Source organism: Muscardinus avellanarius, assembly GCF_963383645.1.
Source record: "Muscardinus avellanarius genome assembly, chromosome: 11".
NCBI classification, from domain to species: domain Eukaryota; kingdom Metazoa; phylum Chordata; class Mammalia; order Rodentia; family Gliridae; genus Muscardinus; species Muscardinus avellanarius.
The window spans coordinates 64,060,871-64,132,381 of record NC_137797.1 but is presented as its reverse complement, the minus strand read 5'-3'; the positions used below and the strand labels follow the sequence as shown (position 1 = coordinate 64,132,381).

At 45.6% G+C, this 71,511-nt stretch overlaps 2 protein-coding genes and 1 pseudogene across 3 annotated transcripts; 1 reads left to right on the top strand and 2 right to left on the bottom strand.

Annotated features, from left to right (window-relative positions):
• Positions 1 to 19,625: 19,625 nt before the first annotated feature.
• ATP5F1B (ATP synthase F1 subunit beta) lies at positions 19,626 to 31,922 on the bottom strand (the record flags this gene model as incomplete). The annotated part of the gene is made up of 10 exons (XM_080706272.1): positions 19,626 to 19,852; positions 22,619 to 22,820; positions 24,760 to 24,972; positions 27,370 to 27,492; positions 27,605 to 27,763; positions 29,252 to 29,436; positions 29,658 to 29,779; positions 30,750 to 30,924; positions 31,159 to 31,341; positions 31,796 to 31,922. 10 exons carry the CDS (start codon positions 31,920 to 31,922, stop codon positions 19,752 to 19,754), a joined length of 1,590 nt encoding a protein of 529 aa, XP_080562398.1. The 3' UTR covers positions 19,626 to 19,751.
• A 12,568-nt stretch (positions 31,923 to 44,490) lies between these two features.
• Positions 44,491 to 61,796, bottom strand: PTGES3 (prostaglandin E synthase 3; the record flags this gene model as incomplete). Its single annotated transcript, XM_080704850.1, has 7 exons — positions 44,491 to 44,553; positions 46,246 to 46,308; positions 48,307 to 48,396; positions 51,546 to 51,644; positions 53,172 to 53,241; positions 53,374 to 53,487; positions 61,792 to 61,796. The coding sequence occupies 7 exons, from the start codon at positions 61,794 to 61,796 to the stop codon at positions 44,491 to 44,493; spliced, it is 504 nt and encodes a 167-aa protein (XP_080560976.1).
• On the top strand, positions 44,750 to 45,172 carry LOC308270548 (large ribosomal subunit protein uL23-like; annotated as a pseudogene). Its single transcript has one exon. The product of its transcript is annotated as a large ribosomal subunit protein uL23-like (transcript).
• Positions 61,797 to 71,511: the final 9,715 nt, after the last annotated feature.

The following is a 71,511-nucleotide window of genomic DNA, read 5'->3' as shown; positions in this document are numbered from 1 at the left end:
CCCAGGACTTGGAAGGCCAAGACAAGAGGATTGCAGGCTCAGGGCCAGTCTCAGCAACTCAGTGAGGCCCTGTTTTAAAACAAAAAATTAAAGCTGGGCATGGTGGCGCAAGCCTGTAATCCCAGCATTTGGGAGGCTGAGACAGAAGGATCGCGGTTCGTGGACAGCCTCAGCTACTTAGTTAGGCCCTCTGCAACTGAGTGAGACCCTGTTTCAAAATAAAGAATAAAAAACAGGGCAGGGGGTGTGGCTCAGAGGTCAAATGGCCCTAGGTTCCACCCCCAAACCCGCAATAAATAAATAAATAAATAAATAAATATTACAAATTTCAACACTGTTGTAGGTGGCCTGCCAGACTTCTTTAGGCCTGAGAATACCCCCAAAACACAAGACATATCAACACCTTCCAGCTGGGACACTTTGGTATTTCCTGTAGCTCTATGCTTTATTTATTTAGTTTTTTGCAGTACTGTGGATGGAACCCAAGGGCATTTGACCTCCGAGCTACACCCCCTGACCTATTTTTTATTCTTTCTTTCTTTTTATTTTTGGTGGTATTGGGGTTCCTGGAAACCCTTTCTCCAGGTTACACTCCCAGGCCTATTTTATACTTTTATTAGGAAACAGGGTCTCTTAAGCCAGCAAAGCTGACTTCAAACCTGCAGGATCCTCCTGTGTCCGCCTCCCAAGCGTGGGGATTACAAGCATGCGCCACCACCGGCGCTTTTATTCTTTATTTTGAAACAGGGTCTCACTGCCGGGCGTGGTGGTGCACACTTGTAATCCCCGTGCTTGGGAGGCAGAGACAGGAGGATCGCGCAGGTTCGAAGCCAGCCGTGCTGGCTTAAGAGACCCTGTTTCCAAATAAAAATTGTATAAAATAGGTCTGGGAGTGTAGCCCAGAGGTAAAAGGGCTTCCAGGAACCCCAGTACCACCAAACAAAACAAAACAAAACAAAACAAAAAAACAGGGTCTCACTAAGTTGCGGCGGTTCTAAGTAGATGAGGCTGTATGCAAACCACCATCCTCCTGTCTCATCCTCCCGAATTACAAGCATGAGCCACCCCGTCTGGCTCCCAGCCCTATGTTTTCGTTCATTTTTTTTTTTTTGGCAGTACTGGCGATGGAGCCCAGGAGCATGCTACCTCTGAGCAACACCCCCAGCCTTATTCTTTATTCTTTATTTTGAAACAGGGTCTCACTGAGTTGTAAAGGGCCTCACTAAGTAGTAGCTGAGGCTGTCCTCCAACCGCGATCCTCCCGTCTCAGACTCCCAAATGCTGGTATTACAAGCGTGCGCCACCATGCCCGGCTACTATGCTTTATTCTTGTGTAGTAAAACAAAACCTCAAAAATGTTTTTGTATGTATTGAGGGGGTAGGGGGAGATACTGGAGATTTTTTTTTTAATACTAGAGGCTGAACAACCCAGAGGCATTCTACCTCCAAGCTATACCCCCCTAACCCAATTTTTTAAATTTCTCACTAGGTTGCTGGGAGCCTCCCTAAATTGCTGAGGCTGGCTTGGAAACTGTGATCCTCCTCCTATCTCGACTCCCAAGTACTGGAATAACAGGTGTGTCACCATGCCCAGCCTGGATACTAGGGATTAAACTCAGGGGTATTCTATCTCTGAGCAACACACCCTGCCCTTTTTATTTTGAAACAGGGTCTAAGTTACCCAAGTACTAGAATTACATATGTATGTGCCACTATGCCCGGCTACAAATGAGAGGTTTCATTTTTGTTTTTCTTTCTTCCGTTTTTCTTTCGCTTTTTTTTTTTTTTTTGCGGGTCTGGGGACGGAACCCAGGGGGCATTTGACCTCTGAAGTACATCCCCTACCCTATTTTGTCCCCTGCCCTATTTTGTATTTTTCTTTTGAAACAGGGTCTAAGTTGCAGAGGGCCTAAGTAGCTGAGGCTGTACACAAACTGCAATCCTCCTGTATCAGCCTCCTGAATGCTGAGATTACAAGTATGTACCACCACACCCAGCCAAAAGAGAAGTTTCTAATAAAGTGGTCAGAGTCCCAAGTGGTGCCGCATACCTGTAATCCTAGTACTTGGGACACTGGCAGGAGGACTAATAGGAGGACTGCAGTTTGAGGAAAGTCTGAGCAAGTAATGAGACTCATCAACCCAGCAAGAAGCTGTTTTGAACTAAAAAAAATTTTAAAGTAGGGCTGGGGATATAGCTCAGAAGTAAACTGCCCCTGGGCTCAATCCATGTACCTACCTAAAAAAAAATGAAAAAGGAAAGAGAAGAAAGAAAGAAGCTGGGCATAGTGGCACACACATACCTGTAATCTCAACACTTGGAAACTGAGCTAGGATGATCACAGGTTCGAGGATAGCCTAAACAATTTAGGAAGGCTCTCTTGAGATCCAGTTCCAAAATAAAAATAAAATAGCACTTGGGAGACCGAGACAGGGGGATCGCACAGGTTCAAAGACAGACTCATGAGTTTAGTGAGTCCCTGTTGCCAAATAAAGTATAATAGGTCTGGGAGTATAGCCCGGAGGTAGAAAGCCCCTGGGTTCCAACCCCAGTACCAAAAAAAAAAAAAAAAAAAAAAAGAGGCCGCGTGTGGTGGCACAGGCTTGTAATCCCAGCATTTGGGAGGCTGAGACAGGAGGATTGCGGTTCAAGGACAGCCTTAGCTACTTAGTGAGGCCCTTTCCAACTCAGTGAGATCCTGTTTCAAAATAAAGAATAAAAAATAAGGCTGGGGGTGTAGCTCAGAGGTAGAATGCCTCTGGGTTCCATCCCAGTACTGCAAAATAAAATAAGGGTGGGGATATCCTGGGGGCTATAACTCAGAGGTAGAATGCCTGTAATCACTCACACAAACCCACATACCCCATGCCTCAAAGGTAGAATGCTCTTGGGATCAATCCCCAGTACAAAAAAAATTAGAGCTAGGCAAGCCTGTAATCCAGTATTTGGGAGACTGAGGATTTGAGGCCAACCTCAAATTAATTAGTCCTTCAGCAACTCAGTGAGATCCTGTTTCAAAATAAAAAATAAGAGCTGGACATAGTGGTGCATGCTTGTATCCCAGCATTTGGGAGACTGAAACAGGATTGTGGTTTGTGGACAGCCTCAGCTATTTAGTAAGGCCCTTTGCAACTCAATGAGACCCTGTTTCAAAATAAGTTATAAGAAGAGCCGGGCGTGGTGGCGCACAGTAATCCCAGCATTCGGGAGGCTGAGACCTGGAGGATCGCGGTTCGCGGACAGCCTCAGCTACTTAGTGAGGCCCTCTGCAACTCAGTGAGACCCGGTTTCAAAATAAAGAATAAAAAATAGGGCAGGGGGTGTAGCTCAGAGGTCGAATGCCCCTGGGTTCCATCTCCAGACCCGCAAAAAAAAAAAAAAAAAAAAAAAAAGTTATAAGAAATAAGGCTGGGGGGTGTATCTCAGAGGAAGCATGCCCCTGGGTTCCTTCCTAAGTGCCACAAAAAATAAAATAAAAATAAATAAATTAAAAAGATGGGGATATAGCTCCCCTGGGTTAAATCCCTACTACTAAAAAAAAAAAAAAGTTCCAAGATAACATAAAGGTAACTTCACTTCCTTACTTCTATATACATTATGTAAACTCTACTATATTAATTGAATGCTACATCCCACCACTGCCCCGGGGGTCAATCCCCAGTACTACAACCCCAACAGTATCAGATATGGCAGCACTGCTGTAATCCCTGCTATCTCCAAGGCTGAAGCGGAGGATCACAGGTTCAAGGCCAGTCTGGGCAAATTAACAAAATACTGTCACAAAATAAATAATATAAAGGGCTAGGTGCATAGCTCAAGGTTAGGAGCACCTAGGACCCAATCTCCAGTACTAGAAAAAAATATGCAAACTGAAAAACTGGTGAAAACTCTTTCTCAATATCATGAGACAATGCTGAGAAAGTATTAACCTTAGGTTATGAGACATATTAAGGACACCAAAAATCCTAAGAAACAAATCAGGAATATTATTTACCCCAGAAAATACCTCATGAGTTGGATACTTCACTCTATGTGCTAGGATATAAAAACTTTGACATTATTGCTTCACTTAACATATCACACAAGGTCAAACATCCTATCAATTTCTGACTAACTCTTCTTCTTTTTTGGTAATAGGGATTGAATCCAGGAGCAGTCTACCCTTCAGGTATACTCCCAGCCCTATTTTATTTATTTGGAAATAGAGCCTGAACTAACTTGTTGAGGGTCCCCTAAAACCTGTGATCCTCCTGTTTCAGCCTCCCTTTTACTGGGCAAGCCCCATAATACCTGTCCCCTATTTAATTTTTTATAAACTGGTTAGAGCTAGGCATGGTGGCAAATGCTTATAATCCCAGTACTTGGGAGGCTGAGATAGGAAAATTGTAGGTTCGAGGAGAGCCTCAGCAGTCACTCTCATTAACATAGGGAAATCCTGTTTCAAAATAAAAATAAAACTAAGGCTGGGGGTATAGCTCGGAAGCAGAATGTCCCTGCACCCAAATACACACACACACACACACACACACACACACACACACACACACACACACACTCAAGCCAGGCATAGCTGCACATGCTTATAATCCCAGCATTCAGCGGCTGAGATGGCAGGATCACAGGTTCCTGGCCAATTTATAAGGACCTCCACTACTCAATGAATGAGACTGTTTCAAAATAAAGAAAAGTGGCACATGCTTGTAATTCCAGCATTTGAGAGACTGAGACAGGAGGATCACGGTTTGCTGATAGCCTCAGCTACTTAGTAAGGCCCTTTGCAACTCAGTGAGACCCTGTTTCAAAATAAAGAATTGAAAAACAGGGCCAGGGCCTGGCGTGGTGGCACATGTTTGTAATCCCAGCATCCAGAAGGTGGAGACGAGGATTGCAGTTCAAGGACAGCCTCATCTACTTAGCAAGGAACTTTACAGCTCAGTGAGACCCTGTTTCAAACATAAAAAGACCATAAAAGCCGGGTGTGGTGGTGCACCCTTGTAATCCCTGCCCTTGGGAGGCTGAGACAGAAGGATCGCACAGGTTCGAAGCCAGCCTCAACTACTTAATGAGGCTCTCAGCAACTTAGTGAGACCCTGTTTCCAAATAAAATATAAAATAGGTCTGGGAGTATAGCCTGGAGGTAGAAAGCCCCTGGGTTCCATCCCCAGTACCCCCCCACACACACACACACACAAAGGGCTGGGAGTATAATTCCGAGGGGGGGGGGGAGATGCCCCTGGGTTTCATTCCAGTAACACACACACACACACACACACACACACACACACACACACACACACACGGGCTGGGGTCATAGCTCGTAGGTAAAATGCCCCTGGGTTTCATCCCCAGTACTGGGATACGGGGACACACACACACACACAATCAAGAGGTAGAATACTTGGGTTCAATCTGTAGTGCCACAAAAAAATAAGCAAAATAACAACAACAACCCCAAAAACCTGGGTCCACCTAAAATACCACACTGGCCGGGCGTGGTGGCGCATGCTTGTAATCCCAGCATTAGGGAGGCTGAGTGGGAGGCTGAGAACGGAGGATCTCGGTTCAGGGACAGCCTCAGCTACTTAGTGAGGCCCTCTGCAACTCAGTGAGACCTGGTTTCAAAATAAAGAATAAAAAAAATAGGGCAGGGGGTGTGGCTCGGAGGTCAAATGCCCCTGGGTTCCATCCATAGACCCGCAAAAAAATAAAATACCACACTGGCCTCAAAACTGGAATCCTTAGCACATGCTTATAATCCTACTGCTTGGAAGGCTCAGACAGGATTTGCAGCCAGCCTCAGCAACTTCTTGAGGTCTTCTACAACATAGTGACACCCTGTTTCAAAATAAAATAGGAAGCCAGGCATGGTGGCACACCCTTGTAATCCCAGCATTTGGGAGGCTGAGAAAGGAGGATCTCAAATTAAAAAGAATAAGCCGAGCGTGGTGGCGCATGCTTGTAATCCCCTTGCTTGGGAGGTAGAGACAGGAGGATCTCCCAGGTTTGGCTGGCTTAAGAGACCCTGTTTCCATTAAGATATGAAACAGGTCTGGGAGTGTAGCCCAGAGGTAAAAGGGTTCCATTCCCAGTACCACGAATGAATGAATGAATAAAAAAAGCCAGGCATGGTGGCACATGCTTGTAATCCCAGCACTTGGAAGACTGAGACAAGAGGATTGCACAGGTTTGAAGCCAGCCTCAGCTACTGAGTGAGGCTCTCAGCAACTTAGTGAGACCCTGTTTCCAAATAAAGTATGGGAGTATAGCCCGGAGGTAAAAAAGCTCCTGGGTTCCATCCCCAGTACCGGAAAAAAAATAAAAAATAGGGCAGGGAGCGTACCTCGGAGGTTGCCTGCTCCTGGGTTCCATCCCCAGACACGCCCAAAAAAAAAAAAGGATTGGTGATGTAACTTGGAGGTAGAATGCCCCTGGGTTCAAACCTCAGTACCACATACACACAAAAATTTCGATCCTCCTGTGTCATCATTCCAAGTACTTTCTATACTGTACTTTGTGTAATTTGGTATTGGGGACTGACCCCAGCCCTCCTTCCCCCCTGGTACTAGGGATTTAACCCAGGGGCATTCTAACTCCAAGCTATCCCCAGCCCTACTCAGCTTTAAATAGGGTCTAAGTTGCTGAGGCTGGCAGTCAACTTACAATCCTCCTGTTTCAGAGTCCCAAGAACTAGGATTATAAGCATGGGACACCATGCCCAGCATCTTCTTTTCTTTACTTTTTTTTCATCTCCCCCCCCCCCCAGGTTTGGAGCCCTGGGTCTTAATCACTAGGCATCACTGATCTACATCACTATCATATTTATTTGTTACCTTTATTTTCATACTGGGGATGTGGGGATGGAACCCAGGGGGTATTCTACCTCTGAGCTATACTTCCAGACCCCCCCTTTTTTTTTGGCTGTACCTCTGGGCTATACTCCCAGACCTATTTTATACTTTATTTGGAAACAAGGTCTCACTAAATTGCTCAGAGCCTCACTAAGTAGCTGAGGCTGGCTTTGAACCTGCTATCCTCCTATCTCAGCCTCCCAAGAGCAGAGATTACAAGAATGAGCCAACACGCCCAGCTTCCAGCCCTATTTTTTAATTCTTTATTTTGTTTTTGGTTTTTTTTTGTTTTTTTTTTTTGGTGGTACTGGGGTTCCTGGAAGCCCTTCTACCTCTGGGCTACACTCCCAGACCTATTTATATATTTTTATTTAAAAACAGGGTCTCCTAAGCCAGCGTGCGCGGCTGGCTTCGAACCTGCGCGATCCTCCCAAGCGCGGGGATTACAAGCGTGCGCCACCACGCCCGGCTAATTCTTTATTTTGAAACAGGTCTCACTAAGTTGTAGAGGACCTAAATTGCTGAGGCTGGCCTTGAATCTGTAATCCTCCTGTCTCAGCCTAAGTACTAGGCCCGGCTCCTCTTCATTTTTTTTTTTTTTGCAGGTCTAGGGATGGAACCCAGGGGCATTTGACCTCTGAGCTACACACTCTGCCCTATTTTTATTCTTTATTTTGAAACTGGGCCTCCTCACAGAGTTGCAGAGGGCCTCACTAAGTAGCTGAGGCTGTCCGCTAACCGCGATCCTCCAATCTCAGCCTTCCCGAATGCTGGGATTACAACCTTGCGCCACTACGCCCCGGCATTCCTCTTCATATTTTAAGCCCCAACAGGGAAAATCAATTTACTGTTTTGTTAGGTTCAAATTCAGGTAAGTAAAAGTGGACGAAAAGGGAACTTAAAAGTCAGTGTGAAGCCATCTGTATCAGAAAGCAACTCAAAGGAACCAACTAATCTAACAGGGGCAAGATGATGTTGACATCAAATGGACTTTTTTTTTTGGCACACTGGGGTTTGAACCCAGGGACAATCTACTGCCAAGCTACACCACCCCCAGCCCTATTTTTTATTCTTTATTTCGAAATAGGGTCTCACTAAGTTACAGAGTGTCCTTACTAAGTAGCTGAGGCTGGATGAGAACCTGTAATCCACTTGTCTCAGATTATTATAAGCCTGTGGCACCACACACGGATAAATGGATTTATTTTTACTGTTTCTAGGATATCAAGCACAACAAAGAAAACAATATGATGTAGATCTGTGATCTTGCTTGTAATAATGCCTCTTTCCTTCCTTTCTTTCCCAATGCTAGGGATTGAACCCAGAGCATTCTATCACCAAGGTACACCCCCAAACATTGTATTTTTTACGTGAAAACAGGGTCTTGCTAGCTGGGCATGGTGGCACATGCTTGTAATCCCAGTACTTGGGAGGCTGAGACAGGTGGATTGCATAGGTTCAAAACCAGCCTTGGCTACTTACTGAGGCTCTGGCCACTCAGTGAGACTTTGTTTCCAAATAAAGAATAAAAAATAGGGTTGGGGGTGTAGCTCAGAGGTAGAATGCCCCTGGGTTCCATCTCCAATACCACAAAAAACAGGGTCATGCTAAATTGTTGATGGTCTAAAAGACTAGTTTTTTGTTTTTTGTTTGCAGTACTGGGGATGGAACCCAGCAGCATTCTACCTACGAGCCCCAGTCATATTTTTATTCAGAAACAGGGTCTCACTGAGTTGCAAAGGGCCTTACTAAGTAGTAGCTGAAGCTGTCCTCAAACTGCAATCCTCCCATCTCAGCCTCCCAAATGCTGGGATTATAAACATGCGTCACCACACTGGAATGAGGGTAGTTTTGAACCTGCAATCCTGTCTCAGTTTCCCAAGTACTGGGATTATAGGTGTGCCTCATCATGCGGGGCTGATGTTACTTCCATTTAAGTCACATAGATATTTATTTGTTCTTGTCCTGAATCTTCAATCTAGGAAGGTATAACTGAGTTTTGACTAAATAATAGTGAAAGGATAATTTAAACTACAGAATTAGCTGGGTGTGGTGGTACACTCTTGTAATCCCAGCATTTGGGAGGCTTAGACAGGAGGATTGAGGTTTGTGAACAGCCTCAGCTACTTAGCGAGGCCCTTTGCGACTCTGTGAGACCCTGTTTCAAAATAAAGAATAAAAAATAGGACTGGGAGTGTAGCTCGGAGGTATAATGCCCCTGGGTTCCATCCCTAGTACTACATTAAAAAAAAAAAATAGGGCTAGGGGTATAGCTCGGAGGTCCAATGTCCTTGGGTTCCATCCCCAGTACCAAAAAAAAAAAAAAAAAAAAAAAAAAAAAAAAAAAAATTCCAGGCTTACCTAGTTTTCAAGATAGTCCAAATGATCTTAATACTTCAATTCTCAAAAATCTGAATTTCTGTGGCCAACTCATCCTTAAATTCAGTGTGCAAGAAAATATCTGGGAACTCAGCACATAGTACCATCATTTACACTAGAGGAGAAACCTCCTGGAGCTTTAAGATGCAGAAAAAATCTGGGCACAGGACTGTACACAGACTGGAGGAAAAGCTTATTACTCTCCAAGAACAAGAAATATTCTCTTATAAACTGAAGAGTTAGTCATATGATAGCAACCCTGCTATCCTATGAACAAGGAAAAACCTTTAGCACCCTAAGCCAACTAGCAGGACACCCATAGGGACTGTCCTTAGGCTTGAATCACCACCAAGGAACAAACAAGCTCACCACTCTCACTTGGTGAATCAGTTCCTATAAGAACACAAGCTCTAATCAAAGTTAAATCTTCTCCATCTACTCTTCCACTTTTCAGAATCTACCCTTCAGTTGACAAGCTTACTTGCAAAGATACTCTGCAACAACAAAAAAATCGTTATTAAGAATAGACTAAGGGCCGGGCGTGGTGGTGCATGCTTGTAATCCCCTCACTTGGGAAGCAAAGACAGGAGGATCTTGCTGGCTTAAGAGACCCTGTTTCCAAATAAAAATATAAAATGGGTCTGGGAGTATAGCCCGGAGGTAGAAGGGTTTCCAGGAACCCCAGTACCACCAAAAAAAAAAAAAAAAAATAGACTAAGGCCAGGTGTGGTGGGGCAGTTTGTAATCCCAGCATTCCAGAGGCTGAGACAGGAGGATCTTGGTAGTGGACAGCCTCAGCTACTTAGTGAGGCCCTTTGCATCCAGTGAGATCCTGTTTCAAGAGCACGCTTGTAGGAGGCTGAGACAGGAGGATCTTGGTAGTGGACAGCCTCAGCTACTTAGTGAGGCCCTTTGCATCCAGTGAGATCCTGTTTCAAGAGCACGCTTGTAGGAGGCTGAGACAGGAGGATCTTGGTAGTGGACAGCCTCAGCTACTTAGTGAGGCCCTTTGCATCCAGTGAGATCCTGTTTCAAGAGCACGCTTGTAGGAGGCTGAGACAGGAGGATCTTGGTAGTGGATAGCCTCAGCTACTTAGTGAGTCCCTCTGCAACTTAGTGAGACCCTGTTTCAGAATAAAGAATAAAAAATAGGGCAGGGGGTGTAGCTCGGAGATCGAATGTCCCTGGGTTTCATGCCCAAACCCATAAATAAATTAATAAATTAATTAAAAAACAGAGCAGGAGCCTGGCATAGTGGCTGGGGAGGCTGAGACAGGAGGATCGCACAGGTTCAAAAGTCAGCCTCAGCTACTCAGTGAGGCTCTCAGCAACTTAGTGAGACCCTGTTTCCAAATAAAATATAAAATAGGTCTGGAAGTATAGCCTGGAGGAGGAAAAAGCCCCTGAGTTCCGCCCCCAATACCACACACACAGAGCTGACAGTGTAGCTCAGAGGTAGAATGCCCCTGGATTGTATCCCCAGTCCCGCAAAATAAATAAATAAAACAGCTGACGTGTAGGTTGGAGATAGTACATTCCTGGGTTCAATCCCCAGTACGACAAGGAAAAAATATCATGCAGAATCCCAAGAAACTACTCATGTGCCACAACAGATCCCAAATCTTCTTGGCAGCTCTCTGTGGTGATGGAATCTGCATCACTTGTATTGAATGAATGCCCTGCAATTGGATAACTGATGAGTTTGTTTTTGTATGACCTCTAGCTCATAGGGGAAAAAAATCCTGAGGGAGGCAGAGATACTCTGGAGGAGAGGAACAAGATCAGTGAGTCAACTGCAGTTGACGACCTCCAGTTAACATATTAAGTTTAAAAAAAAAGTCCAAGGAGAGATGCCTCAGTGCACATGGTAGGCTCGCCCAGAAGGCCTCAGAAAATGAACCCAAATCTGATTAAAATGGACATTTGAAAACAAGAGACGCACAGCACTCGCACAGCTGCCATTTCCCGGCCACTTCCTGCGGGCTGGGGGAGGGGCGCTCGCGGAGCGGGCGGCGGAGCCCGCACCCGGCCCACAAAGGCGGCCGCCCCGGGGCACGGCGGCGCGCGGCCCTCCGCCCGCCCGCCGGGAGCCGGCGTCCCGCGCCCAGGGGCTCCCGCGCGAGGACCCCCTCCTCCGCCCTCAGCCCGGCCCGCCGCCCGCCGCCCGCCCCGGGCCGCGCGCTCTCCTACCTGAGGCGGCGCCAGCCTCTCCCGGGGCCGCACGGCTCACATGGCCGCGCCGCGGGCGCCGGCACGGGAGGAGACGCCCGCGGAGGGGGTCGGGCCGGCCCGGGGGGGAGGGGGCCGCGGCTCAACCGCGGGGCCCGAGCGGAGCCAACATGGCCGGCGGGAGGAGGGAGCCGGCCGAGGGGCGGGGCCGGGCGCCGGCGTCCGCCGCCGGGTCCTAGCGCCCGGCCCGCCCGGCCCCGGATCTGGGTCCTAGTGCCACTCCGAGTCCTACAGCCTGACCCCGCAGGCAGCTCCCTCGCAGCTGCCTCTAGCTTCGGGCTTGTCTGGCTTCACCAGGGCAAACTGGAAGGCCAGCAGCAGCTCCAAGATTAGCCTAAAAGACTAGGCCACACTTCTAGGACCAAAGGCATGAACTACTTCCCAGACCCCGGGAGGGGCTGGAAGATCACTTCAGAGGCAGTTTATTTCCTGGGCGGGGTAGTGAAAACGTCTAAGTGGAAAGGTTAGTTAGGGCAGGATTCAGTCCTGGTTAAGGGGTGGAGAGAAGCAAGAATTGGCTGCCCACTCACCTGTCCTGTTGGGGCAGCTGGTCCTGCCTGGATCACTACTTTCCTGTAGACATCTGCAGGGCCCTGGGCTTCAGAAAGATTCCTGTGAGTGGGGAAAAGAAGGTTTGGTTCTGGGACCAAACAGCAAACACCTAAGTCTACCCTAAACGCAGCCAGAGGAGTAGAAATTAAGCAACAAATAAGGTGACTCCAAACGTCTACCTATTCTATTCATACTTAAGTGCTTTTTCTAACAGGGCTACATAGCTCTGTGAAATCTTCTGAGAACAGGGAGGTAACATCTAGCAGAGTATTCGAGTTTGGCTGTCACCTAAAATGTCCATTGCAGGTTCCCAGGATGGCAACAGTGTCATATGACGTCAGAGCTTATGGAGTTTCTGGTTCAACCTTTTCTCATTTGTCAGATGAGTGAATTAAGGTCTAGAGAGGTTCTTGCCTTGTTCAAGGTCAAACAATGGATAAACTATGCACAGAAAGGAAATCAAAGCCGGGCGTGGTGGCATTCCCTTGTAGGCATTCCCTTGTAATCCCAGCATTCGGGAGGCTGAGTCAGGAGGATCATGGTTTGCCAATAGCCTCAGCTAGAGCCGGGCGTGGTGGCGCACGCTTGTAAATCCCAGCATTAGGGAGGCTGAGACCTGGAGGATCGCGGTTCCCGGACAGCCTTAGCTACTTAGGCCCTCTGCAACTCAGTGAGACCCGGTTTCAAAATAAAGAATAAAAAATAGGGTAGGGGGTGTAGCCCGGAGGTCAAATGCCCCTGGGTTCCATCCCCAGACCCGCAAAAAAAAAAAAAGAAAAAAAAAAAAAGAAAAAAAAAAAGCCTCAGCTACTTAGTGAGGCCCTTTGCAACTCAGTGAGACCTTGTTTCAAAATAAAGAATAAAAACAGGGCTGGGGGTGTAGCTCGAAGGTAGAGTGCCCCTAGGTTTTATCCCCAATACGGGGGGGTGGGGGGGATCAAGTTTCCTAACTCAATCCTTTGCAGGCTTCAAGATTATTCCCATTCAAGTCAATACAATGAAGCCCTATAAACTTAGACAAAGTCTAAATATATGCAAAACTCAGTCTAAGTATTTGGAAGAGCAACAGAGTGAGGATGGAGAAACTCTTGCAGGCTAGAGGTGTCAAGTACTTTTTCCTCTGGGAGGCTGGGGAGCAAAGAGATCTGAAAACTGGGTGGGGACAGGGCAGGGTGGGGCCAAATCCAGCAGCCTAGACTGCTCTACTCCACCACTACAAAAAGCTCAGATAGGATAAGGAGGAAGCTTGTTTTAGCAAAGCTTCAAAGTGAGCGCACCAGCCACGTTAGGGGGAAGTTTTCTCTCCGGAGATAAGTAGATTATCAGAGTAGGGAGTAGACAGGTAGAAACCAAAATCCTTCTCTCTTCCCTAGAGAAACAGATCTATAGGTGACCTTGGGAAATAAAGACAACCTACCTAGGCAGAAGGTAGACGCCACACTCAAAGGGGGGGGGGTCTTTCCTCCTGGAGATAAGGAGGGATTTAGCAAGTTCGGCTAAGGAATACCCTCTATTCCCCAAATAAAAAAAAGGCAGCTTGAAGAAGCCAGCTTGGAGCGGAGAACTGGCACCTGAAGGGCGGGACGTGGGAGGAGACGAGTGGGGAGGAAAGCTGGTATCCCCCTTCCTTTTTCTTCTCTTGCCTTTTCCAGGGCAGATGAGGGAGAATCTTCCTACCTCCCGCCCCCAATCGCAGGGCCAGCCTGTCAGAGACTGGGCAGGCAGGGGAGGGGCCTGCGCCGGTCAGGCGGGTGTGGCCACGCCCCCTGCTCACGGCCGCACACCCACACACACCCACCCGCGGCTCCACTCCGCTCCGGAAGAGCCGGTTACTCCTGTGCCCCAGTGACTGCTCCAACCCCTTCCGAGCCCCAGGCCTAGTCTCCAGGGCAACCTCTAGGACTATCCCAGACAGGAGCGGTTGGGAAGAGGGGTGTTGGATAGGTGAAGACCACTTGGGATTAAAAAAGCAAGTGGGGCAGGATCCACGTTTCCCATCTGGTACAGAAAGATTACAATCACCTTCATCCCTGAAAGAGACCCCGTCTTATCCCATCTAATGGGGGATCTTTCTTGTCCTCTGAAGAATGGGAGTCAGCTGCCGGTTTGCCCAAAAGCTGGGTCACCCTATGCAGCAGCTGTGGCTTCTCCCCTCATCCAGACGACAGAGGGCAGGCTGACCCCATAGGTCCCCAAACATTCCTCGGTTCCATCAGATGTGGCCCACTGCCCACCCGCCTCCCTTAAAGAAGGTATCAGAAAGGGGAAGGAACAAATGGTTATTTTATCAGCAACCTGTGAGAACAGTGTCTAGGGAATAGATTGAACCTCCCCATCAAGTCAGGCCAGAGGACAAGAATGAGAAAAGGGAGGGAGAAATTAGCACCTGCTCTCCCTTCTCACCTTCCCCGGGCTTCTGCTGCATCTCCCCAACTCTGGGGTCAGCTGCCACCCTGCCTGGCTCCACTCTGGAGCCAGATGGCTGGGGCTGAGAGGCGGAAGGGAGAGGAGGAGAGTCGTGCGCATCCAGCCTCCTTCGCTCTCCCGCTCCAGACCCAAGCACCAGTGCTGACCACTCTCTCTTCCCTAGGCCTCTCCCAGCCGCCTGGGACGGTCTCAGGAGAGTCTAAAGCCAATCTCCACAGCCCATCCCCTAATTCTGGAGGTAGTGGGTAGGAATCAGCACAAAAGAAGGAACAGAGCTGGTGTGCGGGTGGACTGCGGAGGATTCCCCTCTGGAGGTGAGGTAATTATAAAAGACCTCCCTTCCTTCGCTGGCCAAATGGATCATTCTGTTAATAGGATCTAGTAGATGGCTCTCAGCCCTGTAACCATTCCAGTTGGACCCCTCCCCCTCAGGTTAGAGCAAAACAGTCTCCTCCCCTCTGTATTAATGCTAGGTTATCCCACACCACTTTAAAAGTACCACCCCTCCTGGTCTGCCCTCCAACCAGCCCGTTGCCCTTCATATTTACGGTCTTATTCCTAAACTTTCCAGTGGGTGTCTCTATGATGGGCCTAGGAGAAGGCTCGTGTTTCCTTGGGGCTGGGGGCTCCCTGTGCACTTGAGCAGAGGAGCTGGGTGGCTCCGGCATCACCCAGCGTCCGGGCTCCCTTACCCTTAGCCCCACCCCCAATCCCTTCTCCCCCAACAGCCTCCAGAGTCAGGATCGCCAGGTTTCGGCGGCGCCGGGACCCGCGGCTCCTGTATTCTGGGGGAGGGGCTGGGGCAGCCATCCCCAGGCCCTTCCCACCGGGGTTCTGCGGACGGTGCAGGTCGGACCCCAAACTACGGAGGTTAAGGGGAGAGGAGAGAGGGAGGAGCCCCAGAACTGCTTTAGGTGAGACTTAGCCGAACTTGAGGGGCTGCGATAGTGGCTGTCAGCTCCCCCACCCCGCCCTACTATGGGAAGGAGAGGAGTTGGGGTGGCGGTTATCCCCCCTCCCACTGGGGTTAGGATGGCGTGGGAAAGCGCTAATTCCAGAGGGGAGGAGGCGAAGCCTAGACCGCGGGAGATGTTTTCTGGCGAGGGAGGCGCGGGGGATGGGAGATCCTGGGCCCGGCGTAGGAGGGGGTACCCGAGAGGATGGCGGAGACGGGAGAAGCCTCTGGATTCCGGTCGAGGAGGGCAGAGGAGAAACGGGCGAGTAGATGGTGCGGGGGGAGAGGAAGGGCAGCTCCGCAGCGGAGGGCGGGCTCGCGGACCGGGGCGGGGGCCGGGGCGGCCGCCGGGCCTCACCTGGAGCAGGGCCGGCCGCGGGCGGCGGCGGCGGCGGCGCAGGTGGCCGAGCGGGGCGGCGGCGCCTCCTCCCCCAGCCCGGGCCGCGGCGGAGGGGGAGGTGGCGCTTAAAGGGGCAGAGCGCCGAGGGCGAGCCCGAGCGCCTGGGGAGCGCGTCGCCGAGGATCCGTTGGGGGAGGGGGAAGCGGGTGGCGTCTCCTAGAGGCCAGAACCAGGAAGGATCCCAGATGGAGGAAGAGAACAGATCCCAGGAAGAGGCAGAAACTTCAGTGGCGAAGTGGGGGATGGTGGTGGCTCCGAACGGCAGTACTTGGGAGAGCTCGGCCTGCGCTCCCGGGGCACCAGCAAAGACCTCTTCACAGAGAAAGCGGAGAGGGCAGTGGGCGCCTCAAGGACTCCATGGAGGCCGGAGGGAAAGGGACGGAAAATGAAGGCCGAGCGTGCTGAGGGTCACGCACAACGCCCTACTAGGTGAACAGGTTCCGTGCTTCTGCTCGTCGGGCCCCATCCCACAGCCGTGGAGCTTCTAGAATCGGGAAGCCACAAGGGCAAACCTCTCCTGTCTCCCAGCCTCAGCCCTACCTCTCTCTGTGTCCTCAGCGACTAGTGTGGAGGCCATCCATAACACCCTAGCGAGGCGCTGTGGGACCTTGAGAATCGCCTTTATTCCTAGTTCAGTTTTGCTCCAACCACCACCTCTCTTGCAGCAACCTCTGGGGCAACAGGAAGCAGCTGCTCAGTTTAGCCCCCACCTGGGGTGGTTAGAGTGGAGGAGGAGAGAAGACAGGACTTAAAAGGCCTGAGAGAAATTATGGGGAAGAGAAGGCACCTCAAAGGAGCTCCAACACTACCGAAAGTGGGCTTTACTTCTGTGGGGGCTAACAATGAGTACTGCAAAATGTTACTCAGATCTCTCCAGCTGGGAAGGAGCGAGGGGCATTACTCCATGTGGAAGAGGAGAAAGCCCAGGCCTACGCCACAGGCTGGGGGGGGAAGGCTTCCTTACAGTTGGAGCCTGCAGTGCTAGGATCCCGTGGTGGGCAGCCTCTCCAACAGAGCCCTGTGTTCCCCCCAAAGTCCCATTTCCTTTCCTTCACCCCCCCCCCAAATGAGCAAAGGTTAGGCCCCACCCCTGCTGAGTCAGCCAAGGAAGGAGCAAGGCATCCCTCGGGCCTTCCCCAGGGCTGGCCCTGTACTCACCCATGTCAGTCTGGCAGAGCTCCAAGCTGGGACCACCTGGCTCTTCACTGTCCTTGGGCCCCCCTTCACACCAAGGCTGGTATTAGATCCTCCCAAACTGTGAGCTGGGAACTAGCAAGAATCAAAAAGCCTATGTATGCTTCCTGCGAACCACACAGCCTGAACTGCTGTAGGGTGATGTCCCTGTGTGACAGACTGGGGTGGGGAGGGAGGAGGGAGGGGCGGGGCTTTCTCTGGGTGGAGAGAGGGAGGAGGCAAGGACAGGGCAGATCAGGAGAAATATGGAGGAAGGTTAGAACTGTGTTGACACTTCTGTAGCCTGGTAAAAGCCACGTAAAGGGGGAAGGAAATAAATGCTTGCAGCTAGTAAAAGGGAGAAGTTTCTCGATAAATGCTGAAGGACCCAAAGGTGTCAGGGGAAGGGGTGGAGGGATGCAAATGACCTTTAGGATTTCAGTTCCCAGATCTGCATCTGGGTGACTGGGAAAACAAAGCAGAAAGGGCTGACCAATACCTTGCAGCCTCCTCCACCAGCTTCTTATCCACTCCAGGGGCTGGATGTGTAGGAAATGTCCCCACCCCCATAACTCAGCATTTCCCCAAATCCAAGCTTTTCTGGGAGCAAACTACCAGGCACAAGCAGCTCAGGGGCTCCACCTTCCGTCCAGATCGTGCCACCGGAGAGACTGGAGCCAAGGACGTTTGAGGCAGATGGGAGGAAGCTGAGGCCCCTACTCCACCCCTGGCACCTCTCCCAGGGCCCCTCCCCAGCCTTCAGCCCCTGGGGGCCTCTGAATTGGGAGCTCAACTCGTCACCGCCCAGCTTTTACCCAACGTGAAGGCCTCAGGGGGTGGAGCTACAGATGCAGACTCCTCCTCAGGACAAAAGCCCCAGCTGGTTTGTAAACAGTCATTAGATGAGAACCACCTCCCAGCAAATGGCCTTTATGGATTTCAAAATGGTGATATCAGACTTTCTTGCACTCTCCAGTGCTACCACGAGGGGGCAGTAGGATGGGCCTGGACCCAGAGAACACAAGGGCACCTAATCTGACATTGGGCTTTGCACTTTAGTGGGCTAAAAGGAAGAGGAAATGACCTAATTCTTTTGATTCAAAACTCCATGCAGCTATGCTGAAAATTGCTATCTCCTTGTAACAGATTATTAAATCTCTTTCCCAAATTTTCATAAGGGATCTGAGCAAAGCTCAGGCTAGCCTAGTGGTTATTCCCCCACCCCCACCCCGCTGAACCATCAGGTAATCAAGCCTTCAAGTTGAAGCTTGCTGAGAATGCTTAAGTAGTTAAGAATACTTTCTGAAGAAATCAAGGCCTAGCTAAGACTTAAAAGGCCCTTTAAACTCAATTTTAACTAGTCTGGTATTCATCACTTCATAACAACATTATTCTTTGATTATACCCTACCTCATCTTAGAATAAATTACTTCTAGAACCAAACCATTCTTACCAATACTCTTCTAAAAAAATCTATTTTAACTAGGGATGGTGGCAAAGACTTGTAATTCCAGTACTTCAGAGGCTGAGATGGGAGGATCACAGATCTGAGGCCAGCTTCAGCAACTCAGTGATACCCTCTGCAAATTAGTAAAACCTTGTTTCAAAATAAAACAGGCGCCGGGCATGGTGGTGCACACTTGTAATCCCAGCATTTGGGAGGCTGAGACAGGAGGATCATGATCCGTGGACAGCCTCAGGTACTTTGTTATGCCCTTTGCAACTCAGACTCTGTTTCAAAGAAATAAAGAAAAAATAGGACTGGGGGTATAGCTTGGACGTAGAATGCCCCTGGGTTCCATCCTCAGTACTGCAAAAAAAATTAATTAGGCTGGGCTGGGTGTGGTGGCACAGGCTTGTAATCCCAGCACTTGGGAGGCTGAGATTAGAGGATTGCGGGTTCACAGGGAACCTTGGCTACTGAGACCCTCCACAATTTATTAAGACTTGGCTTCAAAATAAAATAAAAAATAGCCAGACATGATGGAACACATTTGTAATCCCAGCGCTTTGGAGGCTGAGACAGGAGGATCGCAGAGGTTCAAAGCCAGCCTCAGTGAGACCCCGTTTCCAAAAATATATAAAATAGGAGTATAGCCTGGAGATAGAAGAGCCCCTGAGTTCCACTCCCAGTACCACACACACACAAATAATAGGGCTGGGGGTGTAGCTTGGTGGCAGAATGCCCCTGGGCTCAATCTCCAGTACTGCAAAAATAAAATAGACTGGGAATATAGCTCAGAGGTAGATTGCCCAGGGTTCAATCCCCAACACCACACACATAAAATTTATATGAAAAAACACAAAACGACTGGGGATATAGTCAGGGGGGGGGGGGTAATCCCCAGTACATAAAAAAAATCCCAAATTAAATAAATCCCTTTATTTTGTAACCAAGAAGCAGAAATGTAGCCTGCTTTGAACTGGGGACAAGAGCCAAAGCCAAGACCCTACCAAGATCACACTCTATCTAAAGCTCATCAATCCAAATGAATGGCTATTCTTTTAAGGATGATCCCATTTCAAATACATAGAGTCTGCTCTGCTAAAATTGAACCTTGTTGCCACTGTCAAAATCTTCAATACTGGCTATGTTGTCAAAACAAAAACAGGCAAATTCTGAGGGGTATCCATTTTATTGGAAACTTTAAATAGTCTTCAGACAACACATAATGCCTTCAATCAAGGTTCTTTTGTGGCTTACACAGAAAACTGTGACTCTCAGGATTAGAGGGCAAGGAGAGGGACAAGTTTGAAGGATGAGTGCTTAGTTTGGACAGAAGACCCCTCATGATGCATGCTCTTCAGCCAGCTTATCAGCTTTTGCCACGGCTTCTTCAATGGGCCCCACCATATAGAAGGCCTGTTCTGGGAGATGGTCATATTCACCTACATGGAAAAAAAAAAAACCAAGTAAGTGGAGGGATACCAACTTTATGCAGCATGGCACATATCTCATCACTTGAGGCCATCAGTCAGACGGTAATGTCATCTTTCATTCTACCTTCAAGCTACACCCCCAGCCCTGTTTTTTGGTGGTACCTGTTTGTTTTGGTGGTACTGGGGTTCCTGGAAGCCCTTCTACCTCCGGGCTACACTCCCAGACGTATTTTTATATTTTTTATTTGGAAACAGGGTCTCCTAAGCCAGTGCACGTGGCTGGTTTCGAACCTGCACGATCCTCCTGTCTCTGCCTCCCAAGCGTGGGGATTGCAAGCGTGGACCACCACGCCCAGCCTCAGACTCCCACATTTTGAATTACAATTGTGTATCATCATGGCCAGTTTACTCATAACTTTAGGGTCTTACAAGTTTGTGGAAGACCTCACTACTAGGGCTGGCTTTGATCCTGTGATCTTCCTGTCAGCCTCCCAAGTACTGAGATTACAACATGTCATCATGCTCAGTTTACTCATCTTTTAAATCTGATTTGTGAAGGACCTTTAACAAATGGTTAAAAGCTAGGTGTGGTGTCCCAGATCGCAGTTTGAGGACAGCCTCAGCTACTACTTAGGCCCTTTGCAATTCAGTGAAACCTGGTTTCAAAATAAAGAATAAAAAATAGGGCTGAGCATGTACCTCAGAGGTAAAATGCGCCTGGGTTCCATCCCCAGTACTGCAAAAAAGATATGAGTAAACCAGGTATGGTGGCATGCACCTGTAATTCTAGCCCTTGGAAGGCTAACACATGAGTATCATAGATTTTGAGGACAGCCTCAGAATCATAGTCACACTTTAGTGAGAGTATTTGAAAATAAAAAATTAAAAGGAGTCAGGTATGGTGGCGCACACTTGTGATCCCAGTACTTCAGAGGCTGAGACAGGAGAATAGCAGGTTTGTGGCTAGCCTCAACTACTGAGACCCTGCTTCAAAAATAAAAGAATAAAAAATAAGATTAGAGGGTAAAATGCCCCTGAGTTAAATCCTCAATACGTCATAAAAAAAATAACAAAAGGGCTCTAACAGTTTAGCTCAGAGGGTATTGTACCCCCTTGCCTTCTGTTCAATCCCCATTGCCACCCACCTCCCCCAAAAAGGATAAGTACCCAGGTGCAGGCATACGTGTCTATAATCCCAGCTACCAAGAGGCTGAGGCAGGAGGACCACAAATTTGAGCCCATCCTAAACAACTTAGCAAGACCATGTCTCAAAATAAAAAGCCAGGCGAGGTGGTGCATACTGGTAATCCTAGCACTTGAGAGGCTGCGACAGGAGGATCAGATTACAGATTGGGAGGGCAGCCTCGGCAAGTAGAGAGACTCTCATTAACCTAGTAAGAACCTGTTTCAAAATAAAACAGAGCCAGGTGTGGTGGCGCCCACTTGGAATCCCAGCATTCGGGAGGATGAGTCAAGAGGATCCAGGTTCGCGGCCAGCCTCAGGTACTCAGTGAGGTCATTTCCAACTCAGTGAGACTGTGTTTCAAAATAAAAAATAAAAGCCAGGCGTGGTGACGCACGCTTTTAATCCCAGCATTCAGGAGGCTGAGACCGGAGATCGCGGTTCACGGACAGCCTCAGCTACTTAGTGAGGCCCTCTGCAACTCAGTGAGACCTAGTTTCAAAATAAATTAAAAAAAAAAAAAATAGGGCAGGAGGTGTAGCTGGGAGGTCAAATGCCCCTGGGTTCCAACCCCAGACCCACAATAAATAAATAAATAAATAAATAAATGAAATAAAATAGGGCTGGGGGTATATAGCTCAGAGATAGAATGGTCTGGGTTCAATCCTCAATACAGCAAGTAAATGAATAAAAAAATTTTTGAGGTATTGGGGATGGAACCCAGGGCATTCAACCTCCAAGCTACATCCTCAGCCCTATTTTTTATTCTTTATTTTTTTACTTTTTTGATGGTACTGGGGATGGAACCCTTCTACCTCCTGGCTACACTCCCAGACCTATTTTTTATCTTTTTATTTTGAAACAGGGTCTCTTAAGCCAACAAGGCTGGCTTTGAACCAGCGCGATCCTCCTATCTCTGCCTCCCAAGCACAGGCATTTTAAGGGTGCGCCACCACGCTCAGCTTATTCTTTATTTTGAAACAGGGTCTCACTGACTGGCAGTGGGCCTCACTAAGTAGCTGAGGCTATCCACGAACCATGATCCTCCTGTTTCAGCCTCCCAAAAACTGGGATTACAAGCATGGGAGAGAGGGAGATCACAAGTTCAGAGCCAGCCTCAGCGATTTGCAAAACCCAGTTTCAAAAGGGCTGGTGGAAACCGGGTATGGTGGCACATGCTTGTAGTCCCAGTACTTTGGAGGCTGAGAAAGAAGGGTCACAGGTTAGAAGCCAGCCTCAGCTACTTAGTAAGACTCTCAGCAACTTAAGTGAGACCCTGTTTTCAAACAAAAAATAAGAAAATAGATCTGGAAGTACAGCCAGAGGTAGAAAGACACTAGTTTCCATCCCTAGTACCACCAAACACACACACACACAAAGTAACTATACAATATATTATATATTGTTTGATAGAACAGGAACATAGCACAGAAGAATTCAAGATTTAAGTTTCTGGGGCTGAGGATGTACCTCAGTGGTAGACTGCTTGCCTAGAATGGAAGGTAGACTGGTTTTGATATCTCCAGTATTGCAAAGAAAAATTTAAACATTTTTGTTACTTTAAGTTCAAGCTTTGTACTCAAAAATCTCACCTGCCAAAATTTGCTGAAATCCTTTGATAGTCTCCTTCAGGGGTACCAATTTACCCATATGACCTGTGAAGACCTCAGCAACCTGGAATGGCTGAGACAAGAAACGCTGTATTTTCCGAGCACGGGACACAGTCAACTTGTCTTCCTCGGAAAGTTCATCCATACCCAAGATGGCAATGATGTCCTGGAGCGACTTGTAGTCCTATATATATATATTAAAAAAAGAAGCCAAAGCAAGTATTCACAGTATTTTTTGTGTGGTATTCGGGATTGAACCCAGGGGCATTCTACTTTTGAGCTATACACCCAGCCCTATTTTATTTATTTTAAAACAGGATGTGTCAGGCAGGGTGGCGCACACTTGTAATCCCAGCATTCGGGAGGCCGAGACGGGAGGCTCACGGTTCACGGACAGCCTCAGCTACTACTTAGTGAGGCCCTCTGCAACTACTTAGTGAGACCCTGTTTCAAAATAAAGAATTAAAAATAGGGCAGGGGGTGTAGCTCTGAGGTCGAATGCCTCTGGGTTCCATCCCCAGACCCGCAAAAAAAGTAAATAAAATAAAACAAGATGTGTCTGATTCGGTTGTTGAGGCTGACTTCAATCTGCAATCCTCCTGTCTCAGCCTCCAACATACCAGGATTACAGATATATACCACCATGCCTGGTGCATTCCTTTAATTTAGGCAAATATCTAAGAGTTGAAACAAGCCGGGCGTGGTGGTGCACGCTTGTAATCGCAGCATTTGGGAGCTGAGACTGGAGGATCGTGGTTCACAGACAGCCTCAGCTACTTAGTAAGGCCCTTTGCAACTCAGTGAGACCCTGTTTCAAAATAAAGAATAAAAAAACAGGGCAGGGAGTGTAGCTTGGAGGTAGAATGCCCCTGGGTTCCACCCCTAGACCTGAAAAAAGAAAAAAGAAAAAGAAAAAAAAAAAAAAAAAAAAAAAAAGAAAGTCACAGGCTTAGCAGAAAAGAGGACCCTCACCAGAGATAAGTGTCTTTTTTTTTTGGGTGGTACTAGGGGTGGAACCCAGAGGCTTTCTACCTTCGGGCTATACTCCCAGACCCATTTTATATTTTATTTGCAAACAGGGTCTCTCTAAGTTGCTGAGAGCCTCATTAAATAACTGAGGCTGGCTTCAAACCTGTGTGATCCTCCTGTCTCAGCCTCCCAAGCGCGGGGATTACAAGCGTGCGCCACCACACCACGCCTGGCTTGGTGTCTTTTTTTTTTTAACTCTATTCTATCAAGTACTATTAGAAAACAATGTAATCCTAAAGCCTAAGCACTTGGAAACCCAAGGGCCCTTATTAGCTTTCACTATCAATTTTCCTGGCTTCAAAGGAAATACCAAGTGACTAGGAAAGATCCAGTCCTAATATAATTTATTTTTTTTGTGGGTCTGGAGATGGAACCCAGAGGCATTTGACCTCCAAGCTATACTCCCTGCCTTATTTTTTATTCTTTATTTTGAAACAAGGTCTCACTGAGTTGCAGAGGGCCTCACTAAGTAGCTGAGGCGGTCTGCGAACCAACCGTGATCCTCCAGTCTCAGCCTCCCAAATGCTGGGATTACAAGCGTGCGCCACCATGCCTGGCTCTAATACAATCCTAAAATTACAACCCAAAGCCGTGCGTGGTGGGACACGCTTGTAATCCCCGCGCTTGGGAGGCTGAGACAGGAGGATCGCACAGGTTCAAAGCCAGCCTCAGCTACTTAGTGAGGCTCTCAGCAACCTACTGAGACCCTGTTTCCAAATAAAATATAAAAAAGGTCCGGGAGTATAGCCCGGAGGTAGAAAGCCTCTGGGTTCCACCCCCAGTACCACCAAAAAAAAAAAAAAAAAAAAAAAAAACTACAACCCAGCGTGGTGGCCCATGCCTGTAATCACAGTACTTAGGAAGTTGAGACAAGAGGATCTCAGGTTTGTGGCCAGCCCCAACAACTTAGTGAGGCTCTCTGCAACTTAGTAAGAACCTGTTTCAAGATAAACACAGAAAAGAAGGCTAGGGGTAGATTTCAGAGGTAGAATGCCTCTGGGTTCAATACCCAGCGTACCACAAATGCGCATGCGTGCACGCACACACCCTTCCATGTAACTTTATTGCCAGATCCCACATAGCAGCACACTTACCTGCAGAATCTTTTGTACTCCACGGGCAACATCATAATGCTCACTGCCAACAATGTTGGGATCCATGATACGAGAGGTGGAGTCCAGGGGATCCACAGCTGGATAGATGCCCAGCTCAGCAATAGCACGGGACAGCACGGTGGTGGCATCCAAATGGGCAAAGGTAGTGGCAGGGGCAGGATCAGTCAAATCATCAGCAGGTACATAGATAGCCTACAGTGAACCAAGAAACCATTTAGAGCAGCAAGAACACTCCCATCTTCTTAGATTTTTTTTTTTTTTTTTGGTGGTACTGGGGTTCCTGGAAACCCTTCTACCTCCAGGCTACACTCCCAGACCCATTTTTATATCTTTTATTTATAAACAGGGTCTCTTAAGCCAGAGAGGCTGGCTTTGAACCTGAGTGATCCTCCTGTCTCCACCTCCCAAGCACAGGAATTACAAGTGTGCGCCACCACGCCTGGCAAGTTTTTTTTTTAATTGAAAAAAAAAAGCTGCACATTATGGTACACGCTTGTAATCCTAACATTCAGGAGACAAGAGGATCATAGGTTCACAGACAGCCTCAGCTACTTAGTGAGGCACTCTGTAACTTAGTGAGACCCTGTTTCAAAATAAATAATAAAAAATAGGGCATGGGGTGTTGCTCAGAGGTCGAATGCCCCTGAGTTCCACCCCCAGACCCAATAAATGAATAAATAAATAAATAAGGAAAATAAAATGAAATAAAGCTGGGCGTGGTTGTACACGCTTGTTAATGCCAACATTATTTGGGAGCCTGAGACATGCCCCTGGGTTCTATCCCCAGTACCCCCCCAAAAAAAGTGGGGTATGATGGTTCACACTTGTAATCCCAGTACTTAGAAGGCTGAGACAGGATTACAGGTTCCAAATTTAAGGAGGCAACTACAACGTAGTGAGCCTGTTCCAAAATTTATTTATTTTGTGGTACTGGGGTGGAACCCAGGGGCTTTTCTATTTCCGGGCTATATTCCCAAGTCTATTTTATACATTATGGTCTCACTAAGTTGCGGAGAGCCTAAGTAGCTGAAGCTGTCTTCAAACCTTTGCAATCCTCCAAAGCACTGGGATTACAAGCATGCACCACCACGCATGGCTTGTTCCAAAATTTAATAAAACTAAGTAAAATACAGTTGGGAGTGTATCTCACAGATAGAGCACCCCATGTGGTGCACACCTATAATCCCAGTCCTTGGGAGGCTGAGACAGGAGGATTGCAGGTTTGAGTACAACCTCAGAAAGTAATGAGATACTATCAACCTAGAAAGGCCCTGTTTCTACAATAAACAACACCATCATGAAAATGACAACTTAGCCACATACCCACATTTTTAGTTAATTTCTTTCCTTTATTTGTGTGTGTTCATGGTACTGGTTATCAGGGATTAAGTTGCCAAAGAGTCACAAAGTTGTTTGGACTGGCCTCAAACACCGGCAATCCGGCCTCAGCCTCCCATGCACCATCACACTTAGCTTTTTTAGTTATTTTTCTGTGTGTGGTACTGGAGACTGAATCTGGGTCCATTCTACCTACAAGATATAACCCAGCCCTATTTTTTTTTTTTTTGCGGTACTTTTTTGGAATGAAAACAAGGGGCATTCTACCTCTGAATATATCCCTTTTCCTTTTTTGTTTTTTATTTGGAAACAGGATCTAACTGAGTTGCAAAGGGCCTCACTAAGTAGTTGAGGCTGTCCACAAATGAACCACGATCCTGTCTCAGCTTCCAAAATGCTGGGACTACAAGTGTGTGCTACCACACCCAGCTTTTACTCTTTATTTTGAAACAGGGTCTGAGTTGTGGAGCACCTAAGAAGTTGAGGCTGGCCTCAAACCTTCAATCCTACTTTCTCACTCCCAAATGCTGGGTGGGCTTACAGGCGTGTGCCTCCACACCAGCTTTTTAGTTTTATTTTGAAACAGCATTTTGTTAAATTAATGAGTCTCACTACTTCATAAGGCTGTCCTCCAACCTGTGATCACGTCCTGTCCCAGCCTCTCAATTACTGGGATTACAGGCCTGAGCCACCACACCAGGCTATTTAAGTTAATTTTTCTATGCGTACCACCTACATGTTTCTACATGTTTCTATTCTACATTAATTCAGTAAATATTTAATGGTTAATTTCCTCAGTTTCACATGTCTTCAGGCTGGAAACTAGCTCTTGGTGACCTACAGTTACATGTATACCCCCAATTACTTATCTAGATGAGTATTTCTTTCTTTCTTTTGGTTGGTTCTAGAGATGGAACCCAGGGGCATTGTACCTCCAAGCTATACCCCTTACCTTATTTTTTAATTCTTTATTTTTGAAACAGCGTCTCACTGAGTTGCAGACGGCCTCACTAAGTAGCTGAGGCTGTCCATGAACCATGATCCTCCAGTCTCAGCCTCCCCAATGCTGGAATTACAAGCATGCGCCACCACACGCAGCTGAGTATTTCTTTACACACACACACACACACACACACACACACACACACACACACACACACCAAATTTTACACATTATTCTAGTTCATGATCCTCCCCACTCCCAATTTAAAAGCCCTTTATACAAACTAACCCTTCACTCATTTTTCTTACCTGTACAGAGGTGATAGATCCCTTCTTGGTAGTGGTGATTCTTTCCTGCATAGTACCCATGTCAGTGGCCAGAGTAGGCTGATACCCTACAGCAGAAGGGATTCTACCCAATAAGGCAGATACCTAAAGTAAATGAGTAACAACAAAGGTCATAAGTGTCTACACCTCTAGCCTAGTCCATAGAATTCCACAGAAACCTCCAATTATCCAGGTGCTTTTAAGATGTCCCTCTTACCTCTGAGCCAGCCTGAGTGAAGCGAAAGATGTTATCAATAAACAGCAGTACATCTTGACCTTCTTGGTCTCTGAAGTACTCAGCCACTGTCAGTCCAGTGAGAGCGACCCGGGCACGAGCACCAGGTGGTTCATTCATTTGACCATACACCAACGCTACCTACAATAATACAAAGTCAGAAAAATTGGCAGAGGAATAATATGTAAGCCACATGCCCAAGATCCCCAATCAGAAAGAGAAAGCGTGGTGGCGCACACTTGTAATCCCAGTAATTGGAAGACTGAGACAGGAGGATTGCACAGGTTCAAAGCCAGCCTCAGCTAGTGAGGCTCTCAGCAACTTAGTGAGACCCTGTTTCCAAATAAAATGTAAAATAGGTCTGGGAGTATAACCTGGAGGTAGAAGTCCCTGGGTTCCATCCCCAAGTACCGCAAAAAAAAAAAAAAAAAAAAAAAAAAGAGAAACCATTACTTGGTATCCTACTCAAATGTCAACTTGTTTGCAAAAATCTCTTTCCCCAATTAGATGTGAAATACAAAATAGTAAAGAAGCCCTTCTACCCCTAGGCTATACTCCCAGATCGATTTTTTATTTTTATTTTTTTGGCGGGTCTGGGGATGGAACCCAGGGGCATTTCTCCTCCGAGCTACACGCCCTACCCTATTTTTAATTCTTTATTTTGAAAGAGAGTTGCAGGCCTTACTAAGTAGCTGAGGCTGTCCGCGAACTGTGATCCTCCGGTCTCAAACCTCCTGAATGCTGAGATTACGAGTGTGCACCACCAGGCCTGGCTCTTTTTTTTTTTTAAGTGGTACTGGGGTTCCTGGAAGGCCTACCTCCGGGCTATACTCCCAGACCTGTTGTAGTCCTGGACACTAAAATGAAAATATAAGCTGGGCATGGTGGCCCACAATTGTAATCCCAGTACTTGGGAGGCTCAGACAGATGGATCAGAGGTTCACAGCCAGCCTCAGCTACTTATTGAGCCCTGTTTCCAAATGAAGAGTAAAAAATAGGGCTGGGGGTGTAGGTTGGAGGTAGTATGCCCCTAGGTTCAATCCCTAGTACTGGGGAAAAAAAAAGAAAAGCCGGGTGTGATGATACATGCTTGAAATCCCAGCATTTGGGAGGCTGAGACAGGCAGATCACAGTTCAAAGACTATTTAGTGAGGTCCTTTGTAACTTAATGAGTTACAGGACCCTGTTTCAAAATAAAGAATAAAAAATAGGCTGAGAGCCAGGCGTGGTGGCACACACTTGTAATTCCAGAATTTGGGAGGCTGAGACTGGAGGATCATGGTGCACAGACAGCCTCAGCTATTTAGTGAAGCCCCCTGCAACTTAGTGAGACCCTGTTTCAAATTAAAGAATAAATAAAATAGGGCAGGGGGTGTAACTTGGTGATCGAATGCCCCTGGGTTCCAACTACTTAGTGAGGAGGCCCTTTGCAACTCAGTGAGACCCTGTTTCAAAATAAAGAATAAAAAATAGGGCTGGGAGTGTAGCTTGAAGATAGAATGCCCCTGGGTTCAATACCCAGTAAAACACACACACACACACACACACACACACACACACACACACACCTTTAGATGTAAGTTTTCTAGCACAACCACTATGTGAACCATTACTCAGTTCAGTGCTCACCTTGGAGGTAGCATCTTTTAGGTTGATAACACCAGATTCAATCATTTCATGGTATAAGTCATTGCCTTCACGAGTTCTCTCACCAACACCAGCAAAAACAGAGTAACCACCATGGGCTTTGGCGACATTGTTGATTAACTCCATGATCAGTACTGTCTTGCCAACTCCAGCACCACCAAAGAGCCCTAGAAGAGGTTAAGAAATAATATAAAAGCTCTATATTCTCAAATAAAGCAAAGTTCAAAGAAAAAAACTTGTTTCCATCTATCTTTTCCCTTCTCAGGAATGGCATCTGGCTTCAGCAAACTCAGAAGAACGAAAGTCAGAAGCTACTCATCAGTGAGGGATAGATATCAATATTCACTCTATATTAGATTAGTGAAGTGTGCACCCACCACTAACATACCAATTTTGCCACCCTTTGCATAGGGAGCCAGCAGATCCACAACCTTGATACCAGTCACCAGAATTTCCTGCTCAACACTCATCTCAATGAACTCAGGAGCCTCAGCATGAATAGGAGCAAACCTGTGGAGTTAAGGGGAGAAGAAAGGATCACTGTCCATTGCACCTTGAGAAATGAAACTTAATAGTCTTAAATCTCCGTATCAACTCTTGTCTAATCCTTTCCTAAAGGATCCAGTCTACATCTTAGCTAAGCTATCATGTAACATGTAGCTTAACATTCTATAGTTAAGGAAACTTCACTATCTCAGAAGTCAATATCCCCATTCCCTTTAAAGATGTCATAAATTTTTTGTTTACCATGCCCTAACCCAGTAACATTCCTTCACATACCAACAGGAAAACAGACCTCCAAGTTTTGAAAAATCCTCAACCTCAGCCATAAACCTAAGCCCTTTTAATCAGCTCAGATACTAAATATCGGGTTTCTAAAATCAGAACTATTGCATCCTTAATTTCTTCAGAAAAACTGCCTATGGATTTTTTTTTTGGTGGTGGTACTGGGGATTGATTGAACCCAGGGGCAATCTACCTCCAAGCTACACAGCCAGCCCTATTATTTTATTCTTTATTTTGAAACAGGGTCTCACTAAGTAGCTGAGGCTGGCTGGGAACCTGGGATCCTCCTGTTTCAGCCTCCCAGTTACTGGTTACAAACCTGCGCCACCAGGCCCAGCTTACGTATGGTTTTATTTATTTATTTATTTATTTATTTATTTATTTATTTATTTATTTGTGGTACTGTGGTTCCTGGAAGCCCTTCTACCTCCGGGCTACACTCCCAGACCTATTTTTACATTTTTATTTGGAAACAGGGTCTCCTAAGCCAGCGCGCGGCTGGCTTCGAACCTGCGCAATCCTCCTGTCTCTGCCTCCCAAGCGCGGGGATTACAAGCGTGTATGGTTTTAACAACTGAATATATTAGCATCTTAAGTATTCTTTGTAGGAAAATTCTGCTCTATTGTCACCTTAATGTGTAAAACTCCAAGAAAAGGCAATTCCCTTATGAGTATATTAGTAAGAGGGACTTACTGTTTGGTTTTGATAGGACCTCTTTCATCAATAGGCTCTCCAATGACATTCATGATTCTGCCCAAGGTCTCAGGACCAACAGGAATTTTGATTGGTGCACCAGAATCTAAAACTTTCTGGCCTCTAACCAAGCCTTCTGTCCCATCCATAGCAATTGTTCTTACTGTGCTCTCCCCTGTAAATAAAGGCATTGCAAGGTTACACATGAGGACAAGAGGATATCAAAATACTTAATGTAGCTGGTATGAAAGACTTAAGTCAACCAAGACTCCTTCTCAGTGTTTAAATGTGGCTTCAGCAAACTCAGAAGAACGAAAGTCATTTTGATAAAATCATCATAGAAGGGACACAGCCTGGTTTTTCATAATGGACTAGCAAGATATTTAATATTCCTAAATATTCTACTTACCCAAATGCTGGGCCACTTCCAAAACCAGTCTGGTCTCCCTGCCTTGTACTTCCAGGGCATTTAGAATGGGGGGTAATCCCTCATCAAACTGGACGTCGACGACGGCACCGATAACCGCCACGATGCGCCCAGTGGCGGGGCCTGCCTTGGGTGACGGAGATGTTTGCGCTGCATAGTCTCTGGCTAACAGACAAAAAGATGAAATATGGGCTCAGGTCAAGGGTCAACAAAAGCCTCGACTTCACCAACAAGGAGTATTTGGCCTCCTTCCGTTTCTGCGGAAGGCGTGTCCACGGGGAGGGCCACGCTGCAAAAAGAACGCGCCTGCAGAGCGAACCTACCCTCGCGCACAAAACCCCGTCACTCGGCCCGACTCGAACCCCATTCCCTGAGGTCCACGAACCTACCTGGGCTTCATCACAGAGCCGTTCCTCAAAATGGGACAGTTCGAGGTCGAAGAAAGTTCCGACGGGTGATCTGTTCTTGGTCTCCCACCATTAAAGGCGGGTCCGTTGTCCCTGGTATTTTTTTTTCTTTCTTTTTAGCACCCCTGAACCCTTAGGCCCCAGCTACAACCCGTCCCTGGCTCAAGGTCACGAGGTATAACTAAGCCCGGCTTCTAAAGGAAGACACTTACCAGGCTGGACCGCTGCCGGGGCGGCCCGAAGTAAAAGCGGAGCTTGGGGCAGCGACGCGGAAGGGCCGAGTCCCCGCAAGGCCCCGGAGGCCGACGCAGCGGCCACACGACCCACAAGACTCAACATGGCGGAGTCCGGGCGGAGACTGACTGCCGCAGAAGTCCTCGCCGCCTGCTACTCCGCAGTTAGGGCGAGGCCTATGGTTGAGGACACACTCATTGGGTAAACATGCTGCTCATCACTCTCAACGCTACTCCCATTGGATAATAAGATTTCACCTTCCCAACTATTGGTCAAAACGGGTGCTAATCTGAAACTCTTTTTACCATTGGAGGTGCAACCCTCTGAGCCTTGAGACCTAATTGAACCAAACGAATGTCAGTCTGAAAGAGTATTTGGCGGAACTACGTATAGAAAAAGGCGGAGTTCCTGTTGGAAGTCCGGGAAGCACGAGGGCTGCCTTTGCCTGTCCTTGGGCTTTCTCAAACGGGGACCTTGAGCTGGTTGACAGGCTAAGGGGGGAGGGGGGTTACGCTACTCGTGCTGTCCAGAAATATTCACTGGGGGTTCATGTGACAAAGTCTGGAGTTTTCTATAGAAACAAATACGTGTTTTCTTTCACAGTAGTGAGATTGGAAGCTTTCAAGAGGCTTTGCAGGTCAGAAACCTGAACGAGATACAACATTTGAAAACTAACCAGCGTCCTAACGATGTATGTTAGGTATTTAGAAAGATGATTAGCCGGGGCCATGGTGGCGCTTGCTTGTGATACCAGCATTCGGGAGGCCGAAACCGGAGGATCGCGGTTCACGGACAGCCTTAGCTAAATAGTGAGGACCTCTGTAACTTAGACCCCGTTTCAAAATAATTTAAAAAATAAATAGCGCAGTGGGTGTAGCTTGGAGGTCGAATGCCCCTGGGTTCCATCCCCAGACCCACAAAAAAGAAAGAATAAAAACAGATGATTAAGACTCAGAACCTTCTTTTTAAAGTCAAGATAATCTAACCTAAATAAAGTGCTATGGTTCTTTGTTAGTTTAGGGTAAATGGGATTCACAAAGGGAAATAATAAATTTGGTCAAGTATTTTTTTTTTTTTAAATTTTTTGCGGTACTGGGAATAGAACCCAGGGGCTATCTACCTGAGATACACCCCCATCCCTACTTAGTGAAGTCCTATTTTTATTCTTTTGTTTGTTTGTTTGTTTTGGTGGTACTGGGGTTCCTGGAAACCCTTCTATCCCCGGGCTACACTCCCAGACCTATTTTTATATTTTTATTTAGAAAAGGGTCTTTCTTTTCTTTTTTTGGAAACAGGGTCTCTTAAACCAGCGAGGTTGACTTCGAACCTGTGCAATGCTCCTGTCTCAGCCCCCCAAGTGCAGGAATTACAAGTGTGCGCCACCACGCCCGGCTTATTCTTTATTTTTAAACAGGGTCTCGCTGAGTTGCAAAGGGTCTCACGAAGTAGCTGAGGCTGTCTTTGAACCCCAATCCTCAGGTCTCAGCCTCCCAAATGCTAGGATTACAAGCATGCGCCACCACACCGGCTATTTTCTATTTTTGAAACAGGGTCTCATTAAGTTGCGAAGGGCCTTGCTAAATACCTGCGGCTGTAAGTGAACTGCAGTCCTCCAGTCCCAGCCTCCTAAATGCTGGGATTAGAAATTTGGGCCACCATTTCCTGCCAGAGCCCTGTTTTTATTCTTTATTTATATACTTATTTATTTTGCGGTACTAAGGATGGAACCAAAGGGCATTCTAACCCCGTACTATGCCCCTAGCCCTATTTTTTTATTCTTTATTTTGAAAAAGGGTCTCTCTGAGTTGTAAGGGGCTTCAAAAAGTAGCTAAGAGCTGGGCGTGGTGGCGCACGCTTGTAATCCCCGCACTTGGGAGGCAGAGACAGGAGGATCGCGTAGGTTCGAAGCCAGCTGCACTGTTTTAGGAGACCCTGTTTCCAAATAAAAATATAAAATAGGTCTGGGAGTGTAGCCCGGAGGTTCAAGGGCTTCCAGGAACCCCAGTACCACCCAAAAAAAAAAAAAAAAAAGTAGCTAAGGCTGGCCGTGAACCACCATCCTCCTGTCTCTGCCTCCCCAATGCTGGGATTACAAGAGTGCACCACCACGCCTGGCTCTTTTTATTCTTTATTTTGATCCAGGGTCTCACTGAGTTGCAAAGGGCCCAAGTAGCTGAGGCTGGCCAGGATCCGCAGGATCCTCCTGTGTCAGCCTCCCAAACAGAGGGATTACCAGAGTGTGCCAAGATGCCTGGCTTCTTCTTTATTGTACAACACAGTTTCCCTACAATGCTAAGAGCATAGTGGCCCAGGCTGTAATTCCCCACACTTGGGAGGCTGAGACAGGAGGATTGCGCAGGTTCAAAGCCAGCCTCAGCTACTTAGTGAGGCTCTCAGCAACTTAGTGAGACCCTGTTTCCAAATAAAGTATAAAATAGGTCTGGGAGTATAGGCCAGAGATAGAAAAGCCTCTGGGTTCCACCCCCAGTACCAAAAAAAAAAAAAAAAAAAAAAAAAAGAAGAAGCCAGCCTCAGCTACTTAGTGAGACCCTGTTTCCAAATAAAATAGAAAATAGGTCTGAGAGTGTAGCCGAAGGTAGAAAGACTCTGGGTTCCATCCCAGCAGCAAAATAAGTAAGTAAGTAAGTAAGTAAATAAATAAATAAATAAATAAATAAATAAATAAATAAATAAATAAATAGACTAGCAGAGCATGGTAGCGCACACTTGAAATCCCAGCATTTGGGATGCTGAGACAGAGGATCGTGGTTCGCGGACAGCCTCAGTACTTAGTGAGGCCCTTTGCAAATCAGTGAGACCCTGTTTCAAAAATAAAAAGACAAGCCAGCATGGTGGCCCAAGCTTGTAATCCCAGCATTCTGGAGGCTGAGACCTGAAGATCGCTTGTTCGCGGCTAGCCTTAGCTACTTATTGAGGCCCTCCGCAAATCAGTGAGACCCTATTTCAAAATAAAGAATAAGAAATAGGGCAGGGGATGTAGCTGGGAGGTAGAATGTCCCTGGGTTCCATCCTCAAACGCGCGCGCAAAAAAAAAAAAAAAAAGCCGGGCGCCATGGAGGCACACACTTGTATTTCCAGCCTTCCAGAAGCTGAGACTGGAGGTCTTCAATTCACAGACAGACTCAACTACTTAGTGAGGCCCTCCGCAATTTAGTAAGACCCTGTTTCAAAATAAAGAATAGACAGGCATGGTGGTGCACACTTGTAATCCCCGTGCTTGAGAGGCAGAGACAGGAGAATCGCACAGGTTTGAAGCCAGCCTCGTTGGTTTAAGAGACCCTGTTTCCAAATAAAAATATAAAATAGGTCTGGGATTGTAGCCCGGAGGTAGAAGGCCCCTGGGTTCCATCCCCAGTACCACCAAAAAAAAAAAAAAAAAAAGAATAAAAATAGGACAGGGGGTGTAGCTCAGAGCTCGAATACAGTTGGGTTCCATCCTCAGACCTGCAAAAAAAAATTTAAAAAATAAAAAAAGACAAAGCTGAGCGTAGTGGTACAGGTTTGTAATCCCAGCACTTGTAGGCAGAGACAGGAGAATCCATGTTAAAGGACAGCCTCAGCTACTACTTATTTTGTAAGGCCCTTTGCAACTCAGTGAGACCCTGTTTCAGAATAAAGAATAAAAAATAAGGTTGTGGGTATAGCTCAAAGATAGAATGCCTCTGGGTTCCATTCCCAGTAATGCCAATAAATAAATAATATTTATGTATTTATGTATTTATATATGTATTTATTTATTTATTTTTGGTGGTACTGGGGTTTCTGAAAACCCTTCTACTTCTGGGCTACACTCCCAGACCTATTTTATGCTTTTTTTAAATTTGGAAACCGGGTCTCTCAAGCCAGCGTGGCTGGCTTCCAACAGGCCGGATCCTCCTGTCTCTGCCTCCCAAGCACAGGGATTATAAGCGTGTGCCACCTACGCCCAGTGTAAAATAAATAAATTTTTAAAAATAAAAAGACTAGAGCTGGGCGTGGTGGTGCACGCTTGTAATCCCCACGCTTGGAAGGCAGGCACTTTTTATTCTTTTTATTAAACAGGGTATCACTAGGTTGCTGAGTCTCCTTACCTTGCTGAGGCTGTGCTCAAACCTGTTCCATTCCCAGAACTGCAAATAAATAAGTAAATGAATAAATAAATAAACTAAAAAAATAGGGCTGGGGGTATAGCTAAGAGGTAGAATACCCCTGAGTTCTATCCCCATTACTTGGGATGCTAAGACAGGAGGATCACAGGTTTGAGCACAGCCTCAGCAAGGTAAGGAGACTCAGCAACCTAGTGATACCCTGTTTAATAAAAAGAATAAAAAGTGCTGGGGGGTGTGGCTGCTGGTATGTAGCTCAGAGGTAGAATGACCCTGGTTTCATTCCCAATACAAAAAAAGTAAAGAAAAACAAAACAAAACAAACAAACAAAAAAACTGGGAAAAGGGAAACCAGAGCACCTCCTCAGAGCTTACCTAAATTACTAAGGCTGGTGTTAAACCTGTGATCCTACTAAATATCACAAAATATGAGCTGGGCATGGTGGTACACACTTGAAATCCCAGAATTTGGGAGGCTGAGATAGGAGGATCAAGGGTTCGAAGCCAGCTTCAGCTACTTAGTGAGGTCCTCTGCAAATTAGCAAGACCCTGTTTAGGTGGTACTGGGGGTGGAACCCAGAGGCTTTCTACCTCCGGGCTATACTCCCAGACCTTTTTTTTTAAATATATATTTTATTTGGAAACAGGGTCTCACTAAGTTGCTGGAAGCCTCACTAAGTAGCTAAGGCTGGCTTTGAACCGGTGCGATCCTCCTGTCTCAACCTCCCAAGTGCGGGGATTACAAGCGTGCGCCACCACACCCAGCTTAGCAAGACCCTGTTTAAAAATAAAAAATAGGGCCAGGGTATAGCTCAGAGATAGAATGCCTCTGGGTTATATCCCCAGTTTCAATCGATCAATCAATCAATCAATAAATAAAATAAAAAATAGCCCAGCAAGGTGGCAAATGCTTATAATCCCAGCATTTGGGAGGCTGAGACAGGAAGATTGTGGTTTGAGGACAGTCTCGGGTAATTAGTGAGGCCCTCTGTTTCAGAAAAAAAAATAGGGCGGGTGGTATAGCTCAGAGGTAGAATGCTCCTGGGTTCCATCTAAGTACTAAATAAATAAATAAATATTAAAAAAATATAAAATAGAGCAGGGCATGTAGCTCTGAGGTAGAATGCCCCTTGGTTCAATCCTCAAGACCACAAAAAATATATAAGTAAATAAATAAAATCTGTGGATTATAATAAGCATAAGTCACTAAACCTGGCTTTTTGTGTGTGTGTGTTTGTGGTTCTGAAGGTAGAACCTGGGGACTTTTATACCTCTGGGCTATACTCACAGACCTATTTATTTTATACTCTATTCAGAAACAGGATCTCACTAAGTTGCTGAGAGACTCACTGAGTATCTGAGACTGGCTTCGAACCTGTGAGATCCTCCTGTCTCAGCCCCCAAGCTCTGGGATTACAAGTGTGTGCCACCATGCCTGGTTGCTTTATTTGTTTATTTTTGGTACTGGGGTTTGAACCCAGGGGTGTTCTACCTCTAAGCTACATCCTAGCCCTCTTTCTTCCTCCCTCCCTCCCTTTCTTCCTTCCTTTTTTTTCTCTTTGTGGTACCAGGGTTTGGAAAACAGGGGCATTCTACCTCTGAGCTATACCCTTAGCCCCCTATATTTTATTCTTTATTTTGAAACAGGGTCTCATTGAGTTGCAGAGGGTCTAAGTAGCTGAGGCTGTCCATGAATCGCGATCCTCCTGTCTCAGCCTCCTGAATGCTGAAATTACGAGCATGCACCACCACGCTCTGCCCCCTAGCCCTATTTTCTATTCTTTTTTTTTTTTTTCTTTGTGGTAATAGGGATGAATCCCAGGGGCATTCTACTTCTGAGCTACAAATCCAGCCCTATTTTTTTATTCTTTATTTTGAAGCAGGGTTTCATTGAGTTGCAAAGGGCCTAAGTAGCTAAAGCTGCCCATGAACTGCCATCCTCCAGTCTTGGCCTCCCAAATGCTGGGATTACAAGCATTTGCCACCACACCCGGCTTCACAGTAACTTTTGTGTTTGTGTGTATGGTACTTATTGGGGGTGGAATCCAGGGGTTTGCTACCTCCAGGCTATACTCCCAGACCTATTTTATATTTTATTTGGAAACAGGGTCTAAATTGCTAAGAGCCTAAGTAGCTGAGGCTGGCTTTGAACCTGTGCAATCCTCCTGTCTCAGCCTCCCAAGCACGGGGATTACAAGTGTGTGCCACCACGCCCGGCTGAGACCCTGTTTTAAAATAAAGAATAAAATAATGCCGGGGTGTACTTAGGAGTTAGAATGTCAGAATGTCCCTGAGTTTCATCCCCAGTACTGCAAAAAAAAAAAAAAAAAAAAAGTAAAAAAGGCTGGGGGCGTAGCTCAGAGGTAGAATGTCCCTGGGTTCCATTCCCAGAACTGCAATAAATAAATAAATAAATAAATAAACAAATAAATAAATAAATAAATGTGGTGCTCACTTGTAATCCCAGTACTTGAGAGGCTGAAACAGGAGGATCGCAGTTTGTGGTCAGCCTCAGCTTTAGTGAGGCCCTTTGCAATCCAGTGAAACCCTGTTTTAAAATCCCAATGCAATCCAGTGAAACCCTGTTTTTATTTTGAAACAGGATCTGACTGAATTGCAGAGCACCTCACTGAGTAGCTGAGGCTGTCTGTGAACTGTAGTCCTCCTGTCTCCACCTCCCAGATGCTGGGATTACAGGCATACACCATCATCCCCAGCTCAAACACTGTTTCAAAATAAAAAATAGAACTGACACACACCTTAAGGGAGAATGTCCCTGGGCTCAGTCTCCAGTGTCACACCAAAAAAAAAAAGTCATATTTACACCTTTATGTAAAAAGACCAAAGCCAGGCATGGTGGCGCACGCTTATAATCCCAGCATTCAGGAGGCTGAGACCAGAGGATCGCGGTTCGCGGACAGCCTCAGCTACTTAGTGAGGCCCTCTGCAACTCACTGAGACCCAGTTTCAAAATAAAAGAATAAAAAATAGGGCAGGGGGTGTAGCTCAGAGGTTGAATGCCCCTGGGTTCCATCCCCAGACTTGCAAAAAAAAAAAAAAAAAAAGTCAGGTGTGGTGGCGCATGCTTGTAATCCAAGCCCTTGGGAGGCTGAGACAGAAGAATTGCACACGTTTGAAGCCAGCCTCAGTTACTTAGTGAGGGTCTCAGCAAATTAGTGAGACCCTCTTTCCAAAAAAGTATAAAAATAGGTCTGAGAGTATAGCCCAGAGGTAGAAAAGCCCCTGGGTTCCACCCCCAGTACCACACACACACACACACCTGCACAAATAAAAAAAATAAAATAATGCTGGGGTATAGCTCGGAGGTAGAATGCCCCTGGGTTCCATCCCCAGGGTTGCAATTAAAAAAAAAAAAAAAGCCGGGTGTGGTGGCACAGGCTTGTAATCCCCACGCTTGGGAGGCAGAGACAGGAGGATCGCACAGGTTCGAAGCCAGCCGCATGTGCTAGCTTAGGAGACCCTGTTTCAAAAAAAAAAAAAAAAAAAAAGTAAAAATAGGTCTGGGAGTGTAGCCCAGAGGTAGAAGGGCTCTCAGGAACCCCAGTACCACCAAAAGAAAAAAAAAATCATGATGGGGGTATACCTCAGAGGTAGAATGTCCATGGATTTAATCCCCAGTACCAAAAAATAAATAAATAAAACAAGGAATAAAACAGGGCTAGGGTTATTTTTTTTTGGTGGTACTGGGGGTGAAACCCAGAGGCTTTCTACCTCCGGGCTATACTCCTAGACCTATTTTATATTTTATTTGGAAACAGGGTCTCACTAAGTTGCTGAGAGCCTAAGTAGCTGAGGCTGGCTTCGAACCTGCGCAATCCTCCTGTCTCAGCCTCTGAAGCGTGGGGATTACAAGTGTGCGCCACCACGCCTGGCTAGGGTTATAATTTAAAGGTAGAAATCCAGCCGGGCCTGGTAGCGCATGCGTGTAATCCCAGCATTCTGGAGGCTGAGACCTGAGGATCGCGGTTCACGGACAGCCTCAGCTACTTAGTGAGATCCTGTTTCAAAATAAAGAATAAAAAATAGGGCAGGGGGTGTAGCTCAGAGGTAAAATGCCTCTGGGTTCCATCCCCAGACCGGCAAAAAAAAAAAAAAAAAAAAAAAAAAAAAAAAAAAAATAGGGCTGGGGCCCAGTGTGGTGGCCCATGCTTGTAATTCCAGGACTTGGGAGGCTGAGACAGGAGGATCCGAGTTTGTGACCAGCCTCAGCTACTTAGTATGGACCTCAGCAGCTTAGTGAGACCGTTTCAAAATAAAGGATAAAATCAGGCTGGGGATATAGATCAGAGGTAATAATATGCCCCTGGGTTCAATCTTCAGTACCAAAAAATAAAAAAAAAATAAAAAAAGGTCAGGGGGTATAGCTCGGACATAGAATGCCCCTGGGTTCTATCCCTAGTACTGCAGGGAAAAAAAAAAAAAAAAAAAAAGCCCCTGGGTTCTATCCCTAGACCCACATATATCATGCCAATTAGTTGGGCATGATAGCACATGCTTGTAATCCCAGTACTTGGGAAGCTCAAATAGGACTGCAGGTTAGAGGCCACCTTCAGCTATTTAGTCAGCTATTTAGTGGTATCTTCTGCAATTTAGTGAGACCCTGTTTCAAAATACAGAATAAAGCCAGGCATGGTGGCATATGCTAGTAATCCAGCATTTGGGAGGCTATGACAGGAGGATCTAAGACAGCCTCATATACTTAGTGCGATCTTTTACAACTCAGTGAGACTGTTTCAAATAAAAGAATAAAAATAGGGCTGAAAAACTGGGTGTGTTGCGCACGTTAGTAATCCCAGCATTTGGGAAGCTGTGACCAGAAGATCGTGGTTTGCAGACAGCCTCAGCTAATTAGTGAGGCCCTCTGCAACTCAGTGAGACCCTGTTTCAAAAATAAAGAATAAAAAAAGGGCAGAGGGTGTAGCTTGGAGGTCGAATTCCCCTGGGTTTCATCCCCAGACCCGCAAAAAAAAAAAAAAAAAAAAAAAAAAAAAAAAAAAAGGCTGGGAGCCGGGTGTGGTGGCGCAGGCTTGTAATCTCTGCCCTTGGAAGGAGACAGAAGGATTGCGCAGGTTCAAAGCCAGCCTTGCTGGCCTGAGACCCTATTTCTAAATAAAAATTTAAAATAAAAAAAATATGTCTGGGAGTGTAGCCCAGAGGTCAAAGGGTTTCCAGGAACCCCAGTACTACCAAAAAAAAAAAAAAAAAAAAAAAGGGCTGGGGGTGTACCTCAGAGGTAAATTCCCCTTTGTTCCATTCCCACTACATAAAATACATATACATACATAAGTAGGGCTGGGGTGGGCTCAGAGGAAGAATGGCTGGTGTTTCCAAAACAAAAGAACCCTCCCCCCCACTAATTGTGGTTTTTTTTTTTTTTTTTTTTTTTGCAGTACTAGGGATGGAACCCAGGGGCTTTCTACCTCCAAGCTACACTCCCAGCCCTATTTTTTAGTCCTTTTTATGATTGAAACAGGGTCTAAGTTGCTAAGGGGCCTAAGTAGTAGCTAAGGCTGGCTGCAAACCAAGATCCTGTCTCCACCTCCCAAATGCTTGGATTACAACTGTGTGCCACCATGCCCGGGCAGCATAAAATAGGTCTGGGAGTATAGCTCAGAGGTAGAATGCCCATGGGTTCCACCCCCAGTACCCCCCCCCCCATCCCTCCTCATCCAGGTGTGGTAAGGAGCAGCATACCATTTCAGACCTCCTAGGCTGGAGAGGTGGGAGGAGGGAGCTCTGGGAGGCCCTGCACTACAGCCTACCTGGCTTTCCTCACCAATGGTGACCCATCATGGCTAGTTATTTTGAAACAGGGTCTAAGTGGCTAAGACTGGCCCTTAACCTGTGATCCTCCTGTCTCAGCCCAAGCACTGGAATTACAAGCATGTGCCACCAAGCTCAGCTTGCAGTCCTTTTTATTCCCAGCACTGTGGATGAAGCTCAGGAGTATTCTACCTCCGAGCTATACCTCCAGTCCTATTTTATTACTTTTAAATTTTTACTATTTTGAAACAAGGTCTGAGTTGTGGAGGTCCTAAGTAGCTAAAGCTGGCCACAAACCTACGATTCTCCGGTCTCAGTCTCCAAGTACTGGGATTACTTATAAGTGTGCACCAACACTTCCAGTGAACCTGTGATTCTAGCTCAGCCTTCCAAGTACTGAAATTGTGGGTCAAGGCACCTAGCTAAACTGTACTTTTTGGTGTGATGCTGGAGATTGAACCCAAGGGCATGCTACCTCCAAGTTATATGCCCTGCCCTATTTAGTTAGAAGCAGAGATTGTCTTTGAACCTGTGATGGAGAATAGGCACACACGACCACACTCATGCTAACATGCTTGGATTAAGTTTACTTCCTTAACAGGTCATTTGAGCACCAAATTTGCCCAGGACCTCTGCTAAGGCTAAGTTACACCTACATATGCGTATGTCCAGTATCTTGGTAAATGCCTGTAATCCCAGTACTTGGCAGACTGAGACAGGAGAATTGCAGTTTTAAGGCTAGTTTCAGAACTTGAGACTGTTTCAAAATAAAAAATAAAATTGGACTGGAGTCTAGTTCAGAGGTCAAATGCTTCTGGTTTTATCCCCTAGCACCAGAACAAAATGTTTTGTGTATTATTTTCTAAACAGTCATTCACTGAAGAGGGAATGAAAAAAAGGTTTTTCATTCTAAATGTTCACAGTACCTTATGCATACCTATTATTACCCTTCTCATTTATCTTTTTTTCCCTTCAATATAATTTATTTGTACTCCTGGCCCACATTCAGTACAGAGGTACTAATCTATGTATCTCTAATACATTAAATGTTGCCTGCAACATAGGTCCTGAATATCTGATATAAAGAAATGCACAAAGCATGTTATAAATACAGAAGATGTCAGGGAATAAACTGCCAAAATGCAGGAGCTCAAAAATTTAGAGGACAAAACATTCAGTTTTATTTGAATCAAATCACAACACTTTTTCCAGCCGCTGTAAAGTGTATCTACAATTTTCTATTACAGATCCACTTTATAAAGGTTTTTCCTGTGACATTACAGTAAGCTCCTAATTTTTCAAACAGAATAGCCCCAAGTTCTTCCTCAAAATTAAAACTCAATTCCAATAAATGGTAAATACATGAAATTACAGTAAACGAGACACTTAAAAGGACAGCCAAGAAGTCTTCCAACAGTTTATTAGAAAGAATGTAGACATTTAAAAAAATCCCCACTGTCATGAACATAAATTGAGGTTTTTCAGCTGGGTATAAGCTGAATCAAAAAAAGAAATAAAAAAATCCAATAGTGTATTAACATTTTTTCACTCATTTGCCATACTGACAGTGCAAATACAAATCTGGCCTAAATGTACAGACTTTCAAGCAACAATGTACAGCTTTCTTCGTCCTCCATGCTAAGAGATGTAAAAGCTTAAGGGCCAAACAATACCAAATGTATAGGCTTCAAAAACCATCTAAGTTAAGGGCATTCACTAGTTTTAGCTAAGATACACCTGGAACACTGAGAAGTAAGTGATCACTTACATACAATAATATGAAGTAAATTTTTTGAAAAATAAAACTTTAGTGGAATAATCCTGAAGGGAACGCCATAGGAATGGCAGGTAATCAGTCTAAGGTGTCAGACAATTTGTTTCAGCCACTCTGAGTCCATTTTTAGTTATCTTTCCCTAAGCTGAGAGCTTCCTATCATGTCAGTTAACTATGTTATGAAGGAAAGGAGACTTAGGTGAAATGTTTTTATTTATCACAACTACTGTTGTGATATTGTCTAGGACCTCAACAGCTCCAATGAAATCTGGGAAATGTTCATGCATAAGGATATTGCCTTATCTGACTTTAAATTGCCCGTACAATGGTTATCAACCCTTAGTGAAGCCTTTAAAAAAAAAAAAAAAAAAAAAAAAAAAGGTTGAAAAATGGGTTAAAGGAGGCAAATACAGCATCTGCCTTTAGAGCTATCGACTCGGGAATTCTCTGAATTATTAAATCTTGCAGAGGTTATTTTCTCTCGTAAAATCCAGGTGACGACAATATTCTTTACTCCAGATCTGGCATTTCTGAAAGGATATTTAAAACATTAGTATGAATTACAAGTGAATAACCCACCCATTGTATCTTCTTGGAAAAGGAACTAAAAATAAAAAATTCTCCCAGTGAATTGCTTGTCTTACTATCTCAGATTATGCAAATTTATACTGGTTTAAGGACCCTGTTTCCAAATAAAATATAGGTCTGGGAGTATAGCCCGGAGGTAGAAGGGTTTCCAGGAACCCTAGTACCAAAAAAGGATTGACACCTTTAGCTGGGCACATGCTTATGTAATCCCAGCACTTGGAAGGCTGAAAGGCTGAGACAGAAGGATTTCATGTAGGCTTGAAGCCAGTCTCAGCTACTTAGGCTCTCCGCAACCTGGTGAGACCCTGTTTCCAAATAAAACCTAAAAGAGGTCTGGGAGTATAGCCCAGAGGTAGAAGGCCCCTGGATTCTATCCCCAGTACCAAAAAAAAGGACATTTTTTGGTCTTTGATATGAAGCATCACCGTATATATAAACTTTTTATATAAAGATACGTACTTTCATCATCACTGTCTTGTGAATCCTGCCAAAGGACAAAAAAGAAAGAAGTTATCAAGCTAATCAAATATTCTTCTGCTAACCAGTTTACCTTCGGAAGCCAAAGTATTGTATTTTGAATTTACTCAACTGGACTTAACACTGAGTTTACCTAAGAAAAACTGATACATAGCTGAGGATCTACATTCTTATAAAAACTAATATGTCTTCCTTTTACCAAGATGGCAGTGAAAGCAGAGAAGGAAGCTCCAGCCAAAGCTGAAGCCAGGGCAAAGTTTGAAGGCCAAGAAGGCAGTGTTGAGAGGTATACACAAGCTCTCTGCAGGGCACCAACCTTCAGGTGTCCAAGATACTGCAGTTCCAGAGGCAGCTCAAATACGCTAGGAAAAGCACCCTCAGGAGAAACAAGCTTGACCACTATGCCATCAAAGTCCCCTGACCACTGAGTCAACCATGAAGAACACACTTGTGTTTATTGTGGATGTCAAGGCCAACAAGCACCAGATCAAACCGGATGTGAAGAAACACTGACTCTGACTTTGCCAAGGTCAACACTGATCAGGTCTGATGGAGAGAAGACATATGTTCGACTGGATCCTGATTATGATGCTTTGGATGTTGCCAACAAAATTGGGATCATCTAAACAAAGCCCAACAGGCTAGTACTAAATATATGGTTTTTCACTATGTATATGTTTCTTGTCTTTTTCAGTCTCTGATTGGGCTGTGCGAGAATACACCAAGGTAACAAACAGGGTTTGTGCAACCACCCCTACAAAAAAAAAAAAAAAAAAACCAAAACAAATGAAAAAATATATATGCTTCAAGCTGGGTGTAGTTGCTAGTAGTCCCAGAATTTGGGAGGCTGAGACTGGAAGATTGTGGTTCGCAGACAGCTTCAGCTACTTAGTGAGGCCCTGTTTCAAAATAAAGAATAGCTGGGCATGGTGGCTCACGCTTGTAATTCCTGCGCTTGGGAGGTGGAGACAGGAGGATCACACAGTTCGAGGATTACAGTTTGTGGACAGCCCCAGATACTTAGTCAGACCCTGTTTCAAAATAAAGAATAAAAAAGCAGGGTGTGATGTCACACACTTGTAATCCTAGCATTTTGGAGGCTGAGACAGGAGGATCAAGGTTCAAGGACAGCCTCAGCTATTTAGTGAGGCCTTTTGCAACTCAGTGAAACCTTGTTTCAAAATAAATAAAAAATAAAGCTGAGGGTATAACTTGGAGGCAGAATGTCCCTGTGTTCTATCCCCAGAACCCCCCACCCACAAATTCTGGTGAGAGCTATTTTTCACTCCTTTTATTTTGCAGTACTGGGATTACAAACATGCACAACCACTCCCAGATTCTTAGTGAGAATTAAGCCCATCCTTTGACTCCCTTTCTAAATTATCCTCTTTCATACAATGGAAAAAAAAATGTCTCTCTACAAAGACCAATGATGTTATAGAAGACAGTAAACTCTTACCCTAGATACTGAAATAATCTAAGTATTTTCCAAAATGTAGTTGTTTTGTGCAAGATGTTAATAGGTCCAGATTTTAAGAGAATGGTCTAGTGAAATCCTCTTATAAATTTACAATATCCATCTATTTATACTACAATCAACTTGCTTTTATACTTATTTACAGGTGGGCGCCACCATGCCCGGCTTCAAAATGCATTATTTGTTACTGAAATAAACAACAAAAAGAAACGGTACACTTACATCATCTGCTCCATCTACTTCTGGTAAATCTACATCTTCATCACCACCCATGTTGTTCATCATCTATTTTAAGTATAAAAATTAAGTTTTAAAACTTATATTTAGGTAAGCCATAATTTTTTTTTGGGCGGGTCTGGGGATGCAACCCAGGGGCATTCGACTTCCGAGCTACACCCCTTGCCCCTATTTTTTATTCTTTATTTTGAAACAGGGTCTCACTGAATTGCAGAGGGCCTCATTAAGTAGCTGAGGCTGTCTGCGAACCTTGATCCTCTGGTCTCAGCCTTCAGAATGCTGGGATTACAAGCATGTGCAACCACGCTTGGCTTTAGGTAAGCCATAATCATTATGCAACAGAATGAATCTTCTGTCACAGATTTCCACAAATAAAAAAATGCAAATAAACTCATGTACCTTTCCTTTTTGGAAATAAAAACTTGTAGGGAAATTAAGACTAAGCTCTCCTCAAAGAATATACTAAAATTAGCCAGGTGTGGTGGCACACGCTCGTAATCCCAGCACTTGGGAGGCTGGGACAGGAGGAGTGCACAGGTTTAAAGCTAGTGTCAGCTACTTAGTGAGACCCTATTTCCAAATAAATTATAAAATAGGCCTGGGAGTATAGCCCGGAGGTAGAAAAGGCCCTGGGTCCCATTCCCAGTACTGCAAAACACAAAACAAAACAAACAAAAACCACTAAAATTTGTACAAGGGGGTGTGGTGGTGAAAATTATAATCTCAGCACTTGGGAGGATGAGACACAAAGATTCCAGGTTCAAAACCAGCTGCAGCAATTCAGTGAGGCTCTCTGCAACTTAGTGATATTGTTTCCAAATAAAAATAAAATAGGAAGCTAGACTGGTGGTGCACCCTCGTAATCCCAGCATTTGGGAGGCTGAGACAGGTTCGTGGTCAGCCTCAGCTACTTACTGAGTCCCTTTGCAACTCAGACCCTGTTCCAAAAATAAAGAATAAAAAATAGGGCTGGGGTGTACATTGTAGGTAGAATGCCCCCAGGTTCCATCCCCAGTACCGAAAAACAAAACAAAACAAAAAGAGGGTGCTGGTCATGGTTGTGTAAACTTGTAATCCCAGTATGTGGGAGGCTGAGACAGGAGGATCACAGGTTCAAAGCCAGCCTCAGCTACTTAGTGAGGCTCTCAGCAACTTAGTGAGACCCTGTATCCAAATAAAATATAAAAAATAGGTCTGGGAGTATAGCCCAGAGGTAGAAAACCTCTGGGTTCCACCCCTAGTACCACTAAAATATAAATAAATAAATAAAATTAAAATAGGACAGGTGTGGTGAAGCACACTTTTAATTCCAGTACTTTGGAGGCTGAGACATAAGGATCCAGGTTCACAGCCAGCCTCAGCCACTTAGGACCTCCGCATTTTAGTTAGACCCTACCTTTATCTGTCTGTCCGTCTGTCCATCCATCCATCGGATGGAACCCATGGGCCTTCTATCTCCAGGCTACACTCCCAGACCTATTTTATACTTTATTTGGAAACAGGGTCTCTTAAACCAGCTGAGAATGGCTTCAAACGTGCGTGATCCTCTTGTCTCAGCCTCTCAAGCACAGGGATTACAAGTGTGCACCACCACGCCCAGTGACCATATCATTTATATTTTGCTTTCATAACATCAACTTTAGAACCTAGCAGTGATTTCTAAAAATAATTAAAAAGTGCCAGGCGTGGTAGCGCACGCTTGTAATCCCCGCGCTTGGGAGGCTGAGACAGGAGGATTGCGCAGGTTCGAAGCCAGCCTCACATACTTAGTGAGGCTCTCAGCAACTTGGTGAGACCCTGTTTTCAAAATAAAATATAAAAAAATGGGTCTGGGAGTATAGCCCGGAGGTAGAAAGCCTCTGGGTTCCACCCCAGTACCACCAAAAAAAAAAAAAAAAAGATAGGATTAAATTGCTATCTATCTGGTATTACCAAAGAATGGTCTTGAAAATAAAATGATTATCTTGAATTTAGTTAAGTGCTTAAAATGTTCAAGTAGAGCTGTATTGGGAGGTGCAGTTAGAGAATGCACTTAAAAGAACTTACCTCAGAGAAACGATCAAAATTAGACATGTCTTCATCGGAATCATCTTCCCAGTCTTTCCAATTATTGAAGTCCACACTAAGCCAATTAAGCTATAGATCAATGCAAACACAATCCCATGATTAGATTAACAGGTGTCTCACAGTTTTTTTTAAGGGGGAAGAAAGTGAAGAGTAAGGAATGAGGAAGGGAACACGGATAATGCTCTGTCTGTACATAAGGCATCACTACAAATCTCAACAACATTCATGGAGAGACAGGAAGAGTAAGGGAAGAGGATGCGGAGGGAACTACTCCAAAGGACATCATATGGAATCAGTCACCATGTACAATACAGTATACCAATAAAAAGATGAGTTTTTTTTTTAAACGGCAAGCTCACATCCATCAATGGAGCATATAATTAGTATTCACAAGCACACACACACAAACCCCGATATAAAAATAAAAAACGAGTGTCAGAGCAAGTGCGGTAATGGTAAATGAGATTTCATGACACCTATTTCACACTTGTTATGCCTGTTACCACCCACCTTTGTGGTGGCGGTGACTGGACCCAGGGGCATTCTACCACTGACTTACACCCCAGCCCTATCTTATTTTATACACCTACAAACATATATATGTATATATATATTTTTTATGGTGCTGGGGATAGAACCCAGGTGCTTTACCTCTGAACTATACTTCCATCCCTATTTTGCTTTTTATTTTGAAACAGGGTCTTGCTAAGTTAATGTAAGGCTCACTCAGTTGCCAAGGCTGGCTTTGAATCTGTGATCTCCTCTCAGCCTCTCAAGTGTTGGGATTACAGGCATGTGCCATCACTACCCATTATAAAGATTTTTTCTAAGAAATGCCTTTATTTCCCTTTTTTTATGTGGCATTAAAGATTGAACTCAAGCCCATGTGCATGCAAAGCACATGGTCTACCACTGAGGTACTAACACAGACCCAAACTCTATTTCTTTCTTTTATCTTGTAAATGAGACTGAACCCAGAGGCATTCTGCCTCCAAGCTACATTCCCCAGGACAACTTCTCATTTAGCAACTATGTTGCTAAGTGCCTCCCTAAATAGCTGGGGTTGGCTTCAAACCTGCAATCTTCCTGTCTCAGCCTACCAAATACTGAGATTACAAGCATGCCACCATGTCTAGTTTAAACTATTTCTTTTCTTTTGCGATGCTGGAGATTGAACCCAGGGGCATTCTACCTCCGACCCTACACCCCCCAGCCTATGTTTTTATTCTTTATTTTGAAACCAGGCCTCACTGAGTTGCAAAGGGCCTACGTAGTAGCTGAGATGTCCTCAAAACCATGATCCTGCTGTCTCAGCCTCCTAAATGATGGGATTAAAAGCATGTGTCACTACACCCATTTTAAACTCTTTTTTTGGGGGGCAGGTCTGAGGATGGATGCCACGGGCATTTGACCTCTGAGTTATAGCCCCTGCCCCCCCTTTTTTGGTGGTACTGGGGGGTGGAACCCAGAGGCCTTCTACCTCTGGGCTATACTCCCAGACCTATTTTATATTTTTATTTGGAAACAGGGACTCACTAAGTTGCCGAGAGCCTCACTAAGTAGCTGAGGCTGGCTTCGAACCTGTGCAATCTTCCCTGTCTCAGCCTCCCAAGCAAGGAGATTACAAGAGTGCACCACCATGCTGGGCCTTTTTTTTTTTTTTTTAAATTTTTTATTTTGAAACCAGGTCTCACTGAGTTGCAGAGGGCCTCACTAAGTAGCTGAGGCTGTCTGCGAACCACGATCCTCCAGTCTCAGCCTCTCAATGCTGGGAGTACAAGTGTGTGCCACCCACGCCCAGCCCATCTTAAACTCTTAAACGCAAAAAAAGATTCTGCACCAGCTGGGCATGGTGGTGCAGACTTGTAAGTCCTGTACTTGGGAGGCGCTCAGCAACACAGTGAGACCCTGTTTTCAAATAAAATATAAAAGAGGTCTAGGAGAGCTGGGTGTGGTGGTGCATGCTTGTAATCCCAGCTTTCGGGAGGCTGAGACAGTAAGGTCACAGTTCATGGATAGCCTCAGTTACTTATGAGGCCCTTTGCAACTCAGTGAGACCCTATTTCAAAATAATGAGTAAAAAATAGGGCCGAAGGGAGGTCTAACTCAGAGGTAGAATGTCCCTGGTTCTATCCCCAATACCTTAACAAACAAACCCCAACAACAAAAGGGGTAGGAATGTGCCCAGAGGTAGAAAGCCCCTGGGTTCTATCCCCAGTACCACAAAGTTAAAAATTCTAGAAGCTGGGCGTGGTAGAGAAGCTTGTAATCCCAGTACTCAGGAGGCTGAGACAGGAGGATCGTGCAGGTTTGAAGCCAGCCTCAGCTACTTAGTGTGGCTCTCCACAACATAAGTGAGACCCTGTTTCCAAATAAAACATAAAATAGGTCAGGGGTATAGGCTAAAGGCAGAAGGCCCTAGGTTCTATCCCTAGTACCACCACCAAAAAACAAACAACAAAAACAAAACAAAAAAACCCCCCAGGGTCTCACTAAGTAGCTGAGGCTGGTTTCAAATCTGTGTCCTGTTCTTAGCCTTCCAAGACTGGGATTACAAGTGTGTGCCACCACGCCCAGCTTTCAAGCCTATCTTTTATTTAAAAATATTAAAATTAAGCCACGCATGGGGGCACACACTTTTAATCCTAGTACTTGGGAGGATAAGATAGGAGAATGGCAGCTGCAGCTCAGAGGAAGAATGCCCCTGGGTTCCATTCCTAGTACTGCAAACAAATAAATAAAATAAATTATTTTAAAAAATTAAAAAGAAGGTGGGTGTGGTGATGCATGCTTGTAATCCCAGCATTCGGGAAGCTGAGACTGGAGGATTGCTGTTTGCTGAGGCCTCAGCTACTAAGTGGGGCCTTGTTAAAATTAAGGAATAAAAAATAGGGCTGGGGGTGTAGTTCAGAGGTTGACTGCCCCGAGTTCCATCTCAGACCAGAAAAAAAAAAAAAAAAAAAAAAAGACCCGGCACAGGTTCAAAACCAGCTGTACTGGCTTAAGAAACCATTTCCAAATACAAAGTATAACATAGGCCTGGGAGTGTAGCCTGGAGGTAGAAGGGCTTCCAGGAATCCCAGTACCACCAAAGAGAGAGAGAGAGAGAGAGAGAGAGAGAGAGAGAGAGAGAGAGGGAGAGAGAGAGAGAGAGAGAGAGAGAGAGAGAGAGAGAGAGAGAGAGATAGATATGGAGAGCGAGAGCGAAGGAAACCTACCTTTGCCCGTTCTTTTGTTAACCTAGGCCAAGACTGGCCAGATTCTCCTTTTCGTAAACAACATAAAATTGATCTGTCCGTTCTTTTATGCTTGGAGTCCTTTAAAAAAGAAAGCACGATCATACCATTTATCACTCTAGGTAGAAAGCAACCTGTTTCCTTACCTTCTTTTTTTGAAATGGGGTCTATGTTGTCCAGATTGGCCTAGAACTCATGTTCTGACTCACTCTACAGCCTACATAGGTACATTTCTAGACCCTTAAAAAGAAAATATTTGGTAGTACTGTGAAATGAAACCATGGACATCTTACCTCCCCCCAAGATATACTCGTAGCCCTGTTTATTATTTTTTTTGTTTGGAAATAGTCTTTCTAGATTGCTGAGACTGTCCCCGAACCTTTAAGTTCCTCCCATTACCAGCTTCCCAAGTGTTGGGATTACTGGGGTGCAACACTATGCCCAGCATCCTTTCTCATTTCTTTCCTTCTGGCCCTTGACTACTAAGAAATCCAAACTATCCAATTAGAAAAATAAAAGCCCCCACAAGATTCCAGTCTAACCTGTTTATCTTTTTTTTCCTCTTGAAGGTGAAAATAAAACCTTAAAAATGTAAATACCCAAATCTATAGAATGTTTAAAGATTCTATTCTTAGATAAGAAGCCCAAAACATTGAAAGCAAAAGCAAACAAAAATAATAAAGAAATATTGCCAGGCGTGGTGACGCACGCTTATAATCCCAGCATTTGGGAGGCTGAGACAGGAGGGATCACAGTTTTCGGACATCCTCAGCTACTTCGTGAGGCCCTCTGGCAATTTAGCGAGACCCTGTTTAAAAAATGTGAACACTTGTAGCCGGGCGTGGTGGTGCATGCTTGTAATCCCAGCATTCGGGAGGCTACGATGGACGATAGCGGTTCGCGGACAGCCTCAGATACTTAGTGAGCCCCTCTGCAACTCAGTGAGACCCGGTTTCAAAATAAAGAATAAAAAATAGGGCAGAGGGTGTAGCTCGGAGGTCAAATGCCCCTGGGTTCCATCCCCAGATAAAAAAAAAAAAAAAAAAAAGTGAACGCTTGTTATCCCTGTGCTTGGGAGGTGGAGACGGGGATCGCGCAGGTTAGAAGCCAACCGTGCTGGTGTAAGAGACCTTGTTTCCAAATAAAAATATAAAAATAGGTCTGGGAGTGTAGCCCTGAGGTAGAAGGGTTTCCATGAACATCAGTACCACACACACGCCTCTAGGATCCATTCCTAGACCAGTAAAAAGATAAATAAAAAAATAAAAAATAAAAAAAACCTATTTAGCCTGTAAACTTAAAAGTCAAAAATGAAATTAATTAGAGCCGGGCGTGGTGGCGCACGCTTGTAATCCCTGCTCTTGGGAGGCTGAGACAGGAGGATCCCACAGGTTCGAAGCCACCCTCGGCTACTTAGTGAGACCCTGTTTCTAAATAAAATATAAAATAGGTCTGGGAGTATAACCCAGAGGTAGAAAGCCTCTGAGTTCCACCCCTAATACCAAAAAAAAAAAAAAAAAAAAAAAGTGCTTACTGCTAAAAAGAATACTTGAAGCATGCCCATTTTCTCATAATTTAAATCAAGAACAAAATATTAAGATTACTTACATTTGGATCAATACAGTGAAAAAGATCAATTTCATTTAAATGTTTAAAATTATCACTTCCGCCAAGACAACTGTATAAAAAAAGAAGAAAAAAATGAGCACCCTCAAAGATTATTATGAAATTCAGTGAAAAAAATGAAACAAGCCCAAGTTAATAAGCTGTCTGAAATAAATTTACTCCATGATGTAAAACGGCAGTTTACCTGAAAGTAAGTTTGGATTTTTCAAAATTTACATTAACATCTTTACTGTCTTCAACACAAAATTCAATGAAGACATAGTCCCTTCGATCGTACCACTTTGCAGAAGCAGGCTGCCTACAAACAGAAAATCAGACAAAGTCAAACTGGAATTCATTACCTTCAAAGTTTTTAGTATAGCATTGAGATGATTAGTTATAATTTCAAACAAAAAATTACATTTTTACCCCAACAATTACAAAGTTAAAGCAGAGTTATAACAAAGTTTAGTTTCAAAAGACATCAAATTTAGGCAGGCATGGTGGCCAAATTTGTAATTCCAGTACTTGGGAGACACAGGAAGTTCTCAGGTTTGCAACAAACTTCAGCTACTTAGTGAGGCTCTCTGCAACTTAGTGTGACCCCATTTCCAAATAAAGACTGAAAGGGCTGAGGGAGTAGCTCAGAGGTAGAATGCCCCTGGGTTCAATCCCCAGTACAGGGAACAAACAAACCACCCCCCCCATCAATTTCATAATAGGAATTTGTATGTGTGTGTGTGCATACACCAGGGGCACACTCTCACCCCTATTTTATTTGGAAACAGGGTCTTATTAGGTTGATGTGAGTCTCACTACTTGCCCAGTATGGCAAAAAATAAAAAGCAAAAAAAGAGTAGCCGGGCATGTTGGCGCATGCTTGTAATCTCAGTTCTTGGGAGGTGAAGACAAGAGGATGAGGTTGGCAGCCAGACTGGCAACTTAGTGAGGCCCTCTACCACTTAGGAAAATCATTTCCAAATAAGAAAATCAGACTGGGGGTAGAATTCCTTTGGTTTCAACCCCAGTACAAATTAAAACAGGAGGATCACAGGTTCAAAGCAAGTCTTGGTGTGTAGCAAGACTCTCAGAAACCTGAGACCCTATTTCTAAAAAAAAAAATCTGACTACCAGGTGTGGTGGGTGGTACATGCTTGTAATCCCAGCATTTGGGAGACTGAGACAAGAGGATCCTGGTTCACAGACAGCCTCAGTGAGGTCCTTTGTAACTCAGCAAGACCCGGTTTCAAAATAAAGAATAAAGCTAGGCATGGTGGCGAATGCTTGTAATCTCAGTATTCGGGAGGCCGAGACAAGAGAATCATGGTTCGAGGAGAGCCTCAGCTTAACTTAGGCAACTTGCAACTCAGTGACACCGGGTTTCAAGAATAAAAACTAGGTCTTGGGGTATAGCTCGGAAGTAGAATACCCCTGGGTTCCATCCCCAGTACCCCCCCAAAAATAAGACTGGGGGTATAGCTTGGGGGTAGAATGCTCCTGGGTTCAATACCCAGTACCCCCCCCACAAAAAGCAACACTACCAAGTCAATGATGTTATGAGGCAAACCTGCAATCCCAGTAGTTTGGGAGGCTGAGGTAGGAGGGTAACAAGTCTGAGCTAGCCTAGATAACATAGGGAGACTCTATTCTAAAAATAAAAAAAGGGTAGCACACCCATATGGTACACCTCAATATTACACAAAAGTAATACAAAAACACAGGCCTGATTAAATTTTTGTGTGCTGGCTTGGATTCTGAGATTTCCTAAGGCCTCCCAAGTACTTGGATTACAGGCATGTGCCACTGAGCATGATTGAAAAGTCAGTCTTTGGAAAAAGAAAAAAGAAAAAGATGGGCTTGGTGGCAAACGTTTGTAATCCCAGCATTTGGGAAGCTGAAACTGGAGGACAGTGGTTTGAGGACAGCCTCAGCTACTTAGTGAGACCCTGCGACAGGGGATGTAGCTCAGAGGTCAAATGCCCTGGGGTTCCATCCCAAGACCGGAAACAAAACAAAACAAAAAACTAGCCAGGCATGGTGGCACACACTTGCAATCCCTGTACCTGGGAGGTTCAAACAGGAGCAAGGAGGATTGCAAATTTGAGGCCAGTCTCAAGCAAGTCAGTGAGACCCTATTTCAAAGTAAAAACTAAAATGGTTTTGCTAGAGGTAAAATGCCTTTAGGTTCAGTTGCCAGTACCAAACTAAGTAACTAAATAAAAGGATGCCTGCAACTGCATTACTTGGGAAGCTGTGATAGTAGGACCATAGGTTTCCAATCAGCCTCAGTATCCTTTGTGAGGACCTCTGCAACTTGGTGAGAACCTGCTTCCAAAAAAAAAAAAACAAAGCGTGGTGAGGCTGAGCCAGGAGGATCACGGTTCAAGAACAGCAACTCAGTGAGACCCTGTTTTCAAAATAAAGAATTAAAAAATGGGGTGTAACTCAGAGGTAGATTGCCCCTAGATTCAATCCCCACTATTGGGGGAAAAAGACTGAGAATATAGCTAAGAAGTAGAATGCCCCTGGGTTCCATTCCCAGCATTGAAAAAAAAAGAAAAAAAAAAAAAAAGAAAAAGAAAAAAAAAAAAAGTAAAAATAAATAAATAAATAAAATGAAAAAAAGACTAAAAAGTAGGACCGGGGGCGTAGCTTGGAGGTATGATGCTCCTGGATTCCATCCCCAGTGCCACAAAAAACGAGTCTTACCAGGTGTGATGGTGCACGCTCACGATCCCAGTACTTGGGAGGATGAGACAGGAGGATGATAGGTTCATGGCCCTGTTATGTTTAAAATAGGGCTGGAAATGTAGCTCAGAGGACTACTCCTGGGTTCAACCCCCAGTACTGGGGGAAAAAAAAAAAAAGGGGGGGGGGAGTGGCTTACTAAATTGCAGAGGCTTGCAGCAAACCTGCAATCCTACTATCTCAGCCTCAATACTGTCTCAGCCTCCCAAATCCTGGAATTAGAAGCATTCGCATTGACTATCATGCCTGGCTTCTTAAGACTTTCATCAACCTAGTAAAACTCTGTTTTCAGAGCCAGGCATGGTGGTGCACACTTGTAATCCCAGTACCTGGGAGGCTGAGACAGGAGGGTCGCAGCTTTGAAGCCACCCTCAGCAGCTTACTGAGACTCCATTTCCAAATAAAATATAAAATAGATCTGGAGGTGTTCCACGGAGGTAGAAGGTTCCATCCCCAGTAACACACACACACACACACACACACACACACACACACACACACACACACACACGTTTCACAATAAGAATAAAAACAGGAGCCAGGTGTGGTGGCACATGATTGTAATCCCAGTGATTGTGAGGCTGAGACAGGAGGATAGCAGGTTCACAGCAAGTTTCAGCTAATTCCTTATACCCTCTGCAACTTGGTGAGACTGTTTCAAAATAAAGGATGAAAAATAGGGCTGGAGGTATAGCTCAGAGGTAAAATGCCCCTGGGTTCAAAACCCAGCACCTAGCCGCACGCTTGTAATCCCTGTGCTTGGGAGGTGGAGACAGGAGGATTGTGGTATAAGAGACCCTGTTTCCAAATAAATATACAACAAAAACCCCCACAAAACACAAAAACCCCGCACTGCAAAAATAAATATACAATGCTGGGCATGGTGGCGCACGCTTGTAATCCCCGCGCTTGGGAGGCTGAGACAGGAGGATCACACGGGTTAGAAGCCAGCCTCAGCTACTTAGTGAGGCTTTCAGCAACTTAGTGAGACCCTGTTTCCAAATAAAATATAAAAAAGGTCTGGGAGTATAGCCCTGAGGTAGAAAGCCTCTGGGTTCCACCCCCAGTACCACACACACACAACACACACACACACAACACACACACACACAAAAAAAAAAAATTTAAAAATATATTATACTCCCGAGTTCAATCCAGTCTCTCCGACTCTCTCTCCGACTCTCTCTCTCTCACACACACACCCCAAAATAGAACAAAACAAAACAAAAAAACCCCAAACCTGTTCTGGAGATAACAGTAGTAGTCAACAAGTCATGAAAATCCCACCCCTTAAACTTACATTCCTCAGGCAGGTTTATATGTAGGCCTGTAATCCCAGTACTTGGGAGGCTGAGATAGAGGGATCAAAGGTTCGAGGACAGCCTCAGCAAGTAGTGACACCCCATTTTCAAGTAAAAACTAAGAAGGGCTGGAGATGTGGCTCAGAGGTAGAATGCCCCTGGGCTCAATCCCTAGTACCACATATATAACACATCCATTTGGTACCAAAACCCTGTAACTCAGGTTCTAGCAAAATTAAGATAACCTGAGGATAGTCTCAGCAAGTAATTAGACTTTCATTAACCTAATAAGTCCCTGTTTCAAAATAAAAGCTGGGTGTGGTGATGCACGCTTGTAATTCCAGCATTTGGGAGGCTGAGACCAGAGGATTGCGGCTCACGGCCAGCCTCAGCTACTTAGTGAGGCTCTTTGCAACTCAGTGAGATTCTGTTCCAAAATAAATAAAAAATAGGGCAGGGGTGATGCTCGGAGGTCAAATACCCCTGGGGTTCCACCCCCAGCACTGCAAAAAATAAATAAATAAATAAATATAAAGATGCTGGGCATGGGGGTGCACACCTATAATCTGATACTTGGGAGGCTGAGAACAGAGGATCACAGGTTCATGTCCAGCTTCAGCTAATTAGTGAGGCCCAGCTGGGTGTGGTGGTGCACGCTTGTAATCCCAGCATTCGGGAGGCTGAGACCTTAGAATCGCAGTTCACGGACAGCTTCAGCTACTTAGTGAGGTCCTCTGCAACTTAGTGAGACCGTTTCAAAATAAAGAATAAAAAAATAGAGCTGAGGGTATAGCCAGAGACAAAAAGTTCCACAGTTCAATCCACAGTACCATAAATAAGAAAAGTTTTTAAAAAGCTATACTGGCCAGGTGTGGTGGAACATGCTTGTAATCCCAGCACTTGGGAGGCAGAGACAGGAGGATTATGCAGGTTCGAAGCCAGCCTCAGCTATTTACTCTCAGCAACTTCATGAGACCCTGTTTCCAAATAAAATAAATATAAGCTGGGCATGGTGGTGCACACTTGTAATCCCTGCGCTTGGGAGGCGGAGACAGGAGGATTGTGCAGGTTCGAAGCCAGCCTCGCTGGCTTAAGAGACCCTGTTTCAAAAAAGTCTGGGAACATAGCCCGGAGGGAGAAGGGTTTCCAGAAACCCAGTACCACCAAAAAAATAAAAAATAAGTACCACCAAAAAAAAAAAAAAATAAAATAAATAGGTCTGCAAATCCAAGCGTGGTGGCGCATGCTTATAATTCCAGTATTCAGGAGGCTAAGGATGAAGGATCTTGGTTCAAGTACAGCCTCAGCTACTTAGTGAGGCCCTCTGCAACTCAGCGAGACCAGGTTTCAAAATAAAGAATAAAAAAATAGGGCAGGGGATGTAGCTCGGAGGTCAAATGCCCCTGGGTCCCATCCCCAAACACACACAGGCAGATTGACATTACTTTTTTCTGAAGGACAATCACCAACCCTCCCATCTCAGCCTCCCAAGTAGCCCACCTATTTCAGCAGCTTCTACATATTTAAACTGAGAAAATACAACCAAACAGGATGTTAATTTAGCAGTATATAGTGGCTTGCACTCAAGCCATTTTTGTCACACTTCCAGTTTCTACTGCCTTCTAGTTAAAGTCTAACCAAGGAAGGAAAAAATAAAAAATCTAGTTGCCAAGTTACAGTAGTTAGGAAACCAACACTGAACAAAGGCCATCATCAGTTACTTTTTCCACCTTAGAAAACTTAACCATATGTTCACTATGACAATTTGTTTTTTAAGAATAGACTGATAGCTGGATGTAGTGTCACATGCCTGCAATCCTAGTACTTTGGAGGCTGACACAGGAGAATCGAAGGTTTGCAGCCAACCTCAGGTACTTAGTGAGACCCTTTTTCAAAATAAATAAAACATAAGCTGGGCGTGGTGGCACACGCTTGTAATCCCAGTGCTTGGGAGGCTGAGACAGGAGGATCCAACAGGTTCGAAGCCAGCTTCAGCTACTTAGTGGAGGCTCTCAGCAACTTAATGAGGCCCTGTTTCTAAGTAAAATGTAAAAATAGGTCTGGGAGTTATAGCCTGGAGGTAGAAAAGCTCCTGGGTTCCACCCTCAGTAACACCCCCCCACATATGTAGCTTGGAGGTAGAATGTCCCTGGGTCAAAAAAAAAAAAAAAAAAAAAAAGATTGATGATTTTATTATTGAAACTCAATCCTACTAAGCTAACAGCGAGCAAAGTAATACTTTAACCAATATTAGAGATAGCCGTCAGTTGGGTATGATGTTGCATGCCTGTAATCCCAGTATTTAGGAGACTGAGATGGGAGGATTTCAGGTTGAGACCAGCCTCACCAATTTAGCTGTACTGTTTCAACATAAAAAAATAAGGGCTAGGGGGTGTAGCCTGAAAGTAGAATGCCCCTGGGTTAAATTCTCAGTACCAAAAATAAAGAAGAGTGTTATCAGCACGTTTCTGAAAATCCAAATACCTCAAAAATAAAAGTAAAGCACTGCTGGTCCTGGTGGATTACATGCCTATAAACCCAGTAACATACGCCGGGCGTGGTGGCGCATGGCTGAGACAGGAGGATCGCGGTTCATGGACAGCCTCAGCTACTTAGTGAGGCCCTCTGCAACTCAGTGAGACCCGGTTTCAAAATAAAGAATAAAAAATAGGGCAGGGGGTGTATCTCGGAGATTGAATGTCCCTGGGTTCCATCCCCAGACACGCAAAAAATAAACAAACAAACCCAGTAACAGGAGGATCGCAGGTTCAAGTTCAGCCTCTGCAATTTAACAAGACCGTTTCAAAACACAAAATGGTTCGCCTCCATCTTGTGATTCCCCTGCCTCAGTTTCTTTAATAGCTGGGATTAACAGTGTATGTCACCACAGCAGCATGGTGAAAGGGTTTATTTTTATTTTTTGGTGGTGCTGGGGTTCTATCTTCAGGCTACACTCCCAGACACCTATTTATTTTTTATTTGGAAACAAAGTCTCTTAAATCAGTGAGGCTGGCTTCGAACCTGCACGATCCTCCTGTCCTGCCTCCCAAGCACGGGGATTACAAACGTGCGCCACCACGCCTGGCTATGGCGAAAGGTTTTATTTATTTATTTATTTTTGCTGGTTTGGGGATGAAACCCAGGAGCATTTGACCTCCCCTTATTTTTTTTTTTTAAATTATTTTGAAACCAGGTCTAACCGAGTTGCAGAGGGCCTAAATAGCCGGGGCTGCCCGCGAACCACGATCCTCTGGTCTTCGCCTCCAGAATGCTGGGATTATAAGTATGCACCACCAAGCCTGGTGGTGAAAGGTCTTTTTTTTTTTTTTTTGGTGGTACTGGGGATGGAACCCAGAGGCTTTCTACCTCCGGGATATACTCCCAGACCCATTTTATATTTTATTTGGAAACAGGGTCTCACTAAGTTGCTGAGAGCCTCACTAAGTAGCTGAGGCTGGCTTTGAACCTGCGGGATCCTTCTGTCTCAGCCTCCCAAGTGCGGGGATTACAAGCGTGTGCCACCACGCCCGACTTGGTGAAAGGTTTTAAATCAGGTAATGAGGCCAGAAAACCCCAGCCTTTGGCACTGGGGCAGAATACTTGCCTATGTCCCTAGATACTAACTACTTGATTAACAATTCAACTAGAAAAATCAACGACAAAGTTTTATGCAAGAAAACCCAAACCTTTAAAAACATTCTGCATAATGACTTTCTCCTCTTTTAATCTGTTAACATCCACAAAATGAACTTCCATCAGATATTCTGCTTAGGACTTGGTGACCCTTTGAATGTTTCTTCCAACTCAAACACTGACTCATAAGTCAATTTATCTAATTTAAATCATTAGATAAAATGCTCTGAAGACTCTTTTTTTTGGGTAGTACTAGGGACTGAATCCAGGGTCATTCTACCTTTGAACTACACCACCAGCCCTATTTTTATTTATTTTTTTGCGGGTCTGAGGATTGAACCTACTGGCATTAGACCTCTGAGCTACACCCCCTGCCCTACTTTTTATTCTTTATTTTGAAACAGGGCCTCACTAAGTGTAGCTGAGGCTGTTCTTGAACAGCAATCCTGTGAATGCTGGGATTACAAGAGTGCGCCACCACACCCGGCTTTTAATTATTTTGAAACATGGTCTCACTAGACTGCAGTGGGTCTAAGTTGTTGAAGCTGGCTTTGAACCTGCAATCATCCTGTCTCAGCCTCCGAAGTACTGGAATTACATGCTTGTGCCACCATGCCTGGCCATGGCCAAGTCATTTTAAATATAGTATTTCTTTCTGAAAAAGTATTTTTCCCTTATCCTTTGATGGGAGAGATGATGTAGTTACCTGATTCTAGTTTGAATAGTTATGTAAAAAGAAATTATAATAAGAGGTACTTTGCTTTACAAAAGATAAAAAAAAGCATTTTATTTTGCCACATTACTAAGTTGGTTAATTACCTGCCAATTCTGTTTTCTCTTATAAAGTTTTGAAACTTTTCTGAGACTGGTCTTGAACCTGAGTTCCTTTGGTTTCACTCTCCCAAGTATTGGGATTACAGGTGTGCATTAGAACACCTGACCTCATACTAGACTCTGTATATTTGTGTATAGTATTGGAGGTGGAACTCAGGGGCTTTCTACATCTGAGCTACATCCCTAGCCCTTTATTGTTTTTCAAACAGGGTTGCCAAGTCTGGCTACTTGCAGATCCTGTGTCTCCGCCTCCCATATACTGGGATTACAGGCAGGAGCAACCATACCCAGCTAAAATTTAACTTTTTCTAACCTGCAATCCTCCTTTTTCAGCCACCCAAGTTACCACAACTGCAAGCGTATGCCACCTTACCCAGCAAGATTTAACTTGTGATGGAGGAAAAACCTAACAAAATTCTAGCGTATGCTCTCCTTTACAATACACACTTTCTTCTGATGTTTCAGTTATTATGGCTGTAATGTATCCATATTTATTTATAAATTATTATATACTACTTATTTATTTAGTGGTACTGAGAGTGGAACCTAGTGGATTTTCTACCTTTGGGCTATACTCCCACACCTTTTTTATACTTTATTTGGAAACAGTCTCACTAAATTGCCAAGAGCCTGAGTAGCTGAGGCTGGCTTTGAACCTGTGCGATCCTCCGGTCTCAACCTCCCAAGCGCTGGGATTACAAGTGTGTGCTACCATGCCAGCAATTTTTATCCATTTAGACTTCTATCTTCTTTTTTTTTGTGTGTGGTAATGGGGATTGAACCCAGGGGCATTCTACCTCCGAGTTATATTCCCAGCCCTATTTTTTTATTCTTTATTTTGAAACAGGGTCTGAGTTGCTGAGTAGGAGAACTGCGATCCTCCTGTCTCAGCTTCCAGAATGCTGAGATTACAAACATGTGCCATCACATCCGGCTCTAAATTTATTAATTTCTATAGCAAAAATGGTTTTACGTATCTTTTAAGTCAGTCCTCTGCCTCCTCCAAAAATAGATAAAATCTGTTTTTTCACATGTTCTTACATGTGAAAAATGGCTTCTCCTGAGAAGTATGTAGGGCCTAACGAAGGCAATACCAATAATTCTTAGTTAAAATTAATGAGATTGTAGAGCGGGGCTTGATGGCGGCGCACGTTTGTAATCCCAGTACTTGTGAGGCAGAGACAGGAAGAGCGGCCAGGGTCAACTTAGTGAGACCGTGTTTCAAAATAAAGAATAGAAAATCGGGCTGGGGGTGTAAACTCGGAGGTAGAATCCCACTGGGTTTAATCCCCAGCACCATCAAAAAATAAAATAAAATACTAAGGTTGTCGTTTATAGCAAAACTAAAATCGCTTTAAAAATCTAATCCCCTCAACAAAAATGTAAGCTTCAAGACATGAAGACAGGGCAATGAAACCTCACCTAAAGTTTAATGTGAAACACAAAAAATATTCACAAGTATCTTTTGACTCGACACGTGCAAACTACCTACTCAACGGTCTAAGTCCTCTTTGCTGCCGGAAAGCAGCTGAATTTTGGCAACCTTTATTCTTTTTAAGAGACTGGAATTAGAATGCGGCCTAACAGGACCCATACTCAAACCGAGAAGGAAGTAAGTTGTGGTGACGGCATGGCCTCCCTGCAGTTGCCTAGCAGTGCCTGCTCCAGGGCAGAGGGCCGCGTGGTGCAGCGCCAGGAGCTTCTCGCGGCGCCCTGCGCGGGGACACCTGGCCCCGGGGCTGCCAGGACCCGCGAGCCCAAGAAGCCAAAGAGCCATCGGGCGGGCCCACGCCTCCAGGGCGCCCGCATGGCCGAAGGCTCGCAGCTCGGCCCAAGCCTAAGCCTGAGTGACCCGGGCGGCCGACGGGGGCAAAGTGGGTTTCCTGACCCGAGCGGTCTAGGGGGCGGTTCAGAGGTGCGGGAAGCCGACATCTACCCGAAAAATGTCCTCCCCCAGCCAACGGCGACCGGAACGCGGATCCCGGACCTCCCACCCCGCAGGCCGCCCGACAGAGGCCCGGGCCGCCGGCGGGGGCAGGGCGAGCCCGCCCCGGGCTCGGGCGCCAGCGCGGCCTCGGCGCCGCGCCGCGCTCCCCTCGGCGGGCTGTCGCACTCACATGGTGAACGGGGCAGGGGACGGGCGAGCGGTGGGCGGGCCTCGCTGGCGGCGGCGGGGAGCCGACTGCTCTCAGATGGCGGCTCCGGCGTTCTCTCCGATCGCGGCCTCCCCTCGCTCTCCTCAGGCGACGGAGGCGGCGGGCGCGACCTGGATCCCCAGAATGCACCGCGCGGGGAGAGCGGCTCGGCGGCCCGGAGGAAAGTGTCGGAAAAGGGGCGCGAGGACGGAGAACGGCGTGCGTGCGTGCGAGCGAGGGGTGGCGAGGCCGGGCGGCGGCTGGTGACGCAGCAAAATGCCCGGGCCCCGCCGCCGCGCGTGCGCAGTCTTTGTTTTTGGGCTCCTGCGCGGCTTTCTAGAGATCTCCATGGGAGGGGCGGGGCCTCGGCGGCTTCGCGATCCTTCGCCGCGCGCGCGCCCGCCCCCTCCCCGGCTCGCGCCCCTAGCGCCCCAGGGCCGTTGGCCGCCCAACCGCCGCCGCGCGCCCCCGGGGCCAACGGCCGCGCGGCGCTCCCGCCCCTCCAGCGGCGCGGCCTCGGTTCCGCGGAGGGGGCCGACCAGGCCACCGAGGAAGCTGCCCGTCGCAAAAGACGCGAAAAGTTTGTGCAGCCGAAATGTGCAGAAAAGGGCTAACTTCACAATCCAGGACTTGCATCCACCTCGTCGTTTTCCTCTAGGATGGAGACCCTATTCAGAGCAGCGAAAATCAGAGGCCTTTGGCTGAGGGGAAGCCTTGGGTCGGGCCTTGCCCTCCGATTTTGAGACCCGAGTACTGTAGGTGAGACAGGAGGGATATTTGAGGGTCTCCACGGACATCAATGGCGGGAGGCCGTCCATCGCACCGTCTGTTGTACGTGTGGCTTTGTACCGGGCCCTGGGATGAGGTCTAGGAGTAAGAAAGAAATACACCAGTGCTTCTACTTAAGAGTGCGAATGAGGCGTAAGGAAAGTACCATAAAATGTTAGAAAAAGAAGCCAGGCATGGAGGCGCACGCTTGTAATCCCAGAATTCAGGAGGCTGAGACAGGAGGATCGCGGTTCGCGGCCAGCCTCAGCTACTCAGGCCATTTGCAACTCAGTGAGAGCCTATTTCAAAATAAAGAATAAAAAACAGGGCTGGGAGTGTAACTCGGGAGGTAGAATGCCCCTGGGTTCCATCCCACTACAGCAAAAAAAAAAAAAAAAAAAGGGGGGGGGCCTGGAGTGTAGCCAGGTTTGGTAATCCCAGCACTGTACTGTAATGCAGGTTTGTAATCCCAGCAGTTGGGAGGCTTCAGCCTCTTAATGAGGCCCTCTGCAACTTGGTGAAACCCCTGTTTTTTTTTTTTTTTTTTTTTTTTTCCCCTTTTGGTGGTACTAGGGTTCCTGGAAGCCCTTCTACCTCCGGGCTACACTCCCAGACCTATTTTTACATTTTTATTTGGAAACAGGGTCTCCTAAACCAGCACGCGCGGCTGGTTTAGAACCTGCGAGATCCTCCTGTCTCTGCCTCCCAAGCGCGGGGATTACAAGCGTGCGCCACCGTGCCCGGCAGACCCTGTTTGTTTTAAAATAAAGAATAAACCAGGCGCAGGCTTGTAATCTTAGTACGTGAGAGGCTGAGACAGGATTGCACAGGTTCGAAGCCAGCCTCAGCTACTTAGGCTCTCAGCAATTTAGACCCTGTTTCCAAATAAAAAATATAAAATAGGTCAGGGTGTAGCCCAGAAGTAGATGCCCCTGGGTTCCATCCCCAGGACCACAAAAAAAAAAAAAAAAAAAGAAAAAAAAAAAGAAAAGCCGGCGCATGCTTCTAATACCAGTACTTTGGAGGCGGAGACAGGAGAATTATGCAGATTCGGATCTGGGTTCGAGGCCAGCCTCAGCAATTTAGTGAGACTCTCCACAATTTAATTCAGATCCTGTTTCAAGATAAGAACCGGAGCTGGGCATGGTGGAGGGCATGGTAGAGTATGCTTGTAATCGTAGCATTTGTGAGGCTGAGACAGGAAGATTCTGGTTTTCAGCCAGCCTCAGCTACTTAGTGAGACCCTGTTTCAAAATAAAGAATAAAAACATGGCTGGGGGTGTAGCTCGGAAGTAGAATGCCCCTGGGTTCCATCCCTAGTACTGCAAACAAAACAACAAAAAGAAAACAGGCATGGTGGTGCATACTTGTAATCCCTGTATTTGGGAGGCTGATAGGATCCCGGTTCGCAGGTAGTCTCAGCTATTTAGTGAGGTTCTTTGCAATTCAATGAGACCCTGAATCAAAGTAAAGAATAAAAAATAGGGCAGGGGGTGTAGTTCAGGGGTTGAATGCTCCTGGGTTTCATCCCTAGACCAGCACAAAAATAAATGAATAAATAAAAGCCAGGCGTGGTGGCACCCACTTGGAATCCCAGCATTCGGGAGGATGAGTCAAGAGGATCCAGGTTCGTGGCCAGCCTCAGGTACTCAGGCCCTTTCCAACTCAGTGAGACTGTGTTTCAAAATAAAAAATAAAAGCTGGGTGTGGTGGCGCATGCTTGTAATCCCAGCATTTGGGAGGCTGAGACTGGAGGATCACGGTTCACAGACAGTCTCAGCTACTTAGGCCCTCCGCAACTCAGTGAGACCCGGTTTCAAAATAAGGAATAAAATATTGGGCAGGGGGTGTAGCTCGGAGGTTGAAAGCCCCTGGGTTCCATCCCCATACCCAGAAGAAAAAAAAAAATAGGACTTGAAGCTGGGTGTGGTAGAGTATTCCTATAATTCCCGCACTTAGGAGGCTGAGACAGGAGGATCATGGTTTCGAAGCCAGCCTCAGCTATTTAGTGAGACTCTCAGCAACTTAGTGAGACCCTGTTTCCAAATAAAAATATATAAAGATATAGGTCTGGGAGTATAGCCCGGAGGTAGAAAGCCTATGGGTTCCACCCCGAAGTACCACAATACTATTTGTGGGAGAATAAGTACCACTCATTATTTGTTTTTTTTTTAATGTTTTTTTTTTTAAGATTTAAAGAAGTTTATTAAAAAGAAATACAGAAAATAGTTACAGCCCCATGCCAGAAAGGCATGGGGGGAGGGTGGTCCGGGCCAATTCACCCCCCCCTCACTATTTTTGGGAGAATAATTTTTGTGTATGTGGTACCATACACAAAATTTTAGTTTATGTGTTACCACATTACCATGCCCAGCTTAATTTTTATTTTGAAACAGGTCTCTCTAGTTTACTGAGTCTGGCTAAGTTGCAGAGGCTGGTCTTGAACCTGCAATTTTCCTGTCTCAGACTCATATGTAATCCTCTTATCTCTGTGCCACCACACCCAGTTCCTTTTTAGTATTTTGATACAAGGTCTTAGTAAATTACTGAGGTTCTCAGTTCTTGAGGCTAGCCACAAATCTGCCATCTTTCTGTCTCAGCTTCTGAAGTACAGGGATGACAGCTGTGCACCATCATGCCTGATCTTTTTTTGGTGGGGGGATGGAATCCAGGCACAACCTATGTGAGCTACACTCCTGCCCCCCCCCCTTTTTTTTGCGGTACTGGGAATAGAACCCAGGGGCATTCTACATGTGAGCTACATCCCCTGCTCCATTTTTTATTCTTTATTTTGAAACAGGGCCTCACTGAGCTGCAAAGGGACTGAGTAGCTGAGGCTGTCCGTGATCTGTAATCCTGCAATCCTCCTGTTTCAGCTTCCCAAATGCTGGGATTATAAACATATGATACCAAGGCCAGCTAGCTTTATGGAACATTTAAGATTTAAACTAAGGTGTGATGACGCATGCTTGTAATCCCAGCATTCAGCAGGCTAAGACAGGAGAATCGTGGTTCCTGGACAGCCTCAGCTACTTAGGTCCTTTGCAATCAGTGAGATCCTGAAGCCCGGCGTGGTGGCACACGCTTGTAATCCCAGCGCTTGGGAGGCTGAGACAGGAGGATTGCACAGGTTCGAAGCCAGCCTCAGCTACTTAGGCTCTTAGCAACTTAGTGAAACCATTTCCAGATAAAATGTAAAATGGGTCTGGGAGTATAGCCCAGAGGTAGAAAACCCCTGGTTTCCACTCCCAGTATTACACACACACACACACACACACACACACACACACACACACACACACAAGGTTATAAATATTCTGGGGCAAGGATGTAGCTTAGTGGTAAATTATGGGTTCGATCCCCTGTACCAAAAAAAAAAAAAAAAAAAAACAACAAAAAAACCCTTGTGTTAGCAGGGCATGGCGGTGCACGTTTATAATCCCAGTCCTTGGGAATACTGAGACAGGAGGATCCCAGGCTTCTGACCAGCCTCAGCTACTTAGTGAGACTGTTTCCAAATAAAACAGAATTCCAGGTTGGTGGCCTGCTTCAGCAACTTAGTGAGGCCGCCTGTAATTTAGTGAGACCACTTCGAAATAAAGAATAAAAAAATAGGGCTAGGGGTGTAGCTCAGAGGTAAAAAGTCCTTGGGTTCCATCCCCAGTAAACCCCCCCACCACGTAATCTGGTGCCAGGTGTGGTGGCACCCACTTGTAATCCCAGCATTCTGGAGGCTGAGACCTGAGGATCACGGTTCTCAGCCAGCCTCGACTACTTAGTGAGGCCCTTTACAACTCAAGAGACTTTGTTTCAAAATGAAAAAAAAAAAAATGTCCATAGGTTCCATCTCCAGTACTGCAGAAAAAAACCAAAACACCCCAAAACCCCAAAAATAGGGCTGGGGGTTTAGCTCGGAGGTAGATGCCACTGGGTTGAATCCCTAGTACGGCCAACAAGCAAAAAAACACGCCACGATAAATCAAACATGTAGTAGACATTTGTAATCCCAGTACATGGGATGCTGAGACAGGAGGATCTAAAGTTTTCAGCCAGCCTCAGTAACTTTTTTTTTTTTTTTTTTTTGTGGTACTGGGGATTAAATCCAGTGGTTTTCTACTTCCAAGCTACACCGTAGCTATATTTTTTATTTTGAAACAGGGTCTCACTAAGTTGTGAATGACCTAAGTAGCTGAGACTTGACTCGAACCCAGATCCTCCTGTCTCAGTCTCCCAAGTACTGGGATTAGAAGCATGCACCACAAGCATGGCTCTGAGCAACTTTGTGAGACCCTGTTTCAAAATAAAAAAGCTCTGCGTGGTGGCACAAGCTTGTAATCCCAGCATTTCAAGAGGCTGAGACTAAAGGGTCACTGTTCAAGGACAGCCTCAGCTACTTAGTTCCTCCACAACTTAGTGAAACAAACCCTGTTCAAAATAAAGAATAAACCTGAGCTGGGTGTGGTGGTGTTCACTTATAATCCCAGCATTTGGGAGGCTGAGGCAGGAGGATCGCACAGGTTTGAAGCCAGCCTCAGCTACTTAGTGAGGCACTTTGCAACTCAGTGAGACCCTGTTTCAAAATAAAATATAGGGCTAGGAGTGTCGCTTGGAGGTAGAATGCCCCTGGGTTCCATCCCCAGTACTGGAAAAAAAAATAAAAAAAGCAGGGCGTGGTGACACAAACTTGTAATCCCAGCATTTGGGAGACTGAGATGGGAGGATCATCGTTCAAAGACAGCCTCAGCTCCTACTTAGTGAGGACCTTTGCAACTCAGTGAAACCTGTTCCAAAAAATAAGCCACACTTGGTGGCACATGCTTGTAATCCCCGCACTTGGGAGGCTGTGACAGGAGGATCGACAGGTTCGAAGCCAGCCTTAGCTACTCAGTGAGGCTCTCAGCAACTTAGTGCGACCCTGTTTCCAAATAAAATATAAAATAGGGCTGAGAGTATAGGCCGGAGGTAGAACGCCTCTGGTTCTACCCCCAGTACCACCAAAAAAAAAAAAAAAAAAAATTAAAAAATAGGGCAGGGGTTTTGGCTCGGAGGTCAAATGCCCCTGAGTTCCATCCCAAGACTGGCAAATAAATAAATAAATTAAATAAAAATAAAAATAAATAGCGTGGAGGTATAAAGCCCCTGGGTTCCAACCCCAGGACCCTCCCTCCAATGATTAAAAAAAAAATAGGGTGGGGGTATAGCTCTGAGGTCGAATGCTCCCAGGTTCAATCCCTGGTACTGCCAAAAAAAAAAAAAAAAAAAAAAAAAAAAAAAAAAAAGGTGTGGTGGCACAAATTTGTAATCCCAGGCTTGGGAGGCTGAGAAAGGAGAATCACACAGGTTTGAAGCCAGTCTCAGTAACTGAGTGAGGCCCTCCACAACTTACTGAGACCCTGTTTCAAAATAAGGAATAAGAATGGGGCTAGAAGCCGGGTGTGGTGGCGCATGCTTGTAATCCCAGGATTTGGGAGGCTGAGACCTGGAGGATCACGGTTTGCAGACAGCCTCAGCTACTTAGTGAGGCCCTCAGACCCTGTTTCAAAATAAAGAATAAAAAATAGCGCAGGGGGTGTAGCTCGGAGGTCAAATGCCCCTGGGTTCCATCCCCAGACCCGCAAAAAAAAAAAAAAAAGAATGGGGCTAGAAACTGGGCGTGGTGGCGTAAATTTGTAATCCCAGTGCTTGGGAGGCTGAGAAAGGAGAATTGAACACGTTCGAAGCCAGCCTCAGCTACCGAGTGAGGCTCTCAGCAACCTAGTGGGACCCTGTTTCCAAATAAAGCATAAAATAGGTCTGGGAGTATAGCCCGGAGGTAGAAAAGCCCCTGGGTTCCACCCCCAATAACACACACACACACACACACACTCACAAAAATATATATATAAAATAAAATTACGATAAGAACAAAAAATAGGGCTGGGGATGGAGCTCAGAGGTAGACTGAGTTCCATCCCCAGTATTGAAAAAAAAAAAAAAAAACCAGAAATATTAGCTCGGCATGGTGGTGCATGTTTGTAATCCCAGCATTTGGCAGGCTGAGATAGGATTGCGGTTCAAGAACAGCTTCAGTTACTTAGGTCCTTTGCAACTCAGAATAAAAGATAGAGCTTGGGGGTATAGCTAGGAGGTATAATGCTGCTGGGTTCATTCCCTAGTGACACACACACACAAAAGCATAACTTGGGGCAGGCGTGGTGGCACACACTTGTAATCCCAGCATCCGGGAGGCTGAGACTGGAGGATCAAGGTTTGCAAGACAGCCTCAGCTACTTAGTGAGGCCCTCCGCAAGTTACTGAGACCGTTTCAAATAAGGAATAAAAAATAGGACAGAGGGTATAGCTCGAAGTCAAATGACCCAGGGTTCTATCCTCAGACCCGAAGGGAAAAAAAAAAAAAACAAGTTCAAAGATCGCTTTGGCAAAATCATGAGAGCCCAACAAGAGCCTCTTTCAAAGGGCTGGAGCACATCTTGGAGGTAGAAGGTCCTTGGGTTCAGTTCCCAGTACTGTACATGCATGTACACACACACACACACATACACAGTATATTATAGGACCCTAACTCCTCTACTCCTGGGGATTGAACTCAGACATTCTAGCTGTGAGCTACACCCAGCCCTATTTTGTCTTATTTTGAAAGAGGTTCTCAACAGGTTGATGGCAGTCTCACTGCTGAGTCTGTTCTCAAAACTTGTAATTCTCTTTCTCACCCTCCTAATACTAGGATTACAAGTGTGTGCCACCAGTCTCATCTTCAGTTACGGTAATTTTTACTTATTGTGGTACTAGGGACAGAACCCAGAGGCATTTTACCTCCAAGCTAAGAACTACATTCCCAGAAGTATTTGTGTGTGTGTGTGTGTGTGGTATTGGAGTGGAATCCAGAGGCTTTCTACCTCTGGGCTATACTCCCAGACCTATTTT